General features: G+C 48.0%; 1 protein-coding gene across 1 annotated transcript; it reads right to left on the reverse strand.

The window, feature by feature from the left end:
* Positions 1-5,602: 5,602 nt before the first annotated feature.
* On the reverse strand, positions 5,603-42,039 carry ACVR1B (activin A receptor type 1B). The gene is made up of 9 exons (XM_081082266.1): positions 41,916-42,039; positions 24,949-25,188; positions 23,645-23,893; positions 20,054-20,284; positions 17,261-17,428; positions 15,884-16,040; positions 15,051-15,175; positions 11,507-11,637; positions 5,603-8,727 (listed from the first exon to the last, which is right to left on the reverse strand). Exons 1-9 carry the CDS (start codon positions 42,004-42,006, stop codon positions 8,602-8,604), a joined length of 1,518 nt encoding a protein of 505 aa, XP_080938392.1. The 5' UTR covers positions 42,007-42,039; the 3' UTR covers positions 5,603-8,601.
* Positions 42,040-60,948: the final 18,909 nt, after the last annotated feature.

A 60,948-nucleotide genomic window follows, 5' to 3' on the forward strand; every position in this document is an offset into this window, starting at 1 on the left:
AGAGGAGGCAACGGAGGCCCAGAGGGTGGCAGAACAGGTGCTATGACCACGGGATCCCGGGGCTCTTGACCCAGGGGCTGTTTAATTCCGTTGCAGGTAGCTCCCCTGAGAGCCCAGAGAACTGTGTCTGCCTGCTCCCACCTCCACCCGCCCCTCCACCCCCGCCAGTTTCTCCAGGGAAGGTGGTGACGATACCACACATGGGGTGGTGATGCCCTCTGGTGGTCGCGAGTCTCTTGGTGGAAAATCTTCAAATCAGACTGAAGGGCTGGTGCCAGGACTCCACCTGGAATCCCAGCTGGTTTTGTGGATCCCCAACAACTCTCCCAGCCCAGAGGGTCTGTGTTCCCCTGAGGAGCCCAGCTCCACTTTAGCCACTGAGTTTGGAATCTCAGACCTGTCGCAGGGAGCAAGCTGTGTTTTGAACTCAGCCAGCGCTGCCCTGCTGCAGGTGAAATTCATCAGGAAGGCACGCCGGGGGCCGCATGGGTGCTGTAACCTCCCCGCTGTGACCTCCGCCAGACGGTACATGAGGCCCTTAGCCTTTGCCTTTTCCAAGCCTCCACGACTGCCTCCTCAGCCCGAGCCTCTGGTCTAGCATCTGTTCTCCTCATCCCATCTCCTGCAGCTCCTTAAAGCTTGGGGGAGTGCGCTGCACACTGCCCGCACCTCATCCCAGGACACATCGTCCCGCTTTCTCCTCTCTGGGAAGCCTCCTTGCAAAAGCCCCATTGCTCTGACTCCTCAGACATCTGCACTCAATCTGCACTTTATGCCCAAGGGCAAGTCCCTGCCTTTCAGAACGAGCTCCCCAAGCCTGGCTTCCTTTTGCCCCCGCTGCCCTAGCTCTCAGCTCTCAGGGTAGGGCTTGGCTTGTGCTGGGGGCACAGACAACAGGGGCTCAGCTCATGGACCAGGTCAAGGTAAGACCCCCGTTCTCTTCAGCACAAGCCCTTGCCCAGACTCTCAACAGCCCCCATGGCGGAAGTGGGAGAGCTGGATCTCACCCCCAGCGACCTGCTCAAGCTCCAGGGAAGTTGGGGCACTGGAGGGGAGAGCTCCAGAAGCTCAGGCCCCTATGGAGTCTCACTCAGTGGCAGGACTGGAAGGGACGACCAGTCTGCCACTGGGGCTCCTCCCTGGGTATTGCCACTGCTCCCAAGCAGGGGGGTGGGAGGGCGAGGGCCTGGGACTCAGCTGGCTCTCTGGTCAGGAATGAGGGGCTGGGCCCCCAGTTGCATGACACTGAGGGAGGCATGGACAGCCGGTGGGCAGCTGACGGGGAAGGAGTGGTTGTTTTTCTGAATGACTCCTACAGTTTCTGCAGGATAGTGCGAGTGTAGTATTGTGGCCCAGGGAGCCCAGCAGCAGGGGGGTCCACCACAGCCCAGACTTGACTTGAGGGGGTTTGAGTGTTGGGCAAGGCAGATAGGACAGCTTATTTCCGTTGGATACGGGTGGCCTCTGAGTCTGGTCCCACCCAGAGGTCAGAGACCATCTTGCGCGGGGTGGCAAGGTGTCTCCAGCCTGAACAAGTCAGACTGGCGGAAGGAAGGAGGGCCACTCTGCAGCCCTCCTCACAGCACCCGCCTAGGACACAGGGTGTGCATTATTTACCTGCTTCGTTTCAGAACAGGTACAGTTAGGACAGCAAGTAGCAGCTCTTAGGGAGCCAGGTTCCCCAGATCTCCACCCTCTTGGCTAACACAGCTGCTCATTCCCTCTCCCAGGGAGAGCACTGGGCACCAGGCTAAGATCCTCCTGTTTACACTGGCCGGCTCGCCTCTTTCTCTCACTGTTTGCGTTTGCGCACGCCCCAAACCCCTGCATCCTACCAACAGTCTCCCCCTTTCCTGCAGCTGATCCTGCTACCACCACTGCAATTGCTGCCTGGAGTCAGTGCTGTGATTGTCCCCAAACACTTAAAGCAGTGGTTCTCAACCTTCTGGCCCTTTAAATACAGTTCCTCATGTTGTGACCCAACCATAAAATTATTTTCGTTGCTACTTCATAACTGTAATGTTGCTACTGTTATCAATCGTAATGTAAATATCTGATATGCAGGATGGTCTTAGGCGACCCCTGTGAAAGGGTCGTTCGACCGCCAAAGGGGTCGCGACCCACAGGTTGAGAACCACTGACTAATAGGATCATGTCTCGCCCTTGCTTAAAGCCTTGCTTTAAAGTGCCCGTTCCCTACATCAGGAACGACAGAGAGGCTTTATGAGACAACTCCACATAAGCATGCTGTTGAGAAGAATTTGGAGACCAAGTCTAGACTCAAGAGGAAAAGTTACTGGTAGATTAGCACCTTCTGGGGTACCTGTCACAGGGGGAGTGATGGCATTAGTGGCCCCAGAATGAATTCTTTTTTCAGCACGTGACAGCTCCATTGCAGCCATGGCTCCCTTGCACTAGCCATACTGCACGTATGTGGTTCTTGGTGACACTCGTTTTGACTAAAACTCCCTCCTCTCCTCAATCAGCAGGCCAATGTCTGCTCCAGAATAGATGTCACCTCTCTTGACCCCAACCTCGTTTGTCCTTTGTTCCCAGAGATTTGTCTACCCTTATAGCACTCATCTCTGTCCATTGTAGTTATCTATTTACTAGTCTGTTCCACGAGTGCCCCCTCTCGCCCCCCAAGCATGTCATCGGTGCTTCCATCACTCGCTGTGTTGCTCCGTAATGGGACTTGCCAAGATCCGCTTCATCGTTCTCTCCGTACAGATCCTCTCTGTGGTGAAGAGAAGGGGTCAGACTGTTCATTCTGCCTTCTGCTTTACACACTACGGTTGCTCAACAAATGCTTATTTCATCACAATCTACTTATTATTAATTGTTCCTTAAACCTTCCTATCCCATTAGCCCCATCCTTGGCTTCCAAAGAGCATTCCCAGACAGACACAGGGCTCTCTGCCATATCCCTTCACTGCCTTCCTGTCCGACCATGGGGTGCCCATCAGCTTCCCGCTGGGTGTGCTGCCAGGCGTTTGGTCGAACCCCAGCTTAGACATTGCCGTGAAGGCATGTTCTCGATATGATTAACCTTTCAATCAGTACAATTTCAGCAAAGCAGATTGCCTTGCAAATGCGGTTGGGCCTCATCCACTCAGCTGAAAGCCTTCAAACTCTGAGGTCCCTGAGGGAAAAGGAATTCTGCCTCCAGGCTGCCTTCGGACACAAGGCTGCATCATCAATTCTTCCCTGGCTCTCTAGCTCATTGGCCTCATTTCAGACTTGCCAGCCCCCACAACCATGAATCAATTCCTTAAAATATCTATCTATCCATCCATCCATCCACCTACCTACCTTACTGGTTCTCTTTCTCTGGGGAACCCTAATACAGCATTCCTGGCTGGATCCAAAGCTTCCTCCCCTCCCGCCACCTTCATTCTGCATCCCTCCATGTTCCCGAGTGTCTCCTGAAGGCTCCTACTCTATTTCGTTTTGGTTGTGTTTAGCCGTCATGTTTTCCAGAGTGCAAAGACCAGACAGAAGACATGGCCTGGGACGAAGGAGGAAGCAGAACTGTAAAATGTGTGTAACGAAAACCCAAGTGATACACCAGTCAAATGAATTCAGGTCTCCTGTACGGGGCCTTACAAAGCTGAAACCCCGTTAGTAACCTCCAAGGGCACATGAACAGGTACCAGAATGGTTGGCATTCTGATTTCCAGAATGAAGTTGAACCTGCAATCCATAGCTTAGTGAATTGTAGGTCCAGGCCTGCAGGGTGACTGTCCTTTGAACTGGGTTGAGATTAGCGACAAGCCACTTCACCTTTCCTTCCGACAGACAGGTAGGTCAAAGAGATGCAGCGGCCGTAATACTTGCCCACTTCAGCAAGCTACCTGGGCTTCTGCTGTTTTCTTTGTGCATCAAAGAATTGTGGCCAGGGAGCATTTAATTAGCAGCTAACCTGGGTAATGGGGATATATGCCAAACTTAAAGCCAACCTCTGAAAGTTACTTGATTTTCTCCAGCCCCACAGTCTCAGATGCGAAAACAATGAAAGTCTAGGGCCCAGTGGTCAGCAAACCATGGCTCGCGAGCCACATGCGGCTCTTTGGCCCCTTCAGTGTGGCTCTTCCACAAAATACCGACTTCTGCGCATGGGCCACGAAGTTTCAATCGCACTGTACGTGTGCGCCCGCGTGTGGTATTTTGTGGAAGAGCCACACTGAAGGGGCCAAAGAGTCGCATGTGGCTCGCGATCCGCGGTTTGCCGACCACGGGTCTAGGCAAACAATCAGAATTTTAAAATATCGACAGGCTGGAGCAATGGGCAGGTTCTATCTATGCTAAAACTTAATAGGGTAAACATATGTGGTCCTGCACCTGAGTTCAACTTCCCTTATACAGGATGGAGGAAGGAGAGGGTGGCTGGATTTTACTCAACCCAAGACATGAGATGCAGCCATGGGATGTGACCTGCAGGTGTCAAGCACAGTCCGGGGCTCCTGTTCTAGACTGTGCTGCCAGTTAACGCCTAGGTGAAATGTTACGTGTCCTTCCTGGCCCGGCTCTAGCTGGCTTGGTGGAGAGCAGCTGGCCTGGGGAAGAACCATGGACCATGGAGGCTGGACGGTGCCAAGGCTAAAGGGCTGCAGCCTGCGGGCCGACATCCTAAACCCAAGGTCTCTTCCAGCCTGTGAGCTAAGCTTATTTGACTTACTGGCCAGTTACTTGAGTTCTAACCCTGCTTCCTAACCACAGAGAGGACAGTAACGCCCACCTCACACTCTTTTCAATGAAAGCAATTGATATACGTAAAGCAAATTTGGGCACATTGCTCAGCACACGTAAGCATCTGCTAATATTAACTGAAGGAACTCGAAGCTTTGCCAGACTCGTGGTAACATGACAGCTGCCTTCAAGTATTGGAAGGGCCTTATATGGAAGAGAGGAAGCTGCTCTGAAGCGCCTGAGGATGGGAGTCACATGGAGGTTGCCCGGATCTGCATGAGGAAGAGCTTTCTCCGCAGCAGACGCCTGCTGGCAGGTGCAAATTGTGGTCCCGAGTGTTTCAGCAGGAGGTTCGGAATCACGGGGCCCACAAGCACGTGGCGGGATGCTGTCGGGAACTGGCAAGTGCCCACGGGGTGGTGGGCTAGGGGACCTCTAGGGTGCCACCTACACATGAAATTCTATGATTCTAGGACTTTTATCCCAGGTTCCCTCAGCCTAGAGACAGACGATCACAGCCACCCACACACTGAAAATGCCAGAGGAACCCCTGGAGACTCGCGTCTCAAAGCCCCAGATTCACATTTACACGCCAGTTTAGGAGGGGAAGAGAAACCGAGGAGAGCTCTTCGAGACTACGTGGTTGACTAAGCAGGATGCTACAAGACTAAAATACAAAGCCCAGGAAAAGGTGTTTAGTGTCCCACTCCCTCACACGCCAGGCCTTCTCCCTCCACAGAACAGAGGACAGTCTCAGGGAGACCCCACAGGGGCGGGTCAGCTCCTCTCTGTGACCTGCTGCCCAGCCCAGGGGGAGGGTAGAAACGCCACCTGAGAACATCTGCCCGGGCCCACTCCCCTGACAACAGCTGAGCGCAATCCACAGATGGAAAACAGATGGCACCAGATCAGCTCTGTGAATAAAACTTTAATAATGTACAGCAGAAATTGGACAGGCTCATTCTTATATTAAAACAAAAGATTTCCTATATTACAACTTATTTACATTTGCATACTGAAGAGGTAAAGTGTCTAAGTGGCTATTTTACAATCCTTTCTAGTAAAATGTACAAAAACAAACAGAAGTACCGAGAATGCCGTTCGGGGGCCTTGATGGCAACAAAAGAACGGGCTTGGCCTTGGTCTGTGAACCCGGAATCCAGAGGTGCAGGTCGCCCTAAGGGTCAGGGTTAGCCTCAGGGGGCCAAACACCACGGCTTCAGGCTGTAGTTTCTCCCCAGCCCTCTAAACTCCTAACGCTTATGGTTAAGAGTGGCGAGGGTGAGGATGGGAGCTTCCCAAAAAACTGCTCAGTCTTCCCCAGGGGGGAGGAACTGGACGTACGTGTGGTGAGGACAGAGGGCCACCTAGGGAGCAGGCTAGTGGCTTGGGAGTCCCTGGGTCGAGGAGTGTTGGCAGATCCCAGAGGCTGGTTGTGATGGGCACGGGGAGTCTAATCCCATAACCACTTAGAACCCGCCAGGTTCTGCAGGGCAGAGGTGAGGAAAGGAAGTCCCCTGATGACACAATTGGTATTCAAGGGAAATTAGTCAATAGCCAGTAAATTGGCCCAAACAGTTAGGGGGAAATCTCCTTTAATGCAAGGAAAGAGGCAACACATCAGGAAAATAAATAGAAAGGCCAGGGGCATCGGGGAGACAGAAGCAGGGAGAGGGCTCCCTCCTCCACAAGCTTTGGCAGCAAGTCGCTGGCTGGAGGCAGGGGTGCTGTGCAGCTGCATCCACACCATGCTCCCCGGGCAGGGAGGAGGCGCAGAAGGAACGCAGTGACTGGGCGCTCTGCCCACCACCGGTCTCTTTGGCGCGGGAGGCATCCTTGCTCCTCGGTGGTCTTCTATGAGAGCAATCATTCCGGGCTCAAAGGCTCTCAGAACCAACGACTGTATGGAACTTCTGGTCTCAAAACAGGCACCCACCAACTTGGACCAGGTCCTTCCTCAGTGCTCCAAGGGTAGGACCCAAGCCTGTCTTGTTCACAGCCGTATCCCAGCACCTAGCACAGTGCCTGGCACCCAACAGGCACTCAACATTAGCTGAGTAAACGCCTGGAGAAGGAGCAGCCAGCTGGACAGTGCACAACAGGCCAGGGCCCTGGCCCCCAGCCACTCCAGGACTGGGGGTGGGTGGGCAGAAGCGAGAGGCCCACCCCAGGGCAGGACGGGCGCGCCCGTGGAGGGGACAGGCCCAGGGCAGGACGGGCGCGCCCGTGGAGGGGACAGGCTCAGGGCAAGGAGGGACGTTTCCAGTGTGACTGAGCTATGTGCGCTTGATTGAAGCTTTTTTTTTTTTTTTTTTTGTGGTTGTTTTTGTAAGGGTTTCTTTAAAAACAAATAAATTGAGAGGTAATCATCACATAGAGATGGTTTTCCTTTTATAAAAACTTAATAATATTAAAAAAAGTTAAAATCTAGACCCTCCCAATAAAATTAAAAAACAAACAACAAAAAACCCACTCCAGTTAAAAGTTATGGCTTCAAAGTCATTACATACCTAAGCTATGGTGACCAAACCCCACCCACAACCGTGCTTCTAGACATCGCTCACTACTACATTCAGGTTAAATATGACTCGGCTCAGGCTGCTCCCTTTAGCAGGGCCCCTGAAGTGGGTACAAGCCTCCTACCTTCCCTCCACCACGATCAGATAATCCAGTAAAAGACCCATGCAGATGCCTCCCTCCCACCCGCACTCCCTCCCCACTCCCTGCCCCCCTTTCCCTTCCCCACCCTAAACCCACCACCACCAAAAATATACACGGCTGTTTCCAGAATCTGGGACAGGAAAGACAGATGTGACATTCTAATCCGAGCCCCACGATCTGGGCTGCAAACGCATTGGGCCTTCCTGGATGCTGCGAGGACCATGCATGCCCTGGGCTGGCTCATTTCCCACGGTGGCAGCTGACCACACGCCCAAGACTCACACCGAGCTGCTTTCCCTGCCCACCCACCCTCCCTCACATCTGGACCCCAAAGCCTGCTGGGCCAGCTTTGGTTCCAGTCTGAAATGGAGCGGTGCTCACGCAGGGTTGGCAGAGCCGCCTGTGGGGAAGGAGGGTACCGTGGCTCAGAGCTCTGGGGCAGGGGCAGGGGCAGGGGCAGGGAGGAGACCTCTGGGCAGGGCACCAGGAAACGAGACGCTGCTCACTACTGAACAGAGGCACCAGCACGAAGACAGCATGGAGAACACACCCCTGACCTGCACATGCACAGAAAGCTCAAGCAGGGAAGTACGCACCTACAGACAGACACGCACACACACACACACACACGTATGTACGTACACACACGTACACACACGCACGCACACACACAAGGGCGTGGCACGGACCAGGCACAACAGGAGACGCACCTCGGCACATGCACACCTGGCTGGACAGACAGGGGCGGATTCCGTCTCCGCCGGCAGCCCCTGCCGATGTCTGGGCGAGGGTGGAGCACGGGGCCCAGAACTGCCTGCCAGAGTGGCTGCGCTTCAGGTTCCTCGGGGCCACCTCGGTGCTGGGGCCGGTTCCTGGAGGAAAATCTCAGTGCTGCTCAGCACTCGGCTTCACCTGGGCCCTCCAGGCCGCCGTCACCACTCCTGGATGTACCCCAGGCGCACCAGGTTGCGCGGGACTCCCCACTACAACCCGTTCAGAGTTGTGGCACTGAGTTCTCACACCATTCGCTCAGAGTCTCCATGCCACTAGGAGGTAAGTATAAAAGGTGTCTGTGTCTCAAACCCAACATGGGAGTGAGCGGGTCTCCCGGGCTCTGTCCCTCTTTCGGACCAGGGCTTCTGGCCACAGAGGGCTGGGCAGAAACGAGAGGTAGGCCTCCATCGTACGCTCGACATGGCAGCTCTGTGTAGTCCTCGCTGCCCAGGTTGCATGTAGGGGAGGGAAGCAGGGTTAGATCTTCACATCTTCCTGCACGCTGAGCTGGGAGAGGGTCTTCTTAATGCGCAGAGCAGTCAGGCGGGCCGCGCCGTTGGCGTACCAGCACTCTCGCATCATCTTCCCCATCACTCGTAACGCCTGCATGGAGACCCAGAGGCATCAGTGTGACCCTGCCCCGCAGAAGCCTTTCTGGTCCCCAGGCCCCTCATTTCTCCGTGAAAGTCTGCCAGGATCTCCTCTCCCCTCTGAACCTAGGGAAACACCTTGCAAGCGTCCCTGTCCCCATGGCTCGCCCTGCCTTAGGGGCCGGGCTGTGCAGGCACAAGGAGAAAGCTTCCGCAGGAGGGGGAGCTCCTTGCAAGCACCGCGAGCCGCCCCATCATCTGCGCAACCTGGAAAGAAACACCCACAACCACCTGTGGTCTGACAATCATTTCTATCAGGTTTGAAAATCCATTTTCATGATTGTTGTTCTTCTATTTTACTTAAAAACTTTTTTTATTGGTTTTAGAGAGAGGAAAGAAGGGAGGGAGAGACACAGAGAGAGAGATTTGTTGTTCTGCTTATTTATGCATTCACTGGTTGCTTTTTTAACTTTTTCAACTTTTTATTTTATTTTATTTTTTATTATTTTTTTAAATATATTTTATTGATTTTTTACAGAGAGGAAGAGAGAGAGATAGAGAGTCAGAAACATCGATGAGAGAGAAACATCGATCAGCTGCCTTCTGCACATCTCCCACTGGGGATATGCCCGCAACCCAGGTACATGCCCTTGACCGGAATCGAACCTGGGACCCTTCAGTCCGCAGGCCGACACTCCATCCACTGAGCCAAACCGGTTTCGGCTCAACTTTTTATTTTTTCAATAATTTTTATTGATTTCAGAGAGGAAGGGAGAGGGAGAGAGAGATGGAAACATCAATGATGAGAGAGAATCACTGACTGGCTGCCCCGCCCTGGGGATTGAGTCCACAGCTCAGGCATGTACCCGACTGGGAACTGAACTGCGGCTCCTGGTTAACAGGTCGAAGCTCATCCCCTGAGCCACGCCGGACGGGCTGGTTACTTTTTTGTATGTGCTCCGACCGGAAATCAAACTCACATTTGGGCACATCAGGACAATGCTCTACCCAACTGAGCTACCTGGCCAGGGCTCACCTGCCACTTTTTATTGTTTGTTAATCCTCACGGAGTGATATTTTTTCCATTGGTTGTTTTTTGTTTGTTTTTAGAGATAGTGGAAGGGAGTGGGAAAGACAGACAGAGAGGCACCGATGTGAGAGAGACACATCCACTGGCTGCCTCCTCCACATGCTCTGACCAGGGCTGGGGACGGGGATCGAGCTTGCAGCCAAGGTACATGCCCTTCACCACAACCGAACCCCGGACTCTTCAGTCCACAGGCTGATGCTCTACCCACCGAGCCAAACCAGTTAGGGCCATATGCTACTTTTTAAAAGAACAATTAGTAAGACCCCAGTGGAAACTAGACCCTGAAAGCAATCTTGTCAGAGGCCGAAAGCTACACTGTCATTGCCAAGATGACACAGGCGACCACTATAGTCAGGCCAAAAGGTGACGTGGAAGGTCGCCTAAGGACTGCTACTGGTTATCGAGGGCTATAAAGTTCCTCGATTGCTGCTCTAGGCCACTATTTTTCAAAATTCCGTTTAACAGTGGAATTTTCAGAGAGGAAAAATATTTTTTTCCCTACTTTCCTGAGTAGAGTCCCAACAATACAAACAGTGGTGACTGAACAGAGGGTGGGGCAGGGCAGTAAAAGCAGCTCTTCCAGCCTCACATTCATCCTCTGAAGTAAACCCAATTGGGGTTCCAAGGAACATTTGGAAAATGCTGCTGTATTATACAATGAGAGGACATCATGTAAAATGTGAACGAAGTAATTTTTTGGTCAATGCAGAAGCGCCCTCTAGTGGTTATATTCCTGAAAGGCAGAGCTGCCTGCCAGTAGTTGAGCAGCCACCTATGAACCAGGTCACCGCTCCATCCTGGGTCAGGGCCCATGCCTGGGTGACAGGCTAGATCCCCAGTGAGGTTGTGCAGGAGGCAGCCAATAGATGATGCTGTCTCATCATCGATGTTTCTCTCTCCCTCTCCCTTCCTCTCTGGAAAAAAAAAAAAAAAAGCAGAGCTATGAGGGAAAAAGAGGCCCAAGTGCACTTAGCTAGGCAAAACCTGCTCCCCCTGAAGACTCTAAGACCCCGGAACTCCATGTTCATTAGGACTCTGTACAATAAATTTGTCATTTCAATTCTTTACACAAAATGTTCTGTTTTTAAAATATATATATATTTTTATTGATTTCAGAAAGGAAGGGAGAGGGAGAGAGAGATAGAAACATCAATGATGAGAGAGAATCACTGATCAGCTGCCTCCTGCGCGCCCCATACTGTAACCCGGGCATGTGCCTTGACCCGGAATCGAACCCTGACCTCCTGGTTCATAGGTTGATGTTCAATTATTGAGCTATACCAGTCAGCCACGTTGTTCCCTGTTCACTTCATCTGCCATCTTCCCCAAATTCAAATTCTCCGCATCCTCCTCCGCTCTTCTGAGTTGTTAGAAAGGCCACCTCCCTCACAGACATGTACTCACTAAGTCATCTTTCCAGTTACACAGGTCTAGGAGCTCCCACTAGGCTTTTGTTTCTGTCTCCTGTTGACCACCTATCTTATCTGTGTCCCCAGGGCCAACTGCTTCTACTAGGCTGTGGATTCCAAAGGGGACCCTACAGTGCCCAGGACAAGGGACTGTGGCCTCTCAGGGCTCAGTATATAAAGTCATAGCACAGTGGTATTATCGTAACAGACACACTCAGGGGTTGGACCCACTGTCAGGTAAGGTAAATAACCATGCAGACGGAAAAGCAGCAGGAGGTAGGGGAGCTTCCTACCTCATAACTCTGCCACCAGTTGGGGATGTTGGGACGCAGCTTCTGGTCACATACAACCTTGCGCATTTCCTCAATGGAAGGGTCAGAGGGCACTAAGTCATAATATGGCAGCTGATATTCTTCATGGACTCCTGGAAGAAAAGAAAATGTCCACCTGAGTTACCAACAGGAGGAGGAGATGAGTCAAACTCCAATGAGAGCAAGCACACGGTGGCCCGCACACACCACGTCCCGCTGGGAGGGAATGGGCTCCTTGGAGAGCTCGGTGGATCTAGGGCTGGGGCAAGAGGTACAGATGATTAGCCAGAAACATCTTTTTTATACCAAAAGGCAAGAAAACTATCAAAGACTACTGAGGTCAAGTCGACAGGCACCAACTTGAAAAGCTCCCAACCAGTCAAAGATGAGAACATTTATGCAATAGTAAGATTAATAACTTCCATGGAAACAAATATTTAAAATCCACCAGTTCAAAAAAAAAGTCTTCCAGTTCATAATTATACTAAACAGCAAAACCCTCAAAATCAGTCATCTTTGTAAGATGATAGGTAACACTTGTTATTTCGATAAATGGACATCAAGTATTTTTCCTGCTGTTCCTGTTGAAACTATCCACCTTGGTAACCATGGAGACAATTAGGGGAAGTTTCTCCTCCAAGAAGAAATCTAGAAGAAGGCTGATAGAATCAGAATATTGGCATTTTTCAACCTCTAATGAATTTGGATTTGGACAGTGATCACTGATGGCTGTTAATATCACAGAAATAGAGTTACCAGCACTATGTGCCTTGTAACAGAAGAACTTTTGAAAAAAAAAAATCTGATTGTAGTCACTGAATGTAACTATCACAGAAAATTCACAGGAACACATGAACTCTATGAAGAGACAAACAGGAAAATTTATGGGACAAAAGACTGGATTTCCCAATTAAAAAAACCATGGGGGGGCAGGAAATGGGATGTGAAACCTACCCTATCCTATATAATAAAAGGCTAATATGCAAACTGACCAAATGGTGGAACGACCAGTCGCTATGACACACACTGACCACCAGGGGGCAGACATTCAACACAGGAGCTACCCCCTGGTGGTCAGTGCGCTCCCACAGGGGGAGCGCCACCCAGCCAGAAGCCCTGAGCCGGGTTCACGGCTGGCGCGCACAGTGGCACTGGCGGGAGCCTCTCCCGCCTCCATGGCAGCACTAAGGATGTCCATCTGTTGGACATTCCCTGAGGGCTCCCAGAATGTGAGAGGGCACAGGCCAGGCTGAGGGACTCCCCTCCCCAGTGCGCGAATTTCATGCACTGGGCCTCTAGTAGATTATAAGAGACTTAAGCAATGCATCAATCAACTGCAACAAATGAACATTAACCCTAATTTTGAACAAACTGTTCAGGAGAAAATTGGGGAAATCTCAACACTGACTGATGTTAAATGATATTAAGAATTAATGTTCATTTAAAAAAGCGTGACAAGAGTATTATTTTTGGAAGTCAGAGCTACACACTGAAATATTTTCCATAATAAAAAATTAATTTAAAAAATTCAATGTGCCCGAAACCGGTTTGGCTTAGTAGATAAAATGTTAGCCTGTGAACTGAAGGATCCCAGGCTCGATCGATCCCCAGTGGGGAGAGGAGGGGCATGCTGGAGGCAGCTGATCAATGATTCTCTCTCATCATTGTCTCTCTCCCCCTTCCTTCCTCTCTGAAATCAATAAAAATGTATTTTAAAAAAATCCAATGTAACTTTCTCATGCCCTTTTCCAGGAAGAATTCTGCTATCCGGAGCTAAGAGGAGAGACTTTTAAATAGAGTCCAGCCAGACCAGTGTTGCTCAGTGGTTGAGCATCGAGCTATGAATCAGGAGGTCCACCTTGGTAACCATAGAGACAATTAGGGGAAGTTCAATTCCCAGTAAGGGCACATGCCCTAGTTGCGAGCTCAGCCCCCAGTGTGGAGTGTGCAGGAGGCAGCTGATCAATGATTCTCATCATTGGTGGTTCTCTCTCTCTCTCTCCCTCTCTCCCTCTCCCTCTCCCTTCCTCTCTGAAATAAAAAAACAAAAAGCAATAAAGTTGACTTGGTAGTTATCTCAGGGGTAGTTAAGAGCTTGAGCTCTGACCTCAATTTACCACAGGTTGAATCCTAGGTTATCAGCCATATGATCTTGGACAAATTAGCTAATCTCTCTATGATTTGTTTCTTCATCTGCAAAATGGTGACAATATTAGTACCCACTTTACAGGTTTATAGTAAAGATTAAACTAATTTATACATAAAAAGGGATAAATGTTAGCATTATTATTATTATACACTTAGCCCCAATTTCTGGATGGTATGAGGAAGAACAAATTAAGTTACTCAGGTTAAGATCTGTGTGACCAGATTTTCTTAATCTGTTTTCTGTATATAAGGATCAAAATTTTAGATGTACAATTCTATGAATACCTGGGTGCCTTCTCCATAATTTGGATCTTACCAAAAATATTATAGACAGAAAAAGATAGTAACACAGAAAAGGATCTAGCTGGAAGACTCACCAGTTCTTTTTTTTTTTTTTTAATATATTTTACTGATTTTTTTACAGAGAGGAAGGGAGAGGGATAGAGAGTCAGAAACATCGATGAGAGAGAAACATCGATCAGCTGCCTCCTGCACACCTCCCACTGGGGATGTGCCCGCAACCCAGGTACATGCCCCTGACCGGAATCGAACCTGGGACCCTTCAGTCCATAGGCTGACGCTCTATCCACTGAGCCAAACCAGTCAGGGCTCACCAGTTCTTTTTAATTCATTTCATTTCATTTCATTTCACTTAATCCATTTCCCCTGACTGGAACTTCTTACATTAGAGATAACGGGCTGAGGGCAGGGCTCTAGTGGTTCCTGAACTTGAGGGCAGCATACTTGAAAGTCACTGTAAAATACTGATGTACTAAGCTGATGATAAACATGTTCTCAGCTAAACCTGACACTGCCTTTTACTGGATTCTGACATAAGTGAATAGTTGCAAATTCCAAAGATTTAAGAAAAAGTACATGAGAAAAACTCATTTTGAGAAAATTCTACACACTGGTAAGCTTTATCCTACAAATTGAGAAATTTCCGCTATTAATTTGTCAATGAAACCCATGTTCCCCAGGAGCGCAGCTTGAGAGCCAGTGTGTTAGCATACAATGCCTCCTGTATCAAGGAGACGCCTGCAGTAGCTCCATTCTATTCCTGCCCAGGACTTTCGCAACCTCCAGGCCCAATAAGAACAATCTGTTAAAAATTTTTAAAAAGCCAAATAGGCCTCCAGAATGTTCACCACAATGTAAAGCACTACTTTAGAAGCTGGTCCAGAGAGCAAACACACCCTTCGCACAGCTATCTCCAAGGTTCCCTCATTTGTGATGAGAACGCTGTGATTGACGGAGTCTGTCACTAGGCATCCGGCAGGTTGTAAAAAGAAAGGAGGCAGTAGAACACCAGCATCCTCAGGTGATCAGCATCCTAGACGGGGAGGCAGGAGCAAGAAAAGGCAGAAGAGAAAAGTACCTCCAGAATTGCATCTTCGAGCAATCTCCCAATATACAAGCCCGAGGGCATAGATATCAGCACATTTAAAGGAGTCAAAGTGCTTCATGTTAATGGTTTCATCAAGCACTTCAGGGGCCATGTATCTGCAACAGCAAAGGAAACATGATCATGCAGAGGAAAAGATGACTTCTCTCCTTAAATCAAGGTACTGACTTGGAGACCCTCAGAATGTGGGTGAGTATTACCCCCAAAAAGTCCCTTGGGGATGAGGAACTGATCAATGTTTTTATTGCAAACTCCCATATTTTGGATTCGAATCTAAATTCTTCAGCATAGCTTTAGGAAGTAGCATAGGCTACTCTTATTTGTACCTCTACTTTTTAACATCAAGATTTATTTTTAGCATGTTTTGATTTCTTGGCAGAGGTATTTGTACTGTGGGTCACAGGGCACTAACAATATGTAATATCTAGTTGCTACTGGGGTCTTGGACTTTGTTAGATGTAGCCACAGTGACGGGTTGAGCTTAAATTTCATTCTGTACTTCTTTACCTTACTTGGTTGCAGATAATGTGAAAATTATTCTAGATAGTCATCAAAGTCCCTCTCAGCTAATTAATACTACTATACACACACACACACACAGTAAGGCAAATTAGCGGATCACCTCAGGCCTCACAATTTGGGCCCGGGGTCATTCATTCATTCATGTCAAAGGGGAGGGAAAAGCAGCAAAACAACTTAGTGAAATTCACTGAGATTCAACTGATAAGCAGACCTTCTCTTACTTCTTCCTGCACAATGAGGAAGGCACGCATGGACCACTCAGGACAGGCAGAGGGCCTTCCTACCGTTTGGTTCCCACCCTCTGATTTGGGGCAATGTCAATGGTGTCTGTGACTGCATCATGACGGACGGCCAGGCCCAGGTCTGCAATGGCGCACATGCCATTTTTCTTCACTAGGATGTTCTTCGACTTTAAGTCTCGATGAGCAATTCCAGGCTTCCCTGGCAGAGAAAAAAAACAGGGACCTTTAAAGAAAGATCGTAAAAATGTTACAAGCAAGTCTACAGCCGGACTGAATGTTAGGAAGTCCCATGAGTTTGAGTCCTGGCTTTGCCTCCCACTAGCCCAGTAACCCTGGAAAAGCGACCTAACCCAACTATACAGACTAACACCAGTACTGACTTCACAGAAATGTTGTGAGGAGTAAATGCATTAACGTAGGTAAGTGATGAGCTCAGAAGGGCATGTGTATTAGATGATATTACCATGACTACTACTACTACTCGCCTTCCCTGAACTATTACGCTCAAGTACTGAAGTGCTGAGGAATTCAAAGAAAAACTGCTGTGTTGGCTAGCTGTTAGAATCAAACAAAATCACCAACAATTGACCCTTTGAGTGCCAACCAATATCCTAGGAACTATGCTAAAACTGTCCAGGCATTTTTGCTGACTTTACAGCAAAGCCATCTGTCAATACAGAGTGAACTACTAGCATCTAATAGTGACACTGCAGGAGGAGCGCGAAGGTGCTCCCAGCACCTTTGGCGAAAGACAGAAGGAGCACAACTGTGCTCCCCGGCACTCTCGGGGTTAATAAAGACTGCTGATACCTGATACCCGACAGACGCTAGAAACAGGACCAAACTTTTAATGGCTGGTCTTCTGTCATGGCAGCAAGTGCTGTTGCCCTGGTCAACCAGGCATCAGGGAACACACCCTGCCACTGTGACAAACAAGATCCAGGATTTCCTGAAGAGCTGACAGTACAGTCAATAACCAGGGCTGGTCAAGGCCTTCTGCCTCCAGAAAAACCTTCCTAGACTAAGGAAGCCCAGGGCGTAATCCACCAAGCAGTCTTTCAGCCAGCTGCCCGCAACGTTGTGTGCAATTACGAAACCGACGCTCCTGCACAAGCGCCCCCTGCCTCGCCTCAGCTCCTGTGCACTGTGGGCTTCTGAGGGGCCTGCTCAGTGAGCACCAGCTCCAGTCCCGCACTTTCCCACGAGGGCCCCGCGGGGTGCTGGAGGCGGTGGGAGAACCCCAGAGACCCTCTTGTTCTCACTCAAGTCAAGTCCAAACCTCCCTCCTTCAGATTAGACGACAGTTCCTGAGGTCCAGCTCCAACGTGCTCAGGAAGAAGGTGTCTGGGAACCAAATCAGGATGGTACAAGCTTTTAAAGGCAACCCAGCATCGCTGCCCCTCGGCTGGGTCCACTCACCTTGGGTGCCCACGATCTCCATGTGCAGGTGTGCCAGCCCACTGGCAGCAGACAAGGCCAGCTTAATCATCCCCTCGATCGTCACTGTGTACCGGTTAAGATAATCGAACAGGGAGCCATGCTCATGGTAGTCCGAGACGAGCCACAGCTGTGTCCAGGTGCCATTATCTGCAGAGAACCACAGAAGAGTTCCAGAAAAGGCACAACCACAGAGGTTAAAGCAGGAAGGAAGATGGGCACCCCATGGACTCCAGTTGCTCCTGAACTCCCACCTCCTGCCGCCACACCTCCGGAGGCCTCCTCTGCGCCCGTTTCACCTGCAGGTGTTTCAGGCTCCAGGGAGGACAGAACAGCATTTCGTTCTGAGACCCGCCCCCTTATTTCTCGCAGGTGGCTGTAGGGTCTGGACAGCATCCCACTGTAACATCCTCCAGAAGAGGAAGCGTACGCTCAGAGAGTAACACTGCTCCCGATCCTGAGGCGACGGCTTCTCTACGCTAGCAACCACCACTGGCTGCGCCCACACCCGCGGCGGAGGCTCCGCAGGCCCTCTCTGCAGCGAGACCCTTTTTCAACAATGGAATTTATCGTGGTGGCATGGGTTTCAGGTTACAATTCTATAATACATCATCTGTATATTGTATTGTGCTCCAGTCTCCTTAAATCACCACCTATCCCCCCTTTATCTTCCTCTACCTTCCCCCACCCCATTCTCTAAGACGCTTTGAGCACAGCCCAGCCCAGCACCTGTCTCATTTGTAGCATTTCTTTCCTAAATCCACTGCTCTTCCCAGGTTATGGGCTCTGAGCAGGAAAGAGCTCCTTTGTGCATTATTGCATCCCAGACCAAAAAACACTTTTCAGGGCATGACGAGCACACATCCAAGGATTCCATAGAGGTCGTCTCGCCCTCAGAAGAGCAATGGAAGGTGGACAGCATACACTCTTATACATTGTGGGTGTGGGTGTGTGTGCAGTGGGAAGGAGGAGGGGGAGGAAGAGAGGGAGAAAAAGTAAAACCAAAAGCTGTCAATCTAATTGGGTTATGCTGCAGTCAATAGGAAAATTGGAAATTGGATTGAGATCTAAATTCCAGGCCGGTGCTGGTTCCAGGACACGACACTGTACTACATATCGTGTTAAAAAGGCAAGTCAGAGGAGTCCCATTTCCCCCTCCCCTGGTCCCAATGTGGGCTCGACTGCCAGACCGACTCACACAGCTGCCAGATCAAGGGAGTGGCTTCTGAACAGCACTAGTCTTGGCTTCTCTGAACAGGGCTCCACTCAACACACCCCAATTACACTCCAACCAGCCCCCAAGTCTTGAGGACCCTGCCACTACGTCAAAAGGGAAGACATCTTTTGATCCTTTAAAACAGATGTAAGATTTAAGTTTTATTCCAAGGTGATGTTGTTTTGTTCAGAAGGAGTAAAAAATTCTCTTCCGCTTCTTCCCTTGTGTATGAGACCAAGACGTTTCAGCTGGGGGGGCCGAGATCACTACCAACCCCGAGAGCAATGTGAGGAATGCGCAGCCTGCTGCTGTTTTAGGAAGGAAACATAAATACTTAGCATCTTCCGTAGGCTCTGTAGACACTAACTTCTAAAAATCGCTGTGCCCTGGGAGCAAACTGGGTCACAATTGCCAGGCGATTCCAAAACGGCAAAGCCCATCACCTCATGGTCTCTGACTCCAAGTGGACTACCTCCCGGTGTGTCTGCTGTCCACTCTTCCTGGGGCCTGTGAGGGCAGGGACTGTGTCTTGTTCTATGGGCAGAGGTCCTGCCTATAGTTGTCAATAGATGATGTTACTGAACTAATGAATGAAATTTCAGTGACCACCCATTACTTCATAAAAAAATACACTCCTCTCAAAAAGGCCTCACCATCTGGCCTCCGGGACTCACTGCTGTCTTCTGCTGTAACACAGCCACCAAGTTACTGCAGGTTCCCAAACACACTTCACCTCTGCTCACCTGTCTAGCGTGAACCTTCCACTGGTTTTGCTTTCTGACCAGCTCCTGCTACCCCCGCCTCAGCCAAGCTCAGGTGTGCCCTCCTGACCCGCAGCTCACCCCGACTGTGCTCACCAGAACAGCACGTTACCTGATCACACCCTGTAACCCACCGTTACTTCATCCCTTTGTAGTGAAGGAGGCCCTCAAAAATGACCACGTGCCTGGCCGCACAAGGAGGACGCAAAAACAAAAGCAAGAACAGGAGCGAGGAGGAGGAGGAGGAGGAGGAGGAGGAGGAGGAGGAGGAGGAGGAGGAGGAGGAGGAGGGAACGAGGGACCTCGGGTATAAGCAGACCCAACGCCGAGTCTGAGAGCCACGAGGGGGCACTCTGGCGGCAGGCAGGCCACTGCTTTGCTGCACCTGCTCCACTGCCAAACTGAGCCTGCTGCTGGGGTGCCTGCCACAGAACGTGGGCGACGTGCTTTTCTGGGCCGGAGCTGAGGCCACACACCGTTCTTCCCTCCAGTGGGGCCCCTCAGGGACTACCCTGGGGGCGGGGGGGGGGGGTTTGAGAGTGTCTTGGAAGGGAAGTGAGCAGAAGGGGCAAGAGCTTTATCCTGTTCACCTGCTTAATAACTGCTTATTTACTTGCTAAGTAACCTGGGTTTCCACATAAGCTTTTTGTAGAAGGAAAGTTTGAAAATCATTACCTTATTTAGATTCTCTATGGGCAATAACTATGAAGGCAAACAGAGCTGTGTTGCCCCAGTCACCCCTCCATCTGGGACCATGGTTGGCTTTAGGACACGCTGTCTCCACGCCCAGCCCTTTACCTTTATTGTCAGCAGCAATAAATCCGAGGATGTTTTCGTGGCGCAGCATGACTGTCTGGTATATCTCTGCTTCCCGGAACCAAGACCGTTCCTCACGAGAAGAGAAAATTTTCACAGCCACATCACCACCCCTCCAGCGGCCGCGCCACACTTCTCCAAACCGGCCCTTGCCAATAATCTCCTGTAAGACGATGGTCCGGGCCACTGTGCGCTGGACAAAAAGTGGTAACCCTATGGACCAAAGGATGGAAAGAAAGCTGACACTGTAATTTTGCTAAACTTTGTAACTCCCGCTTTCACTGCCACACTGAACAGTCTGATCGCCGTGCCCCATGCTGCACTGCTGCACCGGCATGCAGAGCTGTGGCTGCCCCGTACCATGTCCAGGAAGTCCACCAGAAGACTAAGCCAGGTAGCGCCTGAGAGTGAATACAGAAAGGGAAATGCAAAGGATTAGCTGTTCCTGATCTAAGCAATTTATCCTCTCTGTTAGCGTGGATGACAGATTTTAATATAAACATCTGACCAGATTTATCAACTCTGTAACCAGCCACCTGTGGGCCAATCCATCCACATCTGCCTTCTGCTGATGAAGAGGAAAGAGGGAAGAAAAGATGAAATGAGGACTTGAGCACTGGGAGCACCTTCTGGCTCTCTGATCATTCGCCACTAGAGGGCAGTGCTGCGTGTCCCATGAAACCCAAATTGTGGTCAGGGCATGTAAGGATCTAGAGAGCAAAGTTCTGCTCACAGGTGGAGCTCCAGACGCAGAATGGGAGACCACCCATGCTTATTCTAAGATTAATTTTATTGTCTTTCTAGAACTCATTTATTGCCTCATTTGACTCATTCAATGTCTCCCTATCTTACCAATCCACCCCTACCATCATGACTCTTACCTCTCTCACTTCCTCTCCCTGACCAAATAAAAAAATGTTATTAATCCCTAACTCTTGAGGATGTAAATGACCACTTACTGTATGCTTCAGGCACTATGCTAAGGGCTTTACATAAATTACCTCATTTCCTCACCAACATCTGTAAGGCGGGTATTTTTATTATCCCTATTTCACAGATGAGAAAACCGAGACCCAAAGGGAGAAGGTTAGGTAACTCCTTCCAATGCACAAGCAGCACGTGGCAATACGGGATTAACACCCAGGACTGGCTGACTCTAAAGTCCGTGCTTTTAACTATATGCAGTACAGAGCCCGCAAAAAGTTTCTCAACTTAGACCCCCACTCCCCATCTTCTCTGTGCCAGTCCTAGTTCAGGCCCTGCTTTAAAACATTTCCAGCTGGTCTTTCTGCCGCCCATCTCACCCTGCTCCTGCCCCGCAACCCACACACAGCCCTACCTCACCCTGCCCTCTCTAACAGGAGGTTGGCAAATGAATGAATTCATCCTCCGCACCACCGCCAGAACTCCTTCCACAGGAAAAGTTTCAGTAGATGCCTCTTATCTTGCCAGAAAAAGCACAGCGCTCAAGGTCCTTCCCTCCTGGACAGCCTGCCCCTTCCACCCCCAGCGTGGCCACTCCATGCTGGACTCTGTCATTCTCTAAACACTCGGTGAACTTTCATGCCTTTTTGTCCTTTTGCTCAAGAGATTTTCTTTGGCCTGGAATGTTCCTTGTCCTCTCATTTCTCTTAAAACCTCAAATTCAGTGTTTAAGACCCCTTTGAGTGCACCCTCCTCTGCAGGACCTTTCCCAACAATCTCCATCCCTTTTATCCAACTTTGGATCAGCTTCCTTCTCATCTTTGTTCATCCTGTATCATCCAGAGGGTGTTCTATATATATTTGTTCATGTGAATTGAAAGTCACGTAAGCAGCAAGGACTTATTCACTTTAAATCCATAGAATTAGAACTCCAACACCTTGGAAGCTCTGCATATTCTGAATTAAGAATGGACTAAACCAGTGGTCAGCAAACTGCAGCTCACGAGCCACATTTGGCTCTTTGGCCCCTTGAGTGTGGCTCTTCCTAAGCCTTGGGAGTACCCTAATTAAGTTAATAACAATGTAACTATCTATATAGTTTAAGTTTAAAAAATTTGGCTCTCAAAAGAAATTTCAATCGTTGTACTGTTGATATTTGGCTCTGTTGACTAATGAGTTTGCCGACCACTGGACTAAACCATCCAGAGAGAAATGGTTATTAATCCCTTCATCCCAGCTGACTAACCACCACGCACCTTCCAGAGCCTCAGCTGGACTCTGGAAACCGAGCTACCCTCCTCTGACAGCAAATCAAGCCACAGGCAGTCAGGAAAGTCTAACCACTGCCCTTCCTCCTTCATCAAAAAACAGGCCATCTATTTTTCTCTCTTCCTAAATGTATACAGCTTTTAATACATCCATCATTTTGGCACACTCTACTGCAGAGCTTAATAAAGGCAAAACCACTAAAATTCAAGAGATGTCAAAGTATTCCTTGTGTTCAAGGAGAAATGTCTGGCTATGACTGATGGTATAATTTCCCTACAGAACAGTCTTGTCACATGGCAAAAAAAATACATAAACATGCCCTAACCGGTTTGGCTCAGTGGATAGAGCGTTGGCCTGCGGACTGAAGGGTCCCAGGTTCAATTCCGGTCAAGGGCATGTACCTTGGTTGCAGGCACATCCCCAGTGGGGAGTGTGTAGCAGGCAGCTGATCAATGTTTCTCTCTCACTGATGTTTCCAACTCTCTATCCCTCCTCCCTTCCTCTCTGTAAAAATTAATAAAATATATAAAAAAGTACGTAAACACAAAATTCTCACAAATATGATTCTGTATGTTTTAGCTACATTGGCAACAATAATGATTTTTGTGGATGATTTTTTTACAAGAACAGAATACCACCATCACTAAAATAATTGTTTATCTTCATGAAAAGACTATTTTGCAGTCTCACTCATATCTGATAGCTAGCTGAGCTATATACCCTGAGACCCGAACAATCCAATCCCCTTTTGCCATTCCTGGTCTCACGACAAGGCCCAGTGTTTGGTTCAATTCCCTCATCTAAGGAAGACTCGGTGACCAACAGGCAGGACAAGAAATGGGGCTGTTGCCGTGCTGGAAGCCCAAGCTGCCTTTATTTAACCACATGAAAAAACCCCTGGGCAACTGGAACAAGTCAATGATTCACCAAACCCAGCTTTCAGCTTCACTCAATGTCCTTAAACTCCCCTTGTGGTTGCTCAGGGATCAATGATTAGCTGTCACCACCTCACAGGAACGCGGCACACTCCTGTTTCTCAAAAGGGGCCCTTAAATTGAGCACTCCACCGCTCAGGTGGAACCAGATGAATTTTAATAGATGTTGGTTACAGAACTTGGAGAGAGGCAGAGTTTCTGGACAAGAAAGATTTGCACTTGACCTTTGGAATCCCAGGGAATGAAAGATTTTCTGTGACCCCCCCCCCCCCCGCCCTTATCTTATTACATGTCAGACTCCACAAGAAGGGGAAGTATGACACCAAAACTCACTGCTGCTAGAAACAAGTGTAAGGTCCAGCCTTTCTCGGAAATGCTCTATCTATCCTGCTGGGAAGCAGTGATGAAGGCCAACGACAGACACAAGGCCAGAAGAACTCAGTACCTGAGCCAGACCCTGATGTGGAGAGATCGTAGACAAGATCTTGGAGCGTCTTGTCTTTGGAGAGGCACATCTCACATGAGGGATCTTCCATGTCCAGCCTCTGGCGGTTGTGATAGACACGCTGGTGATAGTTAATGACAAGGAAAACAATGATGATGATGAGAAACAGGAGGAACACTGGGCCGGCAATGATGCCGACCAGCTCCACAGGGCCCCACATGGAAGGGTGCTCAGGCTCCTTGAGGTGACCTGGGTCAAGTGAGAAAGGAGAGGGAAAGAACAAAGAGTCAAAACAAGGGAATGCACTGGCCCGATTTATCCCCAGCACCTCCCTCTAAGTGAAATGCCGTTCCCTCTCCACATGCTCAAGGTGTGCCTGACCTCTCCAGTCTATGGGGCTAGTTTGTCTGCTCTCAGATGCAAACCTCTTTAGTGCCCTTTGCATCAGTCAAATCCATAACCCACTTCGTAATTTCATGGTACTTTTCCCATCTCAGTGGCCCAGACAGATGCCAGGATCTACTCTTCAACTTGTAACTCTTTTAAGCTCTGCTCCAGTCTCTCTCCTGCTCCTCTATCTCCTCAGTGATGCCTTCTAAATGGCATCACTGCCTGTAGAGGGGTGATGTCTAACACTTCCCAGCCTTGATCACTGCCCTTTTTGCCTAATTGTAGCCCCTCTTTCCAGTATTGCCTTCACCCCACCCCAAAAGCTCCCTTCCTGAGGCTCTGGGGTTGGCTCCTTCAGAATCAGTCCCATACCAACCCACTCCCACCCCCCTCCTTGCAGGCACTCCTCAACACTCCTCAACACTCTCCCACTCCTCAACAGCCGCCTATGCCACTTGGCCACCATCCAAAATGTACCTTTCACCTCTGGGACCAACTTGACAACAATCTGCCTCCCTCAACCTCTAATCTACAAACCTGATGTGGGAGCAATCCCATCCCTTGTCACCTTAGGGCCGTGGTCGGCAATCTGCGGCTTGCGAGCCACATGCGGCTTTTTGGCCCCTTGAGTGTGGCTCTTCCTAAGCCTTAGGAGTACCCTACTTAAGTTAATAACAATGTACCTACCTATATAGTTTAAGTTTAAAAAATTTGGCTCTCAAAAGAAATTTCAATCGTTGTACTGTTGATATTTGGCTCTGTTGACTAATGAGCTTGCCGACCACTGCCTTAGGGAACTTCAAAAAGTTTACCTATCATCAAATAAAGGGATTGGGAAGTGTAGAGAAGGATGAAATGACAGGGGTGCCCCACCTCCAAGATGAGCCAATAATCCAACAAAGGTGTCCACTCACCACTGGGCACCCTCAGGTCGATCTTGTTGCAGAAGTCAGTATAGCAGCAGTGGGTGTTACGCAGGTCCTCGGAGCTCAGGCAATAGAAGGGCTTCCCAGCAGGGACCAGCTCCACTTTGGGGATGCAGGTACGCACATGGTGCTCCATCCCATCCAGGTTGAAAATGGAAACCATGCAGGCCCCATCTGTTTCACACGTGTAGTTGGCCTGTAGGCAGCTGGTGCATGTACACAGCAGAGCTGCAGGAAATTTGGGAGTAGACATTGACATCAAAGATTAGATCTTATCCCAGGTCCTTTCACAAACTTAGAATATCATTCCTTAGCATCCTTAATGTTCCAAAATAAGGAGCTTTTATAGAGATCAGGTCAGAAAGATGATACTGTCAATGGAGACACAACCTTTTCACCTGTTTATTCAGCTCACAAACAAGACTTTCTAGGCCCCACCATTTTCCTCTAAGTGCTCTATTTTATGCCTCTGAGACAGAGAGAAACTACCTTTTGAACTTTGCCTTAGACTTAATACAAATAATTTTGTGACTGGGAAAGATGTTTTTCTTTAAATTTAGATGCCTAGTCTCCTGAATGCAGTCAGTATGCATACTCCCATATATTCTTTTGCTGCAGTGCTCTTTTTCCTGGCGAATTCTTACAAATCCTTTAAAATTCAGCTTAAACATCACTTCCTTTAAAAAGCTTCCCCTGCCATCCTGGCTGAGTGGCTCAGCTGGTTGGAGCGTTGTCCTGTGCACCAAAAGGCTGTGGGTTCGACCCCGGTCAGGGTGCTGCGGAAGGCAACTGATAGATTGTTCCTCACACTGATGTTTCTCTCTCTCTCTCAAATCAATAAACATATCCTCAGGTGAGGATTTAAAAAAAAAGAAAAGCTTCCCCTGACTGTCCAACATCCTCTTCCTTTAGTCCAGTGGTCGGCAAACTGCGGCTCGTGAGCCACATGTGGCTCTTTGGCCCCTTGAGTGTGGCTCTTCCACAAAATACCGACTTCTGCGCATGGGCCACGAAGTTTCAATCGCACTGTACCTGTGCGCCCGCACGTGGTATTTTGTGGAAGAGCCACACTCAAGGGGCCAAAGAGCCACATGTGGCTTGCGAGCTGCAGTCTGCCAACCACTCCTTTAGTCCATGGCAAGTACCTCTCTCATGAGGGCAAAAACAATACCCTCCAAAGAAGATAGTATCAGTGGCTACCTCATAAAGTTACTGTGAGGATTAAATGAGCTAATGCAGAAAAAGGACTCAATGTGTTTAACCCATTCTGAAGGTCCCTGGATATCACTTTAAAGAGTAATATATGTCTATATATGGTATATATATATATATATTTTTTTTTTTTTCCTTCAAATTGGTAGTATATGTAATCATCTCTGGGCCTAGTGAGTTTTGCTGGGTGTGTAGTATACATAAGTGTAGACTATTGGCAGGAAATTACTGTAAGTGAATTTGTGCCTCTGAAAGCTAGTTCAGCAGCCCTGGAGTCTGAAATCCTTGATTTATCTGTCTAACAGGAATAGCACAGACAGCAGCAGTTGGTTCTGCCCAGCACTGTCTCCCCTGAGCCTAACCGAGCCCTGACCTTTGGGAGGGGCAGGAGTGTGGCTTTAGCCACTACAATGCTTAGGTTGGGACTCACAGGGGATGGAGGTGGTAGGGCCCACCCAGGTCCCAGACTAGACACTAAGAGGATACTATCTGGGTACCGAGTGGGAAGGTATTCAAACTAGGGCCCCCAGAGAAGAGACATACATGACCAGTCCCATGAAAACCCAGTCTGTTGTAACTCACCCCTTTAGGCTGTAAACAGTTTATCTTTGTCTCTTTCTCCCATACAATGGGAGGCACCTCTTGGCTTTCAAATCCAAAGGCAGATTCTAAATATCTGAGTGTCACACCCCTCCTCTCTCAGGCTTCCGTAAAGGACACATCCCTGCCCCCCCAGCCGGGGAAACAAGGAGAGAGCGCACTGACAGGTACACAGCACTGGGGCCTGTGCTTATCTTTTTCACGCGTTTGACCAGATCCCTTTCTTCAGGGAGAAGTTCCAAAACATGTAGCTACCTGCTGAAGGGTTTGGGCAGGGTTACATTTTCAAAGGCAGGAAGTTGAAAGCAGGTACTCTTTAGGCTGCATTCCAAATCTAGAAGGAATTGTCAAAGTAAATGCCTCCTAAACTTCAATCCCAACCCTTTCAGACACAAACACTAAAAGAACCTTCTCCATTTTTCTTACCAAATACCTTTATTTGCTCCCTTTTATTCACCTTGTAAACAATTTACTTCTGTGCCCTTCCGAACACTCAATCCAAAGCTTTTACTCAAGCTGCAGTCCTGTTACTTCAGGGAAGCCAATACCCACTCCTTTGTGTCAGGGGGGCATTCAAGCACAAAAGGGGTTCCCCTTGGAGTGAACACCTCTCAATACATGCACCAGGCCATCCAGCAAAGAGAACAGCATTGGGTCTATTTTGGGAAGCGAGAAGGGAAAGCGAACAACTCCAAGAGGGCTATTCTGAGCACCGTGGGACACACAGGCCAGACCCGCAGCCGCCTTTTGAAAAAAGCTCACTTCAGAGTCGTCAATTGGGAGCCAGGAGTCTCTGATTCCAGATACGTAGCCTCCTTTCATTGGTTCACGGCCCCTTTCACAGTGATTCATCCTGGAGGACGAACACACCCACACGTGGCTCATTATTTTTGGGAAGTACTTAAACAATCTTGGTGTAAGACAGGAAAGAACAAAAGTGGTGAAATCTATGCTAGACTGGACGAGGACCGGAAAGGGGAGGAGGGCCTTGTAGGTTTGTGATAAGGAATTGAGCAAGTCCCTGAGTCTATCTGGGCCTTGGCTGCCTCACCAAAAAAGACCATTTATCTTACAGAAATGGTATAAAGATTAGCCAAACATCCCTTAAGTGCTGTGGGTGCTCTGAGAAAGACTCTCTCTGCACCTATCTGTGTACGTCTATATGTTTTACAGTGAGTGACAAGTCTGAGAAAGATCTATTTTTAACATAAACATCACTACTGCCCACACCCCTGAAAAGGTTTCAGTTACTATCACTGGAGCCACGCGGGGTATCACAGCAGGAAACAGGTCAGAAAGACCTGGCTCAAATACCAGCTCTAATATTAATCACATGACCTTGAGCAAGTTGGGAACCTTCATGCACCCTGGTTTCCTAATCTGTAAAGTGGAACTGTTAATAATGATGTCACAGGACTAGGTAAGAATGAAATGAAATTAAAAAGTGCTTAACAAGTAGATGCTCAATAAATTTTAATCCTAACTCTCAATGTAAAACTCAAACACACTTAACATTTGTCCCTTTATCCATTCATTAGGGAGTGGCAAGTTAAAGCAAGACCACAGCAAGAACTGCTGTTGGAGCCTTGGCTCTGCCAGTAACTGAGTCGCGTGGCTTTGGGCAAGTCATGTAACCTCTCTGAACCTCATTTTCCTCATGATTAACCAGAAAGAAGAGACTGAACTAGATGACCTCTAAAATCCTCCAGCTGAAATGTGAATCCAGTTTATTTCTAAATTCCACATTGTTTGCCTCACTGATCCAACACTGGGAAGTTCTGCTTTAAATTTTATATACCTTATCCTGAACTTTAAAGACAGACATTATGGCTAGCCTTCTGTAAATATTCATTTTTCACTAAAACAAAGTAAGTGATAATAAAATTACACAAACATCTGAATTTACTATAAATTTGCTATAAGTAACAAATCTAATTTTAATGTCTTTGAAAAGCTAAATCTGGATTAATGATAACAGCCTTTATAATGTTTCATATTGACTCATCAAGTCAAATCAGTCTACACATGCGAATATAAACAACACATACCTAACAGTTATGTAGTTGAAATAACACAATTAGGAAAACCAATCACAGAGGAGTAACAAAATCATTCTACACACAAACAGGTTAAAAAGTGGTCGGAACAAAATTCCCACTAGCACAGAATTTGGTTATTAACAAGCTAGTCAAACCTGAACTAAAAAGGCAAAACCGCTTTGGCAGGATTTGAACATGGTTCCAAAATATGGTTAGAAGGTGGTTTGTGGTAGGAAATAAATGCAAATTTGACTCGGGAGAGAGGCTGTGTTTTGAGGAAGGCTGATGAAGGCTGACAAGTCCCAGCTCGGGCAGATTCGGCCCAGCCGCACACTGCGGAGGCTCTAATACAGCCAGGTCCCGGCAAGACAGCCTCACCACGGGCCGGACACTGGTTCGGTCCCCTCTATTGCCCACGGGCAGACACTGGGAAGACACTGGTGAGGCTGTGGCTCACTGGCAGTTCCTAAGAGCCACCATACAGGGCTGGGCTCCTGCCACTCGCCCAGTGTTAGGCCTGAGACCATATCGCCAGGCGACGAGGTGCAGGAGAGCACAGGGGTGGCACAAACCTCAAAAGGTCAGAGGCACACCGCAGAGCGTGCATGCCTGTCCTGGGAGATACAGGTGTGTGAATGTTCTAACATGTTTTAAAGCTATAGTGTTTATGATCTGTAGCTTATGTGAAGTGCTTCTTGGAGGTAAGTTTCATCAAATTAGTTCTGGTGTGGAGCACTGCACACTCAACTTGCCACTTCAAACTTCACCAGGCAACCTCCCACTTGTAGCGTATCCAATACACCTGGTGCCCAAATCAGCCTGTGCTGCCCTTACTCTTCATTTTTTACAAGTTGATCAGAAAGTCCCTCTCAGCCTTCATTCTTCCATCAGACAGGCCAAACTATCGGAATACCCTATCACAACCCAGGATCATTTTAATTATTCTTACAAGGACCTTATCCAAACCCCCTATGTCTTCCTTAGGATCGAACAAGGACCACAACTCTGCACAACTCTGTGATACTGAATGGCCAAAGTGATCTTAAAAAATTAAAAAATAAAGTTGGAGGACTCACACTTCCTGATTTCAAAACTTACTCCAGGCACAAGCATAGGCATATAAATCAATGAAATAGACTTGTGAGAAACAAATCTATACATCTAAGATCAACGGATTTTTGAGAGGAATGTCTAACAGGGGTCCTCAAACTACGGCCTGCAGGCCACATGCAAATACAAATATTGTACTTGCTCCCGTTTTGTTTTTTTACTTCAAAATAAGATATGTGCAGTGTGCACAGGAATTTGTTCATAGTTTTTTTTTAAACTATAGTCCAGCCCTCCAACGGTCTGAGGGACAGTGAACTGGCCCCCTGTTTAAAAAGCTTGAGGACCCCTGGTCTAGAACCTTCAGGGGGAAGACAAGTCTTCAACAAATGGTGCTGGACAACTGGATAGCCACATGCAAAAAAAAAATAAAAAGAAAATAGAACCCTTAACTTCCACCATAGACAAAAACTAACTCAAAATGAATTAAAAATCTATATATAAGAGTGAAACTTATATTCTACAACTTAAAAAAGAAAACAGGGGCAAATCTTTGATTTTGTATTTGGTAATGGTCTCTTAGATATCACACCAAAAGCACAAGCAACAAAACAAAAATAGATAAACTGGCCTTCATAAAAATTAAAAACTTCTGTGTACCAAAGGATAACAAATATTAAGAGGGTGAAAAGAAATCATATATCTAACAATGGTCTAGTTACTAGATTCTAGTATATACACTAGACTCTAGTATATAGAATATAGAAAGAACTCTTACAACTCAATAATGAAAAACAATTTTTTTAAAAAATATGTTTTGATTTTTTACAGAGAAGAAGGGAGAGGGACTAGAGAGTTAGAAACATCGATGAGAGAAACATTGATCAATCGCCACCTGCACACCCCCCACTGGGGATGTGCCCGCAACCAAGGTACATGCCCTTGACCGGAATCGAACCCGGGACCCTTGAGTTCACTGAGCCAAACCAGTTAGGGCCGAAAAACAATTTTTAAAAAAATGGGCAAAGGACCTGAACAGACATTTCTTCAAATAAAATATACAAATGGTCAACAAGTTCACGAAAAGATGTTCAACAAGATCTCAAATACAAAAGAATTTCAAACTCAAATGCAAATAAAAACCACAAGATATCACTTCATACCTACTAGGAAGGCCAAAAGGAAATGAAAAAGGAAAACAGCAAGCACTGGTGAAGACCAGAGAAACTGAAACCTCAAGCATTGCTGTGGAAACGGCTCGATGGTTCCTCGATAAGTTAAACATTGAATTACCATATAACCCAGTAATTCTACTCCTAGGTATAGTATATTCAAAAGATTAAAAACAAGTGTTCACACAAAAATTTGTACACAAATGTTCATAACAGCACTATTCACAATAATTAAAAGATAGAAACAACCCAAATGGCCATCAAATAATGAATGGGTGAACAAAATATGGTATATTCATATAATGGAATACTATTCAGCTACAAAAATAAATAAGTTATTGACATATACTACAATATGGATAAACTTTTAAAAACCATTATGTTAAGTGAAAGAAGTAGCACATTGTATGATTCCATTTATATTAAATATCCAGAAAGCAAATTAACCCACCGCCCCCCCACCCCTTTGACAACCTAGGACCCTTCAGTCCACAGGCCCTATCTACTGGGTCAAACTGGCTAGGGCTACAGTAATTATTGATCTAGACAACAGCCAATGTGTTTATGAAAATCCTTAATTTAAAAAGTCAGATGTTGCCTGGCCGGCATGGCTCAATGGTTAAGTGTCAACCTATGAGCCAGGAGGTCACGGTTCAATTCCTGGTCAGGGCACATGCTTGGATTTCGGACTTGATCCCCAGTAGGGAGCATGCAGGAGGCAGCTGATCAGTGATTCTCATCATTGATGTTTCTATCTCCCTCTCCCTCTCCCTCTCCCTTCTTCTCTGAAATCAATAAAAAAATATATTTTTTAAAAATGGAGGTATTGCCTGGCTGGTGTGGCTCAGTTGAATGGAGCATCATTCCATACACTAAAGGTGGCAGGTTCAATTCCCAGTCAGGACACATACCCATGTTGCAAATTCGATCCCTGGTCTGGATGTGTGGGGTAGCATACGGGAGGCAACTCATCCATGTTTCTCTTTCTTCCTCTCTCTCTCTCTCTCTCTCTCTCTCTCTCTCTCTCTCTCTCTCTCCCTCCCTCCCTCCTTCCCCTCCCCTTCCTCTCTGTAAAATCAATCAAAAAATTTTTTAATATTATTTTTTTTAAAGAAGGTGGTGTCTGGCAATAAACTGTCACAAAATAGAGGTAGGTTTTCCTGAAAAGGGGAAGTGTAGTGGGGAGCAATAATGGGGCACTGACACTGCACCAAGCAGCCAAAGCTCTAACTAACCAAATTAGAAAAATCTTGCAGTAAAGTGATCAGATGTTATTGGTAAAAAAAAGACCCAAGTTACACCTTCAAGAGCCATAATAAAGTCAAATTTCATATGTGTAGTTGGTGGTACCTAAAAAAACACACAAAATGTACTGGTAAAAGCACTTATGAAAAAACGTAACTGACTTCATAAAGGAAGCTATTTGTATGAGGAGGGAAAAAACCCCACAGATTTAACAGTAAGATACTTGATAAGCTTGCTCTTTAATCCCAATCTGGGAAAAGGTCTCGGAATGGAGTCTGCATGAGAGAAAGGTGTTTGAAAAGCCAGCTTCACACTCTATCTATTCTACAAACTGCCTTTCTGACATTCTACTTGGAGAGCTGTTTAAACAAGTTCACCCCTAAGCCTCAGGTCTAGAGAATGAAAGCTTTGTTCTCGCTCAAAAGAGATGTTTGATGTTTATGGTAAAGAGACCTGTCAATGCAACTTAATTTATGGCTGACAGTAAATACCTGAACACCCAGCAAGGGCCCACCTGCTGCTCGGGAGAGTGTCAAGGTAACACCAGAACGAGTGGCATCATTGCGATGGAGCAAGTCCAATGTTGCAGGCTCAGCCACCATGTTTAAACTATCCACCAGTAACTTGGTTTTACTAACAGTTTACAACGAACATGCAAAAACACTGTTTTCTTTCTTTGTTGTACATAAGTAGACATATTTGTGGCTCATTAGGGCAGGGAGGATATTTATGGTGATATTCTGAATTTATTTCCTGATCTATTTATGATACTATGGATGAGTGGAAAGGAGATGGTGTACATCAGTTTTGAGTAAGAAAAAGGATAGGAATGGTTTCAGGCATCTGGGACAATGAAAGAGAAGAAAAAAATTCAGCCAGGGCTGAGAATAAAACTAATGAGGTTGAAATCAAGTTAATTTGGCTGGAATAAAATAGGTGGTAGAATAAATGGAGATGAAAGAGGTGAGGTAGAAGAGATATTATGACATCCCAAGTAACTCACAAAACGTCTGTGATATTTTTGAGTAACTGGAATAAAACCTGCATATACAGGAGATGATAAAATTATAGCAGGTCAGAATTGGAATTATTTACCTAGGATTTTGCTGAGAGGACAGAAAAAAGCAAATTTATTACGTACTTAAAGTATGTTGCCCTAACCGGTTTGGCTCAGTGGATAGAGCGTCAACCTGCGGACTCAAGGGTCCCAGGTTTGATCCCGGTGAAGGGCAATGTACCTTTGTTGTGGGCATATCCCCAGTAGGGAGCGTGCAGGAGGCAGCTGATCGATGTTTCTCTCGCATCAATGTTTCTAACTCTCTATCCCTCTCCCTTCCTCTCTGTAAAAATTCAATAAAATATTTTTTTAAAAAAGTATGCAAGGCTCTGTGACAGGACAAAGCCATGTAAAGAAGAATAAGCCAGTTTCTAACATAAATTTTTGGGGGCTGGAGGGTGGGAGAACGGGAGGAGCAGACAACTAAAAACCTCCACACTACCAATAAGGACCAAAGAGTAAAAGCAGAGAGGACGAAGCCAGTTTCTAACATAAATTTTTGGGGGCTGGAGGGTGGGAGAATGGGAGGAGCAGACAACTAAAAACCTCCACACTACCAATAAGGACCAAAGAGTAAAAGCAGAGAGGACGGGATCACTGGCCGGGGAAAGACAGGAGGACACAGAAAGTCTACATTGCAGGATGCTGGGTTTGGCTAACAGAAGGCTAAGGCCAAGAAAGGCACAAGGCATGTCAGGTCCACAGTGAATGGCCAGATGCGACAATATCAAGGTTCCAGCCACGGACGGGGCAGTAAGAGAGACGAGGCCAGATGGGACGGACTGTGATGCCAGGCTAAGGGGTCTGGCATTGATCCTGGAGGCCACATAAAAACGGTAGAAACATCAGATGCAGAAGGTGTATTTTCCCAAGTTAAAGTCAGCCCTGGGATGGAGGAAAAGTGGGAGGCTGGAGGCAGAGACTGGTTAGAAAATGACTGAGTAGGCATCATAGTATATGGCACAGTATTTAGGGCACATGCTTTGGAGTCAGACGGACCTCGCTCGGCCCCTGGCCTAACCTCGGTATGCCCCAGCTGTTTCCTAGGTGAAATGGGGACAAGAGTGCCTCCACTCAACACGTGAGTGTGCAGTAAACATTCCGTCCATCAGAAGCTTTTATTACTACTGTCGTCCAGTCAATAAGGGTATGAACTCTTCGTAATTTTGTGGTTGCTCCAACAAGCAGACAAACAGTCAATTTGTGTATAAACTTCTAAAGGGCAAAGACAGATTCTTTCCTCAGTATCCCTCTCTTTCAGCTTAGTCTGGGTATTAGAAACGAACACTGATGGAATCTGAGTCAATCTTACCTACTACAATTGTAAAATGTAATACACAAACATATACCAAGATAATAAATGAAGATTTGGGGCCAGGTGGGTTCACCACAAACACTTACTTAAAAATAATACAATAATTAATAAGCGATAATACAAGAATAAACTGTGTTCCGAATACTCATAACTGTAAACCTACTTTTGCCCCACCCTGTGTGTGTACAACACATTCACCTAAAAAACACTATAGCCAAAGCACCCAAAATTTGCTCTCTCCTCCAAACACTCACAAATAGCTAGGAAAAGGCAACAGGCAGTAGACGAAAGCCACATGTGGTCAAAGTACTTTATACATGCAAGGTCCAGCGATGGGATGGCGAGTACCAGGTCTCAAGCATCCTTCAAGTTCACTGGTTGCTGGCAAACCCCGCTGCCTTGTGCACAAGGGCTGAGATCCCCATTCCCCCCCGCCCCACGCTGACAGCCACGGACCACTCTCAGCTCCCAGAGTCGGCCTGCAGTTCCTGGCCCCCGTGGCCCTGTGGGCAGTTCATATACAGATGTTTATTTTCTTTCAAGCCAGCTGGAGTATCTCTGCCTTCCTCTTTTGCAATCAGCTGAGAAAATTCTCTGCTTTCAAAGGGTTAGCTAGCTTGATTAGGTTCTGTCTACCATAACAGTCTCCCTATACCAGTGGTTCTCAACCTTGGCTGCACATTAGAATCACCTGGGAATCTTTTTAAAATCCTGGTTTCTGGGCCTCATCCTCCAGAAATTCTGTTTCTTTGTTACTAATGTTGTGGCCCCACCCCATAACAAAGAAACAGAATTTCCGGAGAATGAGGCCCAGAAACCAGGATTTTAGCTGCCCTATATGAAGATCACTGCCCTATATGAAGATCAACCATTTAGGGACCTTAATTACATCTACAAAATCCCTTCACAGTAGTACCTACATTCATGTTTGACTGAATAACTGGAAGAGGTGTGTGTAAGGCTGAGAATCTTGGGGGGTGGGAGGTAAAGGATGGGCTGTAGAAATATTTTATTTCTGTATTGACTATCTCACCTGCCAGGAAGGTAAGCTTCATGAAGAAAGGCATTTTTGTCTCTTTTTGTTTACTGTAAACAATAGTGTTTGGAATATGGTAGGTGCTCAATAAATGTGTTAAAAGAATCTTTAGACACCACAGTTCTCTCTCTCCCTCTCTCTATGTGTGTGTGTGTGTTTAATTTATTTACAGGCTGAAAATGGGACTTCTAACTATATATATAAAAATCCTGGTTCAATGAAACCATTTAGTAGGAGTCCTTGAATGTCCATATAATTTTCTCTCACCCACAATTATTTGAACAGCTTTAACAAAATACAGTTGATCCTTATCAATTATAGATTCTGTATTTGTGAATCAGCCTAATTGCTAAAATTTACTTGTAACCCCAAATCAATACTCTCGGTGCTCTCTCAGTCATTTGTGGACATGCACTGAGGGGTGAAAAATCTGAACATGTGCACGGCAGTCTGAACACACAACGCACATGTGCCAGCTGAGGTGGACAGGCAGCGCTCTGCCTGTTTCAGCTCTTACACTGTAAGTATGTGGCTTTTCATGGTCTATTTAGTGCACTGCTTTTTGCCTTTCTGTGGTTTTGTTGGTGATTTCAGTTTAAAATGGCCTTCAAGAGTAGTGCTGAAATGCTAAGAACACGATGTGCCTTACAGAGAAAATGCAAACGTTAGAAATGCTTTGTTTGGGCATGCGTTATAGTGCTATTGGCCTTGAGTCCAATATTCAATAATCAACAATGTATGTTAAACAAGGTGTCTTAAACAGAAATATGCAGAAGACAAGGTGATGCACTGATTGGTTGATGTAATGCTGTGACCAGCGGCTCACAGGAACCTAACCCTGTTTCCCCTGAGAGCAATGGTTCCGTATTTGATAATCCAGGATTCCAGTTGACTTTATAGAACATAACTACCACAAATAAGGAGATGAGTGCAATCACCCCATTTTACAGAGTTGAGGTCGATGTGGAAGGGCAGCTCCCAGCACCCTCTATCGCAGCATCCTGGTTTAGTTTCTTCACAGCACTCACAACTGATCACTGTGTTTATGTCTTTATTTTCAGTCTAAGCCACTGCAGTTGTAAATTCCATGACAATCAGGGATTTATGGATCTTTGTCCATCCTGTTCTCTGTTATTTCCTCATACCAAGAACCATTCCAGCCCTGGCTGGTTTGGCTCAGTGGAGAGAGGGTCGGCCTGAGGACTCAGGGGTCCCAGGTTTGATTCCGGTCAAGGGCATGTACCTTGGTTGCGGACACGTACCCAGTGGGGAGTGTGCAGGAGGCAGCTGATCGATGTTCCTCTCTCATCGATGTTTCTAACTCTCTATCCCTCTCCCTTCCTCTCTGTAAAAATCAATAAAATACATTTAAAAAAAAAAAAGAACCATTCCAGGCACATACCCATCTGAATGAATAAAGAATTCTCCTATATGTAATTGTGTAAATATTAGGGGTGACTGATACTATAAAGCAGCAGTTCTCAACCTGTGGGTCGCGAACAATGAAAATACATCCTGCATATCAGATATTTACATTACAATTCATAACAGTAGCAAAACTACAGTTATGAAGTAGCAATGAAAATAATTTCATGGTTGGGGGGTCACCACAACATGAAGAACTATATTCAAGGATCTCAGCATTAGGAAGGTTGAGAACCACTGCTATAAAGGGTGAAGTAGTTACTTTTATTATGTTAAATTTAACATATTAGCAAGACAAATGCAGGCTTAAGACTAAGTGGAGAGAGAGAGAGAAAGAGAGAGGGGAAAAAAAAGACTATGTGGAGAGAGAGAGAGAGAGAGAGAGAGAGAGAGAGAGAGAGAGAAAGAGAAAAGAACCCCCAAGCTGCCAGAAGTAGCACCATCTGAAACCCAGACAGCAGGTGAGATCACCTGGGATGGAAACTTCACAACTAAATTCTGGCAACTCTACAGAGCGAGGGACAGAAAGATACACTCTGCAGTAGCAGTTTCCCCTGGTGCTGCTTTTATCCCTGATAGAGAAGCCAGAGGCAGGGAGAACACACAAGGCCGAGATGGTGCCTCTGGAGCCCAAGCTCAGGTTAAACCATGTGTGAGAAACTGAGGTGAGCAAAAACCATGAGCAGGTATTCGAACCTGGCCAGGAAGCAGTGCCTGCAGAGTGAGAGCATGCAAGTTAGAAGACTGTGGGGGACTGTCAGGTCTGAGCAGCTGATTCCTTAGGAGGTTTCAGCAACCCCAGTCTAGGCGGAACTGATGGGCTCCGGATGCCTGCAGCACTTCCAGCAGCAGCAGGGTTGGTGAGAAAGAGGACTCTGGGATTTTCATTGCATAAATTCAGAGAGGAAAGTGAGAGAAGACCCCCTTACATCAACCCCTACTATAACAGACAAATAACACAAGAATTCAAGACAAGGAGGCGGGATTCCAGAATTAATGTTCACTGCTGCTCTGAGCAAAAACTGAACAGTAAACAATAAGGATTTCAAAATTAAAACAAAAGAGCCACTTCAGTATTCTAATTTAACCTTCAAAAAGAAAGACCTAAAGCACCATGAACTGAGAATTCCATTCCACCTCAACACCCTGTACTCCTGAGTTATTATGAGAACAGACTGCAACGCAATTCAACTCATGTTCCAAAATGCAACAAGCGGCTTCCACAGGACCTGCTGAAAGCAGCAGCGCGTCTCCTCTCCTCGCCTTCTGATTCATATTTTGGTAGCAAGGTTACAATTAGCTCACCAGTGGAGAATAAACCTATTTATAACACAGCAGTCCACCTGAAAGACACAATCAACTAAAAAGGTTTCTAGAGGGAAATGAAGTGCCGCTTCTTCCTGCACTGATTGCAGGTTCCCAAGGTCCTTTAGGATGAAGCCTCACCTTCCTGTGTTCACAGGCACCATGCCGGCCACCTCGCAGCCTCCATGTTCTTATGTAACATTTACATAGTGCCATAAACATACCCAGAGTTGCGTAAGAATTAAAACGTTGCCAAACCAATAAAGCCTAAAGCAGGTCACTCCCTCCAGACTGCTTTTGATTAGCACAGGTATGCTGCCGGGTCTACGATGGAAGAGCCTGTCAAAAGACAGAAATCTGACTCACCTTCAAAAATGCACAAATAAGAAGAAATTAACCACACTGTGACGCGGTGGCGCTTCTGTCAATCCCGACAGTATGTTACTCTGCCCCAAAACATAAAAAGTAACGCAACTTCGCTTGTTCACTGAAGTCAGAAACTATGTCTAAAAATACCTCCCAGCCAACTGGCTATCGGTAAGTCAGTCTCACAAATGTCCCAATAAGAGCGACACAGACTGCTTCCTTACGTTACGGAGGGAGAACCGAGGCAGTCACAGTGAGGCTCAGTGACTTATTCAAGGACAGCCTGTAAGGGAGCCACGTTGTGGGGCTGAAAACCAGCTTCCTCCCTCCCTCTGGCTCTAACCTTTAACCAGAGTAGCCATTTTATTATGTTCCAATCACATCTGCTCCAGGAGCTTTTAACAAAACTAATCAGAGATTCCCTTCCTCTCTCCAAGAGTTCACTTTCAACTGTACTTCAAAACCACGTCCACTGAATGAAGTTACAAGACTTGGCCTGAAAGGAGATTTTCAGTCTGTTCAAAGAAACTCAAAATGTTCCTATCAGCTCAACTGCTGCCATTATTATTGCTTTCTTCTTAAGAAATGAGTGTCTTCTGTTACCAACTAATGCAATTTTACATTTTTAAATATAGTGTGAAAATTCCAAAGAGAGGCCTTAAAACTTGGCACACCTATCAAATGGATGCTGTTTATATATAACCTGGAAGTCATTCGCCTTATCACTGGCCTTTTACTAGTTCACTAATTAAAAGAAACAGCTCTCCCTTGCTGTCCTCATGTCATGCCCAGGCAGCAGGCAGCAGGCAGCAGGGCTGGGGCTCCGGCTCCGCCAGCCCACCTAGGGAAGCTGACAGAGGAAGTGCAGGGGAGGAAAGCAATCAACTTCTTGTTATCATCAGCCTCTATTTTCCCAGAACTGACGTTTTACTTTAAGCCTTTTGCAACAGTGGTCTCTGCAGCATGCACTATTGGCAACTAGCTGTGTCCCGGAAAAAACTGTAGTGTCTGGCCAAGAAGTTTAAAGGCCTTCGAGAATGTTTGCTGGACACACAACCCAATTTCCAATTTACCAAAAAAAGAAACTAATTCCCTATTTTGACCACCCATCTCACCCCCACAAACACCCATTTTAGGAAGGTTACAAAAAAAAAAAAAAATGAACTCTGCCCCATTCAGAACCAGTTGGATTATCAATTAAACATTCTTAACTAAGCTCACAACAAGAAAAGCCCCACAGACACTACACCAAGTTAACAGGGAAACGGCTGTTAAAAATCTTGCATACAGTAGGGACTGGATAAAAATTCCTATGGAAGGAATTTAAAGATTTATTCATACACATATCAGGTGACAAACCTGAAGCCCAAGCCTCCTTATTTACTACCCCAGCAGAGAAATAACATGATGTTACACTTTCCAAAAACATGGCCCACAATAAGGCCCAGAAAACATTATTCACGAAAGCCATGATCTTAAATGTCAGGCTGCGTTCACACACCTTCCCTGTGTTATCAGAACCACGGCATATCACCAAGCACAGCGCACGGAGACCCAGGAACACACGCCAGGTGCTGAACACAAGTATTAGCCACTGAACAAAGACCCCACTTGCACAGGCACCACCACTGGGAACAAATATGGGAGCTGGAGACAATGAACTTGTTTCTGACACTCCAAAGTGGGATGAGGTCCTTTCCTGATTGTCTGGTGTATTAAAGGAGCCTGAACCACCTGAGAATCATTATCTGGAGTGGAGAGAGGAGAGCCACAGAACACACACTTCATCTCCCACTGCTGAAAGGCGGGGGGCTGCTGAGAAGTCAAAGCAGCAGGCTTTGTACATCAGAGCATATACAGTCCTGACAGCCTCTCCCAGATCCATCTGCGGGTCAATAATCACTTCAATATAACTGCCAAATATAACCTACATCTGCTACCCCCGTGCCAGAACACCTCGGAGACAACTCTCTTAAATGAAATATCTGAGGGTTTCATCTGCTCTTCTCAGCCCCACAAAGCATCATCAATAACACACCCGGTGGAGGTGCCACAGAAAGGTACCACCTCTCTAGCTGGGAGGGTGGGGGTGGGGTGGGGAGCCAAAGGCTGTGGGCGTTGGAAGGTGAGGGGTGTGTGCGGGCAGGGGAGGGCGAGCGGGGACGGGGGTTAAGAGGGGTCGTGCGGGAAGGCAAATCAGGACTGACCCCGGGCCGCGGAGCGGGTCCAGTGGTGGGATCTTTAAATCATCCTGAGGGTTGGAGGCGGGTTCCAGGATTTCACCTGAAAGGCGTCCACGAAGTGAGCAACTGAATGGGCCCCCTGGGGTGGGGTGGGGTGGGGTGGGGGAGGGAGGTGGAGAGCAAACACACCTAGATGAAGATTAACCATTCGGGAACCAGGTCTCCCAGGATGAGAGAGGCTCGAAGGCAAACTCCTCCCCAGCGGAGGGGCCTGGTCGTCCCACTTCCTCCAAAGAGCTCCCTCAGGGCGTGTGAATTGGGGGGGGGGGGGGGTGCCCCACTGAACTCCAGGGGCTGCGCGAAGGGGAAATGTGACTCCCTTGCCCGGAACCTGAGGGAGGGAGCAGAGGGAGGCGAAGGGATGCCCCGGGTCGGAAGGAAAGGTTAGAGACCCCTTCCCCTGCCCTCGGAGGTGCGCCTGGGCTCCCCGCGTCTGGATACCTCGGGAAGCAAAGACCCTCCCGCCGCAGCCCCACAATCTTGGCGGGAGAAAAGGCATCCCCCCAGGAGCACCTGGGGAGAGGAAACCAAGACCCCCGCCCCTGGACAAGCCGGGGGGCAAAACCATGATCCCCACATCTTTGGAAAGGAGCCCGCACTCCCTTTATGAAATATATAGGGGTGCTTGGAGCACAACCCCCGAGAGCTCCCCGAATCCAGCTCCGCCTGGCAGAGGGCTCGAGTCCTCAGGGGCCCGGCGTGAGCTCGGTCGGGGCTGGACGGCCGAGCCTAGGAGGTGAGGAGGAGCCACTGGGGTCACCCCGACTCCTCCGCGCCCCCCGCCCGGCCATATTGTGCGCGTGGGGAAGGGGCGCGCTGGAGCCCAGGCGCCGCGGCGCGAGGCCTCGCCCTCGCCCGGCCCTCTCCATCCCGCCCCCCGCCCCCGGACTCACCCTGGATTCCCCGGGGCCCGGACCCGCTGCTGCCGGCGAGCAGGAGGACGACGAGGGGGAAGAATGAGGAGGCTCGGGCCGACTCCGCCATAGTAACCGCCGCCGCCGCCGCCGCAGCCCAGCAGCGCCCAGCGCGCGCGCGCGCCCCCGGCGCCTCCCTCCTCCCGCGGCCCCGCTCCCGCCTCCCGCTCCTCCGCCCGGCGCCGGCACGTGCGCTCCCGGCGGAGCCGGCGCCGCCGCCGCCGCGCGCGCGCACCCGAAGGGCGGGGCCGGGTGCGCGCGGGCGCCCGCCTTAAAGGGGAGTGTCCCTGTTAAAGGGGTGGGAGGGGTGTGCCCCTCGGTGCCCCCACCAGCCAGTAAGAGTGCGGTAGGAGGAAGCCAGGGGAACGCGCAGCTTCCGCCCGCCCCTGCACCCCACCCAGCGCAGTTGTCTTATCCGCACCGGCCTCCTCCCCCGCGTCCACTGCCCCGCGAGTCCCCTGCGTTTTCTGGTTCCCTGCGCCCCACTGCCTGGCCTCCTGTCCCAGCAGGACCGTCGCCGCCGCCTGCTCACTGGTCTCCGCCCTGCAATGCTCCGGGCGCCCAGCAACCTGTGTGATCGACGATGGGATGCCCCTTTGCAGCACATTCCAAGGCTTTTTAATGACAGTTAGTGCTCACCCTCGGTGAGGGTGCTGGAGGGGCACTCACATGCGGCTCCTCGGTAGAACCTTTTGGGGAAACAATTTCGGCATTATGTATATAATGCCTTAAAATACTCATACCTGTTGGCCCTGTCTGCCTTCAGGAAATAATACAGAATAAATGCTTATGAAAAGTTTTAACCGTTGCATGTTTATCGCTGTAAAAGGCTAGTAACTTAACTAGGCAATTATAGAAGACAAAAAAAATTATGGTCCATCCATAGGATGGAGTATTATTTAGTAATTAAAAGGTATGGTTATAAAAAACCATGAAGTGAGAAAATGTTAAATGAATGATAATGATGATAAATGAGATCATGTTAAATTAAAAAGCAAAATGCAAAGATGTTGCCCTGTGGGGTGGCTCAGTTGGTTGTGGGGAGGGCAGTATTGAGGGTTCGATTCCAATCAGAGCACATACCTAGGTTTCCGGTTCCATCCCTGGTCAGGGTCAGGACCCCTAAGAAGGCAACCCATTCCTCTCTCCCCCTTCTCTCAAATCAATGGAAATACAGGATGTCCCCCAAAATGATACACGCTTTGATTATAAAGTCAGTGTTTATTAACATACAGTTCATTTTCAAAATTGAGTTATCAGTTATAAAAGTATGTATACATTTTGGGTGACCTCTTATATATCCTGGGGTGAGGATTAAAAACACACCCAAAGCTGTTCACAGTATTATTCTAATTTCATTATAATGTATATCGGCGTAGAAAAGGACCAGGCGATGTTATCAGTAGTCATTGCCAGAATAATTTTTTACTTTTTCTTTAAACATTTCAGTATTTTCTAAATCTTTTACAAATAAACAAGTGTTACTTTCAAATTCAGGGGAAATGCTTATAAAAGATAAAATCGCCTATATCTTTCTGAAGAGTTTACTTGCTTTGGCTTGAGAAAGAGCTTGAGATTGTAAAAAAAAAAAAAAAAAAAAAAAAGCCAAAATTATGGATCTGAATTCTCCTTTTCTTACCAATTGACAACGTGGGCAAGTATTTTAATCTCTCTAAGTCCAGTTTTATCATCTAGGTCTAGGATCTAGGGTTGGAAACGGTGCTCAAAGGTAAAAGGAGAAGTTTCTCAAATGAAGTCCTCACTTTGTAAGTTGTCACCTACTTGAAGAAGCCCCATCCTCACCAGAAAAAAACAAGACTGTAGACACATTCCCCCCCCGCCCCCCCCCCACACACACACATGCAAAGTCATGCAGAGGCACTGTCTACAAATGGGTCAGTGTAGCTAGATGAGTAAACACCTTATTTTTATACTGCTCTCCTTCACGCCCCCTACTCCCTACCCCCCCAATAGGCACCTCCCTTCTCTAGTCCATTAAACTGGTCTCCCAGACTGCACCGCCCACGCCCTAGGGCTCCCAGCTGTGGTGGGCACAGCACTAGGGGACTATGTTCGTTTCCTGGGGCTGCTCTAACACCACAAACTGGGTAGCTTAAAATAACAGAAATGTATTCTCTCCCAGTTCTGGAGGCTAGAAATCTGAAACCAGGGTGTCAGCAGGCCCATGTTCTCCCGGAAGGCTCTAGGGGAGAACCATGCCTGGTCTCTTCTAGTTGCTGGTGGTTCCCACAATCCTTGGTGTTATTCCCCAATCCTTGGCCGTGGAAGCATAACTTCAATCTCTGCCTTTGTCTTCCTATGGTCGTCTTCCCGCTGTGTGTGTATCTCTGTCCAAATTTCTCTCTTCCCATAGAGACACCAGTCACTGAATTAGGGTCCACCCTAATCCAGTAGGAGTTGAAGTAATTTTAACTTGATTACATATGCAGATATCCTACTTCCCAGTAAGTTCATAGTCACAGGTTCTGGGTGGACATGAATTTTAGGGGCCACTATTCAATACAGTATGTGGACCAACCGCTGTGGTTGGGAAGGGAATGCTGAGCCCTCAGGGACACGTCTCTGAGGCCCAGGGGAAGGGACTGTTCTTCCCTACACCTCACTAAGTGCTGCCACTGTGGCCGCAAGACCAAGAGTCCCCGGGGGGCCCTGCGGTCGCTCTGCTCCTAAACCGCAAGGTCAGCCGCATACCTGAATATACAGCCCAGGCAACCAGACCACGGGGTCTCCACATCAAACGCCACCTCACTCAGCCCACTGGCTAGCAAGACATTTCCACCTCCCTACCCCTCGGTTCACTTGTCTGTAAAATGGAGCTGATAATAGTTCTACCTCATAGAGGAGGGGTGAGGCTGGCTGAAGACATTGCATAGCGCCTAGCAGAGTCTCTGATGCCTAGGAAGGGATATAAAGGGAATGGCTATTCTTACAATGACGATTTGGCCTTTACTGTAATCCTGTGAAGTGGTTGAGGCATGTCAGGGTGTGTTCAGTTTATGGGCGAGACAACTGAGACCTCAGCAAGGTAAGTGACTTGCCCAGGCTCACATGATAATTAAGTGTCGAAGCCACAGCCTGCTGGTCCTGTCCTTCTTCAACACTGAAGCAGCTCATGCTTTTTTTCAGGGACTGATCTTCAAGAGCCAGCTGAAGGTGGGGAATTCGACTTGATGGGGTCGGGGAGGGAGGTTAGGAATATCCTTCACACCCTATTCCTGAGAGTTTGAGGCACCCGCTCAAGCCAGAGATGTCCTAGGTGACGCATCTGCCCTGCCTTTTAGGTCCCAAGCTGCATGGGGACAGACTGTGCGCCCTGCTGCAGCCTGGCTCTCTTACCACCGCTGAGGCCTCAGCGAAGTGTCCATTTCTGTCAGCCTCTTTGACTTTAGGGTGGGACCCATATCACAGGCTATGAACTCCTCGTCAGCCCTGCTCTGTCCCTTTGGCAGAAATTCCCAGAGCTGCCAGGATTCCCCTTTCCAGGAAAAAGTGCCCCCCCCCCCCCCCGGGCTCCACTGACGAGACCACCTGGTGCCACAGCTGGCTTCTTGCTTACAGCAAATCAAGACACCCCAGGGGTGAATCAAGACACCCAATTCACCTCTTGGGGAATTCGGCACAGTTTGCCTTGGTGCGCAAATGAGCAGCGTTATTAATCCCGAGAAGGGGGATCTTTAGTCATCCAGTCTACAAACACTTACTAAACACATAGTCTCCAAGGCACAACGTATAAACATAGGTAAGTTCTTGCCCGCATGGAACTTACAATCTAGAAAAATATGCATTAAAAAGCAACAAAGTGTTGACCTGGCTGTTGTGACTCGGTTGGAATGTCGTCCCGTCGTCCCGTACACCGAAGGGTTGGGGGTCCGATTCCCAGCCAGGGGACATACCTGGGTTGCAGGTTCGCCCCCAGTTGGGGCATGTACAAGAGGTAACCAATCAATGTTTTTCCCCCACATCGATGTTTGATGTTTCTTCTCTCTCTCTCTCTCTCTCTCTCTCTCTCTCTCTCTCTCTCTCTCCTCTCTCTCTCTCCCTTCCCCTCTCTAAAAACCAATAAGAACAATGTGTTATAGCATACACCTGAAAAGGGTGAGGGAGGGCAGTTAGGAGGGCGTGATGATATTAAACTCTGTAGGGACAAGCTGAGGAGGCGGGAAGGGTTTCAGGAACAGGCCATGATACAGCCGACTCTTGGAAGATAAAAGAATGTTTCCTAGATAGACAGGCTTGTATGGGGCAAGGGAAGGCAGGAGATGGTTCCTGGCACAGGGAGCAGAATGAGCAAGACACTGCAATGAAATTGCCTGGCACTTAAGGGAATGGTGAGCAGCATGGCAGCACACCCAGGGAGTGCAGCGCGAAGCAGGATGGTGGGGGAGCTGAAGGTAGTGTTGCAGAGACAGACAGACATGGATTTACACTTGGAAGTACACTATTCTCCAGAACACTAGAAGGGTTCTAAGCTAGGAGCGAAAGTGTCCGTATCTGTGTTTTAGAAAGACCGCTTTGCTGATCCAAATAAACTTGAACTTTGTGCAGATGGTTGGAGAAAGGAAACCAGAGGCCATTCCAGTAGCCCAGACAAGATAGGAGGTGGACCTGACCCGAGGCAGCAGCAATTGAAATGGGAAAGAGAAATAGGTTCAGGAGGTTTTAAAGAGGTAGGAACTGCAAGAGCGATTGGATATGAGGCGTGAGGAGGAGATGAGGGTGGCCCCCAATGACTCCAGGGTAACCTGACTTGCCCGGCTGCTTGGTGGTTCCGTTTAGCAGATTGGCAAAAGCAGGTTAGGGGAAGATGTTGAGCTCCCCCACTGGGCATTGACGCCTCCTGAAGGTACCTGGAGCCATGGAGATATGGATTTGGAAGTCAGTAGCATATAACACCTATTCAGCAACTCGGGGTGGGGGGAGGGAGGCAGTGAGAGAATTCTAGAAGCACATCAATACTACAGGAGGAAAGCAGACAGAGAAGGAACCATCAGAGAAATAGAAGAGAACCTGAAAAGAAAAGGAACCAAGGCAGGAGAGGGTTTCAAGAGATCAGCAGTATCTAATGTTGAGAAGGGTTCAAGTAAGATGAGGAACAAAGCATGTCTAGGATTTGATAACTTGAAGCCCATTAGTCATGTTTACCTGAGCAGGTTCACTGGAAATTTGTGTGGAGGCCTATCTTCAGGGGGCTACATGTGAATGGGAGGTGAAGGCTTAACAAGACGGAAAGTCATCTATTCTTTTTTTAAAAATTTTTTTTATTAAATCTTTATTGTTCAGATTATTACGTTTGTTCCTCTTTTTTTCCCCCCATAAGTCCCCTACACCCAGTTCCCACCCCACCCTCTGCCCTCACTCCCCACCCACTGTCCTCATCCATAGGTGCACGATTTTTGTCCAGTCTCTTCCCTCATCCCACACACCCCTTTCCCCCCCCCCCCAAGAATAGTCAGTCCACTCCCTTTCTATGCCCCTGATTCTTTTATAATCACCAGTTCATTCTGTTTATTAGATTATTCACTTGATTTTCAGATTCACTTGTTGATAGATGCATATTTGTTGTTCATAATTAGTATCTTTACCTTTTTCTTCTTCTTCCTCTTCTTAAAGGATACCTTTCAGCATTTCATATAATACTGGTTTGGTGGTGATGAACTCCTTTAGCTTTTTCTTATCTGTGAAGCTTTTTATCTGGCCTTCAATTCTGAATGATAGCTTTGCTGGATAAAGTAATCTTGGTTGTAGGTTCTTGGCATTCATCACTTTGAATATTTCTTGCCACTCCCTTCTGGCCTGCAAAGTTTCTGTTGAGAAATCAGCTGACATTCGTATGGGTACTCCCTTGTAGGTAACTGACTTTCTTTCTCTTGCTGCTTTTAAGATTCTCTCTTTGTCTTTTGCTCTTGGCATTTTAATTATGATGTGTCTTGGTGTGGTCCTCTTTGGATTCCTTTTGTTTGGGGTTCTCTGCACTTCCTGGACTTGGAAGTCTATTTCTTTCACCAGGTAAGGGAAGTTTTCTGTCATTATTTCTTCAAATAGGTTTTCAATATCTTGCTCTCTCTCTTCTTCTGGCACCCCCATAATCCGGATGTTGGTACACTTGAAGTTGTCCCAGAGGCTCCTTACGCTATCTTCGTACTTTTGGATTCTTTTTTCATTTTGCTTTTCTGGTTGGGTGTTTTTTGCTTCTTCGTATTTCAAATCTTTGACTTGATTCTTGCAATCCTCTAGTCTGCTGTTGGGAGTTTGTATAATATTCTTTATTTCAGTCAGTGTATGCTTAATTTCTAGTTGGTTCTTTATCACAACGTCGAGGGTCTCATTAGATTTCTTGTAGATCTCATTAAGTTTATCGGCAGTTTCTAGAAAATTATTGAAAGACCTTAAAAGTGTGGTTTTGAACTCTATAACCAGTAGTTTGCTTTCCTCCATTTCTGTCATTTGTGTCCTTTTTCTTTGTCTCCGCATTTTTTATGCTTCCCTGTGTTGATAAAGTGGTTTTCTGTGCTAAGTGTCCTCTAGGGCCCAGTGGCTCAGCCTCCCGAATTACCTGAGGAGGATACTCTTGGTGCACCCCCTTGTGGGCTTTGTGCACAGTCTTGTTGTAGTTAAGCCTTGATTGTTGTAGATATCACTGGGAGGAATTGGCCTCCAGGCCAATTGGCTGTGAGAATCAGCTGTGTCTGCAGTGGGAGAACTTCTGTGCTGGAGACACCCCTCTGGGGCAAGACTTGCTTCAATGGGGCTTTGGTGTTCACTGAGTCTGCCCCCTGAGTGTGTCCTTTATGTTTTCACGGAGCTGCAAACTGGATGGTCCCACTCTGACCTCTGGGCTTCCTGGCTCCTGGATCTCTAGGGAGGTGCTAATCTAGCCTTTGCCTGAGGCTATCCAGCAAAAGCCTCCCTGCAGGGCTTGGGTGGGGCAGGTCCCACGGGATCAACAGGGCAGGGCTAGCAGTTATGGCTGCTCTCAGTCTTGCCCTCAGAGGCTTTGCTTCTCAATGTCCTGGTAATCGCTGCAAGCCCCTTGGAGAGAAAGCTGCCCTCGAGTTCCAACCGATGCCAGACAGTCCCGCTTCTCCCGTTTGAGTCTGGGTCCCTAGAGACTCACCCAGAACTGGAGCTCAGAGCCTGAGACTCCCTCCCGATTGAAAATGACAACCGCACCCTCAGCTGCCAGCCCGCTCCGCATGCACCTCTGCACCTTTGTATTTTACTTCCACACTGCACCTCCTCTGAGTCTCGGTATGCTTTTCTCTTTCCTTCTAGTTGTAGAATTTCCGCTCAGCCAGCCTTCCTATGGTTCTGGGTGATGTCTGTTCCGTGTTTTAGTTGTGTTTTTGAAGTGGTTGTGGGAGGCAGCAATCTCCGGTTTTTACCTATGCCGCCATCTTCGATTTCTCTCGGTCATCTATTCTTTAAAAGAACTTGGCTGTGATGGGAAGGGGAGATTTGGGTTTTCTTCAGAACGATAGGCCACGTTCTCCCTGCTGAAGAAACAACTCAAAATGCTTGATAAACCAGCTAGAAAGTGAGAACACCCAAGTCAAAACTAAGGAACAAAGATAGAAGAGCAGAACACCAAAGCTGGCTTTCCCCTTGAGAACATTTGGATACCAGGTGAACTTGAACTTTGATTTTCATTATTTTTTTATTTTCTTTTTTTAAATATAATTTTATTGATTTCAGAGAGGAACAGAGAGGGAGAGAAAGCTAGAAACATCAATGATGAGAGAAAATCATGGATCAGCTGCCTCCTGCATGCCCCACACTGGGAATTGAGCTCGCACCCCAGGCATGTGCCCTTGACCAGAATCGAACCCAGGCCTATACTCTATCCAGTAAGCCAAACCAGCCAGGGCTGAACCTTGGTTTTCTAAGGTGAGCTGGATACAGGGGACAGGACACAAAACCTAGGTCTGCCAAGGTGGGCAGTCTAATAAGTGACCGTCCGCACAAAGCTGTGACCCACAAAGGGTGATAGTACCCTCATGTGACCAATGAACTAGGAACTCTTCCAGAAGACTGGAAGGGAAGTTGCCTGACCTCGATCATGGCTCTGAGTGAGAATGGGGGGGAAAAAATCTTCATTGAGGATTCATAACCCACAGGTGGCCTTCATGATTTAATTTTATTCCACATTCACCCTACTTGGGTGGTTTGAAAAACTACACACTATTTAGATTCAAGTGATCCTGGGCTGGTGGTGCTCCTTGGTTGGACCTGGAAGGAAGAAGAGCAAACCCTTTTCAGAGGAGCCCATCTTCAACTCGGACTACAAGGAATCCTCACAGGCAAAATTCCAAGAAATATAATCTGCATAGTTAAATCCAAACAAATAGACAAATAAATAACAGTCAATTTAGAATTGTATGCCCAGAGAAAATATCTTTTAAAAGTTAGAGCTTACTTGAAATGTATAAGTTGTGTATGAATTCGTGTATACTTTGTCAATTGTCAGATATTGACTAATAGAAGAAAAACTCCCAGGGTGAGCGAAGGAAGGAAATAGAATGAGATAAAAATAATCCAAAAGGAGGCAAGAAAGGAAAGGAAAAGGGATAATATTAAGGCAGAATAAATAGAAAGCACAAAATAAGATGGTGAAAATAAATTCAAATATATCCATGATTATAATAAATATAAATAGACTAAATAATCCAACTTAAAAGTACAGATTTCTAAACTAGACAAGAGAAAGAGAGGAAAGGGGATTTCCAGGACCCAAGATCCCAGAGGTATTTCCTTTGTTTTGTTGCTTTCCTAAGAAGGAGAGACTGCAACGCAGATCATTATAAAGGAGCCAAGAGTTACTAAAAGACAAAGGAAGAAGGAGTAAGTGATGACACCAGAACCCAGGATTGATGAGGGCACAGGATCAAGACCCAGAGGTACAGGGAGTAGCTATGGCCTGGAGGAGAATATTACCCTCTTGGAGGCTTGAGGAAAGAGGTGAACAAAGAAGTTTTTAGGCATGAGAGGGTCACTTGGATGTTTTCAGTCATGGCCATCTGCTTTGTGACAATATGGTCAGGAGGCAGAATGGTATGTATGGTGGGTGTGCTCTAAGAGAGTGGTGAGAATTTGTAAAAGCCACTGTGGAGCATGGAGTGGTGTCCAGAGACTTAGAAAAGCAGGAAGTGATTGCCAAGATAGCATTAGGCTAGGGTTGCAAAACAGAGAGCAAAGGTCATGGCATGCCTCTTTGTTTGATGGTTCAGTTTCCTCTGGAAATGGCCAGCAACCCAGGGTGGGACCAGAAAAGGAGATATTTGGAGGCTGAAGGGGTAGGAGGTGAGGTGTAGGGGCTGGTGGGAGAGCAGATGGGCCAGGAAGTTGAAGGAAGCAGAAGGAGGGCCGCTTAGGCAATGGAAGGAACTTGAACTTGATGTGACTAGTGGCTGAGGATGGGAAGCTGGTTAGAGGGACTGCTACCGGCCCGAGAAGCCCAAAGGCCCTGGTCAGCATCAGGGACTTGATGTGGTCAGCAGCATGCAGTCTGTGCTCAGTGGGCTCTTGGGATAGGGATGAGCTGTTCCATCTTGAAGAAAACCCTCCTGAGGCATTTCTTGTTCACTTTCTTCTCCAGAGGCCATTGCATGATTTTAGAGGCAAGCCTTTCTTTTCTTTAACCCTCACACTGACCTTGTTCTACCCCAGTGCCTCCTTGGTAAACAGGTCTGGTGCCCTCAGCCTTGATGATTCATATTTCAGTTTCTATCCCGGCATGCCCAGTGGCCAAGCAGGATGGCTCTCCTGGTTATTCTCCTTTTGTTTTGAACCTCTGAGCTTTTGCCTATCTGGCCCCCCTCTTCTCCAGGCCCTCAGTGAAGCCACAGTCCAGAGTCTCATACCACACATTTCTGGTACTGCTATTGCTACCATGGCCCTACCTCCTGGCCATGCCTCCCTGTAGTTACCAGGCACACCTCGCATAACTGTGTTCCGAGAAGGTCCCTTTCATTTTGTCGTCTGACTTCTTGAAAACACACAGGCTCCCTATGGACCCATAACACCCAGTCAAATGAATGCATCCTAAATCTGGAGCAGATTTTAGAAAGTATTTAGTTTGATCCCATTGTTTTTACAGAGAGAGAACCTGAAGTTCAGAGAAGATAGTGACTTGTACAGGAAGATCCAAAACTGGCCATCAAGACCTCTCCATGAAGCTCTCTGTTCCTCCTGTTTCACAGACAGCCGCGTCTTCCTGCACAGTGCCAGCCGCAACCCTGAGACACGATGGTGAAGGTCAGAGTGAACGGATTTGGCCTTATTGGGCGCCTGGCCACAAGGGCTGCTTTTAACTCTGGCAAAGTTGATTTTGTTGCCACCAGTGACCCTTTCATTGGCCCTAACTACATGGTCTACATGTTCCAGTATGATTCTACTTATGGCAAGTTCAAAGGCACAGTCAAGGCTGAGACCAGGAAGCCTGTCATCAAAGGAAAGTCCATCTCCATCTTCCAGGAGTGAAATTCCACCAACATCAAATGGGGTGATGTTGGTGCTGAATATATCGTGGAGTCCACTGGTGTCGTCATTACCTTGAAGAAGGCTGGGGCTCCAATAGCAGTACCAGAAATGTGTGGATGAGCCAAGAGGACCATCATCTCTGCGCTTCTGCAGATGCCCCCATGTTTGTGATGGGTGTGACCCATGACAAGTGTGATAACTCCTTCAAGATTGTCACCACCAACTGCTTAGCCTCCCTGGCCAAGGTCATCCATAACTTTGGCATCATGGAGGGATACATGACCCACCCAGAGGACCGTGGGTGGCCCCTCTGGGAAGCGGTGACATGCTGGCCAAAGGGCTGTCCAGAACATCCCCTCCTTCTACTGGTGCTGCCAAGGCTGTGGGCAAGGTCGTTCCTGAGCTGAATGGGAAGCTCACTGGCTTGGGCTTCCATGTCCCCACCCTCAACGTGTCGGGTTTGGATCTGACCTACTGCCTGGAGAAAGCTGACCAATCCAATGACATCAAAAAGGTAATGAAGCAGGTGTCAGAGGGCCCCCTCAAGGACATCCTGGGTCATCCGTAGGACCAGGTTGTCTCCTGCAACTTTAACAGTGAAACCCACTCCTCCACCTTCAAGGCTGGGTCTGGCAATGCCCTCAATGACCACTTTGTCAAGCTTGTTTCCTGGTATGACGATGAATTTGGCTACAGCAACAGGGTAGTGAACCTTATGGTCCACAAGGCCTCCAAGGAGAGCCCCCTGGACCACCAGCCCCAGCAAGAGGAAGAGAGGCCCTCAGCTGCTGGGGAGTCCTTGCTCCAGATCGATCCTCCAACACACCGAGAATCTCCTGACCCCCACAGGTCCCATCCCAAACCCCTGAAGAAGGAGAGGGGTTTAGGAAGCCCTACATTGCCATGCACCATTATCAATTAAATTCACTGTACCCCCCCCCCCAAAAAAAAGACCTCTACATGATATCCATCCAGAATATTTCCCCTACACATAAAAATAGTGTGCAGAGACTGACCATTTACCCTCCTAAGAGCTTTACGTAGGTTATTCATTTACTCTTCACGACAAGCCCATAAGAGAGGTACTACTATTCACCCATTGTAGAGATGAGGAACTGAGATATAGAGAGATTTTAGAAAACTTGGCCAAGGTCACCAGCTAATTCTAGCCCTGACAGCTCCCCTATTGTCCTGGCTCTCTCTCTCTCTCTCTCTCTCTCTCTCTCTCTCTCTCTCTCTCTCTCACACACACACACACACACACACACACACACACACACGTCCTCCTCGTTCAGTTCATAGTCTTCCCGTGCCTGCTTCCGCTTTCATATCGGGATGACAAGAGTGTATGGCTCTCACCTGCCTACACCCCCTTCTCCTAGGTGAGTGCACAGTCTGCCCTCTGGCCACAGATGATTGCACCAGGGTTGGGCATCTGAACCAAGGGAAAGCAATAAAATAAACTGGCCGAGCTAATCAGCTGCTCTTTCATGAGCATTTGAACTAACGAGGCATAGAAACCAAGTTACTTAGATGGTGGTGGGTGCCACAGAGGAGTACCTGGAAGCCATGTTGGGTCATGTGGTAGCAGGGAGAGCCAGGAGAAGAGAGGGGGCAGAGGCAGGGAGAAGGGGGGGCAGGGAGGGAGAGAGATTACCCAGGTATGCCTGCTGGTAGGCGTGTGTGCACACATGCCCTCCAGCCTCGCCCACAGTCACAGTCCTCAGCACATACCCAGCCCTCTGCCTTTTCCCATCCCTTGAGATTTGGCTGTATTTTCCACAGTACATTTCTTTGAGATTTCCATGCATCTTTCCAGGAAATCCTCTTTTCACTTCCACTGGTTTGAGTGTGTTTGTCTTGTAGATTAGGAGCCGTGGCTAGAACACCAGCTCAAGGAACTCTTCCCTGCCTTCAGAAGGAGCTCGGGTCTGTTTCCTCCAGGAAGCCACCCCACCCCCCACCCCCCATCTATTGGGTGTGTTCATATCTTCTTCCCAGACAGATCACAATCCCTACCACTTCTATTTCCCTCATGACATTCAGTAAATACTTACTGATTGATAGAATCTTCTAACTTTGGGACACCCATTTCTAATTTTGCTATTTGAACTTGAACTATATTGCTATCATTTTATGTCCTAGCAAACCCACGTGTCCAGCCATCATTTCTTTACCCTGGAACATGTATTGGATGTCTCTGTATTGGATGTCTATGTGCCAGGCACTGGGCTAGGCCCTGGGAATGGTTCGAATGAAGTTCTTAGTTCTTGCCCTCTGGGAGTTTTCTCCTGCCTGTTCCTCCATCCCCTTCCTCACACCAAGTGCCCACCCCTGTCTTCAACCTGTCCTCACACTCACACTGCTCTCTGCTCAGGAAGATGCCTTGCAGTTCTCTCTCCCCCCTCCACTCCCCCTCCTTTTTGATCATTCTGTGGTACAGGAATTGACACTAGCGTCTGAGTGTGTGTGCCTTTATGCTATTTTAAGACCCCAGCACTTTGCGAAAACCTGGTGGAGAATACTGCCAAACCCGAGGGGGTGGGGGCTAAGCAACCTGAGCCTGGGGCCGACTGGGTGTCTGGGAGCCAGGTTATCGGAGCCAGCTACAGAGCTGGCTGGGACCTGCGCTGTTAGCTGTTAACCGCTGCTTGCCTGACCCAGTCTGGCCTGATCCTGCCTTTACCTTCTCTTTGTGGGGCCCAGCCCTCATTTCCCCCCTGGGTTGCTTAGGCGTTTGCATACCAAGCAGCATGTAAAATTGTTGTGTTTCTGAAAACACACACACACACACACACACACACACACACACACACGCAGAGAAGCCTTGAAATTCTTCTTGGAACAGGTCCAGGGATTTATTTATGACATTCCCAGGGGGTGGGAGAGACAGAAGTCTGGACTTTGCAGACTGAGTGCTGTGCCGTCATCTTATCAACAGAACCACCAGCTCTAGCGTGCACTTACTAAATACCCACCGCATGCCTGGGCCAGGCTGGGGGGGGGGGGGCGGGCAGAGGGGGGGTGGAGGGGAGGCCAGTGCACAGGTGCTCAGTACTCAAGGCAGCAGGGTGTCCTCCCTCGACCCCCTCCCCACCAGAGGAATAACAACATGGTATTGACATACTATGACCACCGGTCCCCCCCTCAGCTCACTCTCCCACCAGCCCCCACTTCCTCACTTTCTGGCTCTCCTTCTCCCTGTGTCTGCAGCCTCTCCCCTTTGGCCACTCCACTTTGGGGGCCATGCTGTCCTGTGCATGGATGTCCGGTCCTCTAAAGAAAAGCTTCATGACTGGCTTCTACACAAGTGCGAAAACTGGGAGCTGGTTGCAGTGTGCGGACTCTTCTCTGATCCGTTGCAGCTGGACATTGAACAGAAGCCGGGTTTATGCTGAGGCGTGGTGAGGTCTGCGGCTGCTGGAGGAAGCTGGGGTGTCCGCGCCCCTTCGGACGGTTTCAAGTCCTGAGGATGGACGTGGGCCTTTCAGAGGGAACTGGATGGAGGCAGAGAGTCAGGCCGATGGAGCGGGGGAGAGGACCTTCACTCTGCCCCATCAGGCCTCTGCCCCTTCTCTAGTCCAGCATCTGAGCGGGAACTTGGCAGGACTGGAGGCTGCCGTTGCCTCCCTTGTCTCTGTAGAGGTGGGAAGAAGTGGGTCTAAAGACGTCCTCACTTTCCCATGGAGACCCTGGCTCTGAAGGGAAAGGCATACGATCAGTATCTGTGCCATGATAGATCTTAAGCAAATGTGACTTTCCTTCAAGACCGAAGAGGCGAGCTCTCAGTTGAAAATATAGAATGGTCTGTCGGTGACGAGACAGAAAGGCAGATAGTTAGAAGGCCACCATCCAGAAACTCATCAGATCAGGGGACAGGTAATCAAATGCATGAAATAAAACATGGGCACTGGAAGAGCAACGGGGCCGCTGTCCTTCAGGGATGACAGAGACCTCCCTACCTTACCCAGCCGAGGCTCCAAGCTCTGAAATGTAGGCTCCTCACTCTTCTTAGGAAAAAAAATCCCAGAGGTTCCAGTGGCCTCACAGACCTCTGGAAGCTTCTCCCTCCCTTGGGAAGCGGGGCCTAGTTATGCAGAATGAGTTGGGGTGGGGAGATGTGCCTTCTAGCTGCCTCTCCCAGGGGAGCAAGCAGGTGTGAGCAGGCTCACCTGCCTGGGAAGCCTGTTGTGAGGAGGCGGCCTGACCCGGCTGGGAGAGGACAGCCTCGGTGGGCCGGGCCTGTGTGCGAGCGTGTGTGGACGTTAGAGAAAGGGTTGGCACCGTGCTAAAGGCACAGAAACACGCCCCTCCCCCCCAAACCCCTAACGCTATACTAGGCAATCCTGACCTGCCTGCCCATGTGAGCGCAGGGCGGTCCAGATCTGCTTGGTAGAAAAAAGACCCTGGGCTCAAGTCCCATCTCTGCTACCTACCAGCTGTGTGATTCGGGTCCCATCACTTAACCACTCTGACCTTTGCGTTCCTCATCGGTAATATGAGGAAAATAATTTTTATGTTGCAAAATTTGGGGGACGGTAGAATGAAACCATCCTTTACCAATTGGCAAAGGCTGCGGACAGGAGAGTTATGAGTTCCTAGAGGCCCATAACGCAGACTGCCAGGTTTTAACCTCACCACACCGGTCTCCTAACTTGCAAAGCAGGGATAATAATGGTCCTACCTCATAGGTTTGTCGTGAGGATCAAACAAGTCAACACAAACACAGCACATTTAATGGTGTCTGCTCATAGCAAGTACTCAAAACACGCCAGGTGTTGCTCTACAGATTGCCAAGCACGGAGCCTGCGCTCACACCTCTGCTGTCTTTTGTTTCAGGACCAGCCCCACTCTAGAGAGCCTGTCCCAGCTTGCCCTGCCTGTGGCTTCTGGCCAGTTTGGTTTTTTTACAATAAAAAAAATCTGTTTTCCCCCCTAAGCTGGTCCTTCCCAGGCGTGCTGTTGCCATGGGAACCTCCAGGGGCCGCTTGGATGTGGCGGAGAAAGGGGTTGTGCATTAAAACCAAGGAATCCCGACAGTGGGCCAGCCACCACGCTAACCCCAGAACAGATGCAGACAGTGGTGGCCACAGGGAGGAATTTATGGGGGTCACGCCCCGCCCTGCTACAGCCGGCCAGGTGGGTGAAATCCCATGATGCAACACCGTCCACCACCATGCCTCCATCATCTTTGCAGAAACGGAGCTGGGTCTGAATGAACACCATTGCTTCCTTGTGGGGCTGAACCAAGTGCACGGCTTAGAACAGAGATTTGTAATTGATTTTTTACTCCTCTTTACCTTTGGGACAAAGTTCGCTGCGCCATAGTAGCATAATTAGCCTCACTTAGATGGGGAAACTGAGGCCTCAGAACACCTAAGCGACTTGCTGAAGACATTGAGTAAAATGTGAAACCTGCACCGAGAACCCAAGCCTTGCGATCTTTGTCATTACACCGAAATGCAAGGGAGGGAGGGAAGAGGGCCAGAGCTGGTCCCCAGAACAGGTGCACACATTTCTCTCTCCTGCGAGGTGATTCTGAGAAGACAAAACAACAACAACAACAACAAAAACACACCACTCCTCTCTCCTCCACCACTGAAATGCCACTCTTGAAAACTGAAGCAGCCATTTTTTTTAAAAAAGAGCAAAACCGCAACCGATCAAGAGCCTTAAAGCATTTCTAAACTTGGACCTCATAATTTCACTCCTAGAAATTATCCCAAGCATATCCATAGACTTCCTGACCCTACAATTCTATTGTAGGAATTCATCCTAAAGAAATACTGTAATCCAACATATGCATCAAGATTTGACTCAGGAATGTCATCACAGTTTCGGCTGAAACAGCAAAATATTGGCAACAAATGAATTTTCAAAAATAGAAAATTATTCATGCAAAGTACATCTATATAAAGGATTATAGAATAGTTTTTAATGACAAAAATATGTTGATGATATAGTTAAAGTGGGAGAAAAGCAGGTTATAAAATATGTATAGTATAATCTAATATTTATTATTAAATTAGGCAAAAAAGAGCTGGAAGGATATTTAGCAAAATGTTTGCAAGAGTTACTTCTGGGTGGTGAAATTACAAATATTTTCCTCTTTTTAAAATTTTTTTAAAAATATTTTTATTCATTTTTAGAGAGAGAGGAAGAGGAAGGAAGAGAGAGAGAGAGGAAGAGGAAGGAAGAGAGAGAGAGAGAGAGAGAGAGAGAGACATGGATGTGAGAGTGGAACATAGATCGGCTACCTCCTGCACGCTCCCTCCTGGGGATGGAGCCTGCAACCTGGGCATGTGCCTTGCCTGGGAATCAAACTGGCAACCTCTCGGTGCATCGGGCAATGTCCAACCAACTAAGCTACACCAGCGAGGGACTCTTCATTATTTATATCATCAACATTTTAAAAAATGACTTATAATTAAATCTATATAAACTTATATAAATTTAAAGGAATCATCCCCAAAGATATACATTGCGGCATGATTTATTGTACAAAAAAATCCCAGAATATATATGCCTAATAAATTATATAATACTAGGGGCCCAGTGCACGAAATTCGTGCACTGGGTGTGTGTGTGGGGGGGGGGGGAGTGTCCCTCAGCCCAGCCTGCCCCTTCTCACATACTGGGAGCCCTCAGGCGTTGACCCCCATCACCCTCCAATCGCAGGATCGGCCCCTTGCCCAGGCCTGACGCCTCTGACAGAGGTGTCAGGCCTGGGCAGGGGACCCTTATTTCCCCCCATCACTGGTTCTGCCCCCAGCCCAGGCCTGATGCCTCTGGCCCAGGCATCAGGCCTGGGCAGGGGACCCCCAGACCCCTCCGATTGCTGGCTCTGCCCCTTGCCCAGGCCTGATGCCTCGGCCAGAGGCGTAGACCCCCATCACCCTCTGATCACCTGATCGACCCCTTGCCCAGGCCTGACGCCTCCGCCAGAGGTGTCAGGCTTGGACAGGGGACCACCATCTCCCCCCGATCACTGGCTCTGGCCCCCGCCCAGGCCTGAGGCCTCTGGCCCAGGAATCATGCCTGGGCAGGGGACCCCCATCTCCCTCTGCTCGCTTGCTCCACCCCCCGCCCAAGCCTGACGCCTCTGACCCAGGCTTCAGGCCTGGGCAAGGGGACCATCATATCCCCCCAATCCCCGGCTCAGCCCCCCGCCCAGGCCTGATGCCTCGGCCAGAGGAATTGACCCTCATCACCCTCCAATCACCAATCACCGGATCGGCCCCTTGACCAGGCCTGAGGCCTCCGGCAGAGGTGTCAGGCCTGGGCAGGGGACCCCCAGCTCCCCGCGGTTGCAGGCTCCGCCCCTGCCCAGGCCTAACGCCTCTGGCCTAGGCATCCGGCCCGGGCAGCGGGGACCCGCAGCTGCAGCAGCCCTGCGATCGTGGGCTCCGCTTTAGGCCCAGGCAAGGGACCCCTAGCTCCTGGGACTGCCAGCTTCAACCGTGCCCAGCTCCCATCACTGGCTCCACCCCTACTTCCTGCTATCACTGGCCAGGGCGGCAAAGGCGCCTGATTCTCCGATCATGGCTGGGGGGCAGGGCAAAGGCGGCCCTGTGGCCGCCTTTGCCCTGCCCCCCAGCTCTTAGCTCCCCCCTGGGTTTCCAATCACTGTCAGTGGCAGAGGGCTTCTTCCTGCTTTCCCTTTCGCCTCCCTGCATTGTGCCTACATATGCAAATTAGCCGCCATCTTGTTGGCAGTTAATTTGCATATAGCCCTGATTAGCCAATGAAAAGGGTATCGTCATATGCCAATTACCATTTTTCTCTTTTATTAGTGTAGATAGTGTATTGAATATTATGCAGTCATTACAATGATTATGAAGTCTGTGTAGCAATATTAAAATGTTTATGACACATTAAGTGAAAAATACCAGAAACAAAATGGAATGTGCACCATGATTTTAAGTATGTGAAGTATGTATGCAAAAGAAAATGTTTGCTTCAGTTTGGTAGGGCAAGGTTATGTGTCATTTCTTTCAAAATTACCAAAATATGATTCTTGGCCTTTTCAATTAAAAAACAAAACAAAACTCATGGCATGATTACAATGCTAAGCCTTGGGGCCTATTTTGGAAACTATTCTAGAGAAATTAGTGCAGAGTTCTGACATCCCTTAATCAGTCCTTACCTCCTTCATCCACTGAATGTGTTAATAAACAGAGTATTGTTATTATTTATTGAATACCTACCATGTGATACATATCTCATTTCTAACTTGCACACTAACTCTGTAAGATAAGTGCTCAGGACTTTGTTCCTTCCAAGTAATCCAGTCTAGCTATTTAAGAAAATATTTTTTTTATCATTTTGACTTTAAGGATCCAGGGGTTTCTGCCAGGCTCAGGGCAGCTGGTCTCAGTCAGTCACTGGAAACCAGATGTCCAACAAACAAGACTCTTTCTCTCTTTCTTTATGCTGACCAGCTTTCTCTGCTTCTCATCCTCACAGGAATATATGGCTCCTGGCAGCCTTGGGTTTCTGCTCCGTCCAGCACAGG

This window comes from Myotis nattereri (assembly GCF_964212035.1).
Source record: "Myotis nattereri genome assembly, chromosome: 2".
Lineage (NCBI taxonomy): Eukaryota > Metazoa > Chordata > Mammalia > Chiroptera > Vespertilionidae > Myotis > Myotis nattereri.

Excerpts from the sequence above, each read along its gene's own strand:
- ACVR1B (XM_081082266.1), bottom strand. The coding sequence starts at position 42,006 with ATGGCGGAGTCGGCCCGAGCCTCCTCATTCTTCCCCCTCGTCGTCCTC. Across the intron at positions 25,189-41,915 it reads CGGGCCCCGGGGAATCCAGG|CTCTGCTGTGTACATGCACC; the intron begins GTGAGTCCGGGG and ends AATTTCCTGCAG. Across the intron at positions 16,041-17,260 it reads GGAGATCGTGGGCACCCAAG|GGAAGCCTGGAATTGCTCAT; the intron begins GTGAGTGGACCC and ends TTTCTCTGCCAG.